General features: G+C 52.4%; 5 protein-coding genes across 9 annotated transcripts in view; 2 read left to right on the top strand and 3 right to left on the bottom strand.

Annotated features, from left to right (window-relative positions):
* The window catches only part of uvssa (UV-stimulated scaffold protein A), a 21,683-nt gene extending 5,074 nt beyond the window's left edge, over window positions 1–16,609 (bottom strand). For 2 of the 3 annotated variants that reach the window (XM_030111549.1, XM_030111560.1), the window contains exons 1-9: window positions 16,456–16,609; window positions 15,151–15,262; window positions 14,885–15,038; window positions 14,637–14,813; window positions 14,403–14,523; window positions 13,782–14,333; window positions 13,368–13,477; window positions 13,140–13,268; window positions 3,772–3,877 (exon numbers count right to left, since the gene is read on the bottom strand). In XM_030111549.1, coding sequence (XP_029967409.1) covers window positions 3,772–3,877; window positions 13,140–13,268; window positions 13,368–13,477; window positions 13,782–14,333; window positions 14,403–14,523; window positions 14,637–14,813; window positions 14,885–15,038; window positions 15,151–15,260 — 1,459 coding nt within the window. In that variant the 5' untranslated portion in view covers window positions 15,261–15,262; window positions 16,456–16,609. The remainder of the gene's footprint in view (window positions 1–3,771; window positions 3,878–13,139; window positions 13,269–13,367; window positions 13,478–13,781; window positions 14,334–14,402; window positions 14,524–14,636; window positions 14,814–14,884; window positions 15,039–15,150; window positions 15,263–16,455) is intronic. The other variant, XM_030111567.1, reaches the window with a different exon arrangement.
* An 11,258-nt stretch (window positions 16,610–27,867) lies between these two features.
* fbxo38 (F-box protein 38) lies at window positions 27,868–38,610 on the bottom strand. Of its 3 annotated transcripts, none has more exons than XM_030112336.1 (21): window positions 38,593–38,610; window positions 36,622–36,815; window positions 36,403–36,536; window positions 36,163–36,326; window positions 35,925–36,090; window positions 35,518–35,793; window positions 35,266–35,359; window positions 33,877–34,007; window positions 33,629–33,799; window positions 33,409–33,551; window positions 33,035–33,215; window positions 32,708–32,902; window positions 32,471–32,644; window positions 31,931–32,392; window positions 31,751–31,851; window positions 30,837–30,939; window positions 30,588–30,754; window positions 30,337–30,482; window positions 30,142–30,245; window positions 29,021–29,134; window positions 27,868–28,912 (listed from the first exon to the last, which is right to left on the bottom strand). In XM_030112336.1, the coding sequence occupies exons 2-21, from the start codon at window positions 36,753–36,755 to the stop codon at window positions 28,734–28,736; spliced, it is 3,339 nt and encodes a 1,112-aa protein (XP_029968196.1). In that variant the 5' UTR covers window positions 36,756–36,815; window positions 38,593–38,610; the 3' UTR covers window positions 27,868–28,733. The 3 variants fall into 3 exon arrangements, with proteins under 3 accessions (XP_029968196.1, XP_029968178.1, XP_029968188.1); XM_030112318.1 differs by lacking the exon at window positions 38,593–38,610 and adding an exon at window positions 38,274–38,389; XM_030112328.1 differs by lacking the exon at window positions 38,593–38,610 and adding an exon at window positions 38,274–38,370 and having other exon boundaries at window positions 36,622–37,041.
* A 1,248-nt stretch (window positions 38,611–39,858) lies between these two features.
* Window positions 39,859–43,680, top strand: LOC115400688 (magnesium transporter protein 1-like). Its single transcript, XM_030108703.1, has 10 exons — window positions 39,859–39,991; window positions 40,761–40,930; window positions 41,006–41,123; window positions 41,206–41,346; window positions 41,429–41,569; window positions 41,835–41,924; window positions 42,082–42,145; window positions 42,817–42,891; window positions 42,969–43,059; window positions 43,135–43,680. Exons 1-10 carry the CDS (start codon window positions 39,881–39,883, stop codon window positions 43,148–43,150), a joined length of 1,017 nt encoding a protein of 338 aa, XP_029964563.1. The 5' UTR covers window positions 39,859–39,880; the 3' UTR covers window positions 43,151–43,680.
* On the bottom strand, window positions 43,471–46,006 carry igbp1 (immunoglobulin (CD79A) binding protein 1). The gene is made up of 3 exons (XM_030108693.1): window positions 45,467–46,006; window positions 44,363–44,689; window positions 43,471–44,261 (listed from the first exon to the last, which is right to left on the bottom strand). The coding sequence occupies exons 1-3, from the start codon at window positions 45,980–45,982 to the stop codon at window positions 43,989–43,991; spliced, it is 1,116 nt and encodes a 371-aa protein (XP_029964553.1). The 5' UTR covers window positions 45,983–46,006; the 3' UTR covers window positions 43,471–43,988.
* A 775-nt stretch (window positions 46,007–46,781) lies between these two features.
* abhd18 (abhydrolase domain containing 18) lies at window positions 46,782–53,111 on the top strand. The gene is made up of 14 exons (XM_030108685.1): window positions 46,782–46,898; window positions 48,133–48,241; window positions 48,900–48,984; window positions 49,058–49,158; window positions 49,839–49,914; window positions 50,274–50,358; window positions 50,637–50,664; window positions 50,832–50,970; window positions 51,121–51,210; window positions 51,514–51,615; window positions 51,865–51,974; window positions 52,071–52,165; window positions 52,315–52,477; window positions 52,572–53,111. Exons 2-14 carry the CDS (start codon window positions 48,150–48,152, stop codon window positions 52,633–52,635), a joined length of 1,230 nt encoding a protein of 409 aa, XP_029964545.1. The 5' UTR covers window positions 46,782–46,898; window positions 48,133–48,149; the 3' UTR covers window positions 52,636–53,111.
* Window positions 53,112–53,585: the final 474 nt, after the last annotated feature.

Genomic DNA, 53,585 nt, shown 5'->3' with positions numbered 1-53,585 from the left:
GAGCTTTCAGCCAAAAAGACAACATCATCTGCACACACAGACTTTCCCACTTTCATCATTAAACTGACTGGAAAGAGGCGTGAATAAAACCAGCTGATACATCAGAGAGGAGGCTCTTCACGAAACACATGCAGAGTTCAACAACAAAAAAAACATTATAAAATGGTTTACTGTGTTGTTTTGGAGTGGTTTTTTTTTCCAAGTGGAGTTCCAGAAAGTTTTGTTGACCTGATGAAATTTCCAAACGCTCCAAACAACAGTGTTTTGTTGCTTGAGTCACATCCTGATGCTATTCAGCAGACCTGACTTATTTACAGCAGAAAGGACACGCCAACAGCAGCACACGTCAGAGTAAGGCATGTCTTTGAGTGTGTGTGTGTGTGTGTGTGTGTGTGTGTGTGTGTGTGTGTGTGTGTGTGTGTGTGTGTGTGTGTGGTCTCTGGGGGCTGAGCGGGGCAGGTGAGATCAGAGGGAAGCAGTAATCCCACACATGATGAAGCCTGAGCTCCACTTCAGAGGCTCTTCACGGCCACACGGCTCATGTTAGCATGTTAGCATGTTAGCATGTTAGCACGGCGGGAGACTGTCCGTACATGGTGATGTTTAAACCACTTCAGCTACAGTCCAGAGCAGATCCACCACAAAAAGACTTCCTGTCTGAGTCGTCACTTGACTTCCCTCGTCTTCGACCCGTCTGTTAGCTTAGCGAGCTACCGGCCCTCACAGGCTCCAGGCAGAACTGTCTGCTGATCCTCTGCTAGCATGTGGCGCTCTGCAGGTCGTCTACTGACTGATCATCCAGTCTGACCTGGATGCTAGATAATGTTTTTTCAAGAGAAGATGGAAAACGGAAGCATTTTAGGCATCTGTTTGCACAACAACGGAGCAGCAGAGCTACTGAAAAAGCAACTTTTTGAAAACGCCTCCCAAAGTGGAACTTGTTGAAAATGTCGCGTCTCCTTGGAAACGGGCTAAAATGCATCTTTCCTCAAAGCTACGTGGTTTTCAGCATTCCTGCCATCAAACGTTGGCGTGTAAACACATTTTTTTCTGCTTGTTGACCCGTGTCCTCATGTGACTTGAACCTAGCAGAGTGAGGAACAGGTCCTCGTGTCCTCCGCTGGCCCCACCAGGGTCTGGACCACCAGGGTCTGGCCCCACCAGGGTCTGGACCCACCAGGGTCTGGCCCACCAGGGTCTGGCCCCACCAGGGTCTGGCCCCACCAGGGTCTGGACCCACCAGGGTCTGGACCCACCAGGGTCTGGCCCCACCAGGGTCTGGCCCACCAGGGTCTGGACCAAACCAGCTCCATTGACAGCTGGAACACTCAACTCAACTCACTTTACATCTCCAGGTTTCTCTCTCTCTCTCTCTCTCTCTCTCTCTCTCTCTCTCTCTCTCTCTCTCTCTCCTCCTATCATCCCTCCCTCTCCTTCTCCGGGTGTCGGATGGAGAAACACCGACTCAATCTGCTCCATTCAGACGGCCAAATGGCAGAGGTTTGTCTGGATGCTGTGGATGTTAAGACACAGATCAATGGTAGGAAGCATGTGTGTGAGTGTGTGTGTGTGTGTGTGTGTGTGTGTGTGTGTGTGTGTGTGTGTGTGTGTGTGTGTGAGGGGGTTGCTTGAGAAAAAGAGAGAAAAGTGGGGGGGGTTAACGGGGTTTGAGAGAAAGAGGCAGAGGAAAGGCGGAAAGAGGTATTGATTTTCCCGGGTTAAGCAGGGCCTGTAATTAAAATGTTAATTTGAGAGAGAGAGAGAGAGAGAGAGAGAGAGGGAGAGAGAGAGAGAGAGAGAGAGAGAGAGAGATAGTGTCCTGACAGCAGAGAGGGGGATAAGAGGACTGATAATCAGGATGACAGAACAGGACAGAGGGTGGAGACAGAGAGAGAGGAAGCAGGAGGAGCAGATGAAGTGTGGGAGAAATGGGAGAGGAGCAAACAAAGAGCAGAGGAAATGTAGAGGAATGATGAATGTGATCCACTGACACAGCGAGATGGAGGGAGTGAGAGGAGAGCGAGGAGGAGAGCAGGAGGCACCAGGAGCAACATCAGCCTGGAGGACATTCAGAGGGTCTGGCTGGACCGTCACAGCAGGGTGGCGGAGGAGAAGAGCAAGAGAACATCTTATTTTGAAATTTGAAGTGTGAGGAGTGCAAAAAAAACTTGAGATACGGCGTCCTCCAACAGTCTGGAGGCTCACCAGCTTCTCCATCGCAGTTATCCACTTCTTTATGAGTGTGAGTGTGTGTGTGTGTGTGTGTGTGTGTGTGTGTGTGTGTGTGAGAGAGAGAGAGAGGTGGGTGGTAAAAATGTGGGTGCCAGGCTAATAGGGGCTCATTAAAGAGGTTGCATTGTTAATTTGGTACGGCCACTCTAGATCATTACCGAGCCCACTAATCACCCTGACACACACACACACACACACACACACACACACACTCACACACACACAGCTGTTTTGGGCCATCAGATACAATCTAATTACTGGAGCATCTAATTGATTAGTGATGGAGGGAGGTGGGAGTGCAGGGGGCGGCCGGCTCCTCAGGTACACAGGAGGCTCAGGATGAATGTAAAGACCCGGGGAAGCCGCGGCGAGCGCCCGGCGGAGGTCAGAGGTCACCGCCGCGGCCGCAATAACACGGCTGACCCAGCAATAAGTGCTCCGTCGACGGCGTGTTCCGTGACGGCGTCATTAAGGCAGACACATAAATACAGTCGCTACACGAGTCCCGCGCCGCCGCCACGCTCACCTGCCCGCCCAGCGGCGTTCACATGGCCCGGGACGTTTATGGAAAAGAAAAGAGATGTAGCTGACGTAGCAATAAGGCGAGCTGGCACCGGGTTATTGATCTCTACATTTGATCTGTGATCCAGAGAGCTGCCTGGAGGCCAGACATGATCCATACAGGTCGGACCAGAGGCAGAGAGCCACCGCTGGCTCAGTGCGCGTGTGTGTGTGTGTGTGTGTGTGTGTGTGTGTGTGTGTGTGTGTGTGTGTGAGAAGGGAAACGGATGTGTTGACAGGGCACATCTGTCAGTGATACACGGGGAAATGCTGGCGGAAAAGCTCCGATCTGTCTCCATTACAAAGCTGCGCTGCATCCCGATCAGAGCGAACCACAGCGAGCAGTCAGCAGGAGGCGAGACGAACCCGGGGAGACGCCCCGGCAGCTTTCCGGGGAAATCCCCGCAGCTGGAGGCCTGCTCACCGACTGTAGCAGCTTTCTGCTGTCAAACACTGACATCTACTGGACAGTTACTGCAACAGCAGCAAAGCTGCAGCATAAAGCTCCGAGCATCTGACTCCTGAGCAGGAACCATGTGACGATTCGCACTAACGTCTCTATTTACAATCCATTTGTTCTGGCGAGCAGCCACCGAGCTCCACGCCGCTCGCAGCCGTAAAACCTCACACAGCTGGCACAAAGCCGCCTGTCAGCGGGCCGCCGGGCCGGAGGGCCCGTCCAATAAGCTGAAACCCAGAGTAAATATACAGAGACGTTCATGAGGTGTCCTGGAGGGGCCTGAGGAGTGGAAGTAAAGCCACTGAAGGAGCATTAAAGAGAAGCTCACCTGCAGGCCAGCAGCTGCCGGGCGCCGCCCTTTGAACAGCGTGTGTGTTTGTTTGCAGACCTGGTGTGTGAATCTCCGGAGATTAGAGCGGCAGCAGGTCTCCTTTTGTGGCTTAACCTCACTGTTTGTGCACGTGTCGGCAGGTCGGGGGAGCGCGGCGGTGCACGTGTGTGTGTGTGTGGAACCTCACCGTACTCGGCTCGGAGGTGCTCTGGAATGTACGGCTCGTAGCCTTCCTTTTCAGGAACCTCGTCGAAGTCGTCCTCGTCCTCGCTCTGGTCGTCTCCAGCTTTCATCTGATGAAGAGCAGCTCAGGTTCAGCCTCACGCTCTCTAACACTCTGTCATTCCTTCAAACTAAAAACCTCAAAGCAAACTGGGCTTTTTCTCCCAGACTGATTCACTTTCAGGACAAATGTCTTCTGAAAAACCATCCTCCCTCAGAATTCTGAGGAAAATGGATTTAACATGATACACGACTGGATGGGTTTGATAGAAATCAGCCTCCAAACAGCAAATATCAACACACAGCTCACATTCCTGCTGTTTCTCTCCTCTGTGTGTGTGCGTGTGTGTGTGCGTGTGTGTGTGTGTGAGATGAGCTGCTATCAGCATAAAGCTAAATTTATGGTTTTTAATTTCCTGCCGAGGGTGTCAGCCATCGGCTGGGCTACAATGCAGAACACAACACCCCAAACACACACAGGGGTCATTTCCATAACACAAATGGAAGAGTGTGTGTGTGTGTGTGTGTCTGCGTGTGTGTGTGTGTGTTGCTACTCCTTTAACAGCTGAGGACACACACTCCACTTTAGCAGCATAATAATCACAGTGATTAGTGTTATGAGGCGCAGTAAAACCTAACGTTAAACTAACCTCTTATTCCCAAGGGCCTCTTTTTCATTAGAGTGTGAGTGTGTGTGTGTGTGTGTGTGTGTGTGTGTGTGTGTGTGTGATACAGGGCTGCTGTGCCGCTGCTGATAAAGCCCATTAAAATGTGAGAATTAGTTTACAAATGATGAGTCCTTGAATGATCAGTGAAACAACCCCCCCATAACCACACACACACACACACACACACACACACACACACACACACACACACACACACACACACACACACACACACACACACACACACACACACACACACACACACACACACACACAGTTCCAGCTGCAGTTAACCGTGCCACAGAACCTGCGCCGTGCACCTTTTGCTCCGGCGCATTCAGACCAATTAAAGGCTTCATATTACAATCGGCAGCGTTCAGTTAACAAGCCGCTCAACAATTAAAGTCTAATTAGCTCTCATTAACCCCCCCATTCCCCCCTCCCCCCGCTCTGAGGGGGGCCGGAGGGACGAGGCCTCCACAGCAACACGCTGAGGTGAAGAACAGAATGAAGCACCACAGGAGCTGTTTTAATGGCGGCCGATGAAACACTGATGGAGTTTAAAGCCAACACTGTTTTCATTTGGAAAAAAGAAAAAAAAAAACACGTTTGATTGTGCATGTTCAGAGAGAGCACGGAGGAAGTCTCTCTGAAGCTGTCAGTTTAGATTAAACAGCATCTTCACTCACTGGAAACACACACAATCCCAATTTCAAGGAAAACATGGATTCTTTTTTTAAAAAAAAAAAAAAAAATCATTCTCTCATAGCAGAGTGGGCCTTTTGAGAGCTGTGAACACTGTCAGTGAGTGTCCACCTCACGAAAACTGCTGTAAGTCTGTGTTTGTCTTCGTTCATGTATATTAGAGCAATCTATATGAGCTCTGTATGAATCTATGAGTCAGAGTTCAATCAGAGTGACCAGTTCACTCTGATCACTCTGACTGAACTGATCACTCTGACTGAACTGATCACTCTGAGTGGAGCGCGTTAAAGAGCAGGGTGAAGTTTGTCCGAGGCTCCACGGCTCTGGCCTCTGTGGGTTTCTTCGGCTCTGATCGACGACCCGAGACGAAGAAGTGATCACCCAGCGGGAGGAAAACCCTGCCCTAACATCATCCCTCTCCCCCCGCTCGCTGCCTCTTTGTCTCTAATTCACCTTAATTTAATCCCGATAGCATCGAGCGCTGTCGGCCGGCCCGGCGCGGCCGTAAGTCTCGCCGCAGAATTAGCTTTTCCTCCAGAAACATTGTGCTGACGGGCGGCGGGGCTAAAATATGGCCTCCATTCCTCGGCTGCGGGCGGAGGGTGGAGGGGTGGAGAGGCTGCTTTGCATTTTAACAGAGCTTTGGTTTATTCTATGGAGTGAAAATCACAGTAACACACAGCAGATAAAACACACACACACACACACACACACACGCGCAGACACCAGATTCAGCCGACAAATTAGAAGTGATGGGGAAAGTGAAGCGCAGCCATGTGTCAGTGTAATAGGAAAAGGGACAAAACAAATATTGGGAAGTAGAACATTAAAAACAGGAGGAGATAGAAATAAAAAGAGTTCCTCGCAGGAGGCGGATAAATAAAAAAAGTTGTTTAAGTAAAGCAGGGAGATGTGTTACTGTAATGGCAGTGTTTACTCACAGATAAAAGAAAGGAGATCCCCACCGGGAAAAGAGCAAAAGGAAGAAAAATAAGCAGCGCTTTAACTAGCAAATAAAAAGAGATGTGCTGGAATCGGCCGCTAAAGGCACGGCCGTTCGTCAGCCGGGGAATAAACCCGGCGCGATGGGCGAGGAGGCCGTCCAACTGACTGAACATCACCGAGGAAATGGGCTGAAGTCACGTCCTGCTCGCCATTAATCTGTTCTTCCACAAATAATCCAGGACTAACACAGTCAATTCGCTCTGACACACTGGATATTACACAGCTGGAAACAGACGCTTTAATTCACTACGCTGCACGACAAAGGTCTGGACCACCAAGACAAAAACTGTTTTACCTTCACTGATACGACCCTCTGAGTGAGCTCACAGTCTGGAAACAACCAAAGATCCTCCTTCCAGCATGGAACAATCCCTGGCTACATGTTTAGAGTTAGCCCATGGCTAAAGGTTTACAGTTAGCTTGTGGCTACATGTTTAGTGTTAGCCGGTGGCTAAAAGGTTTAGAGTTAGAGTTAGCCGGTAGCTACAGGTTTACAGTTAGCCGGTGGCTACAGGTTTAGAGTTAGCTTGTGGCTACATGTTTAAAGTTAGCTGATGGCTACATGTTTAGTGTTAGCTTGTGGCTACATGTTTAGAGTTAGCCAGTAGCTAAAGGTTTAGAATTAGAGTTAGCCGATGGCTACAGGTTTACAGTTAGCCGGTGGCTACAGGTTTAGAGTTAGCTTGTGGCAACACATGTTTAGAGTTAACTTGTGGCTACATGTTTAAAGTTAGCTTGTGGCTACATGTTTAGAGTTAGCTGGTGGCTACATGTTTAGTGTTAGCCCATAGCTACATGTTTAGAGTTAGCTGGTGGCTACATGTTTAGAGTTAGCTTGTGGCTACACATGTTTAGAGTTAACTTGTGGCTACATGTTTAGAGTTAGCTGGTGGCTACATGTTTAGTGTTAGCCCATAGCTACATGTTTAGAGTTAGCTGGTGGCTACAGGTTTAGAGTTAGCTTGTGGCTACATGTTTAAAGTTAGCTGATGGCTACATGTTTAGTGTTAGCTTGTGGCTACATGTTTAGAGTTAGCCAGTAGCTAAAGGTTTAGAGTTAGAGTTAGCCGATGGCTACAGGTTTACAGTTAGCCGGTGGCTACAGGTTTAGAGTTAGCTTGTGGCTACACATGTTTAGAGTTAACTTGTGGCTACATGTTTAAAGTTAGCTTGTGGCAACATGTTTAAAGTTAGCTTGTGGCTACATGTTTAGAGTTAGCTGGTGGCTACATGTTTAAAGTTAGCTGATGGCTACATGTTTAGTGTTAGCTTGTGGCTACATGTTTAGAGTTAGCCAGTAGCTAAAGGTTTAGAGTTAGAGTTAGCCGATGGCTACAGGTTTACAGTTAGCCGGTGGCTACAGGTTTAGAGTTAGCTTGTGGCTACACATGTTTAGAGTTAACTTGTGGCTACATGTTTAAAGTTAGCTTGTGGCAACATGTTTAAAGTTAGCTTGTGGCTACATGTTTAGAGTTAGCTGGTGGCTACATGTTTAGTGTTAGCCCATAGCTACATGTTTAGAGTTAGCTTGTGGCTACACATGTTTAGAGTTAACTTGTGGCTACATGTTTAGAGTTAGCTTGTGGCTACATGTTTAGAGTTAGCTGGTGGCTACATGTTTAGTGTTGGCCCATAGCTACATGTTTAGAGTTAGCAGGTGGCTACATGTTTAGAGTTAACTTGTGGCTACATGTTTAGAGTTAACTTGTGGCTACATGTTTAGAGTTAGCTGGTGGCTACATGTTTAGAGTTAGCTTGTGGCTACATGTTTAGAGTTAACTTGTGGCTACATATTTAGAGTTAGCTTGTGGCTACATGTTTAGAGTTAACTTGTGGCTACATGTTTAGAGTTAGCTGGTGGCTACATGTTTAGAGTTAGCTTGTGGCTACATGTTTAGAGTTAGCTTGTGGCTACATGTTTAGAATTAGCTGGTGGCTACATGTTTAGTGTTGGCCCATAGCTACATGTTTAGAGTTAGCCCGTGGCTGCATGGTTAGAGTTAGTTCCATGTTTTCATTATGTGGAGGCTTATGCCCCCCACTCGCCCAAGGTCCAGATTGGACCCTGTGACGGCCCCGCTATGGCCCACCAGCTGCATGTTGGACACCGCTGCTGTGACTGAGGCTCACTCCGCTCAGCGTCACTGAGGACTGCGTGTCGTCGGTGTCAGTAAAAAGGTGGAGGAGCGTGTTAAGCTGCCTCCGTCCTCTGGTGTGAAGTATCTGCAGCAGACTGACAGCTGTACTCACAACTCTGAACATGAGCAGAAGCTAAAGCACTCTGCAGCCTCCACAGGTGTGCCTCCACCCTCCCCCTCCTCAAGTAAGACTCTTATCCTTTCTAAAAATGATGTGAGGGCACCGCCTCAGACAACTGCTCCCCTGACTTCATTTGTCTCTTGGCAAGTTTGATGGCACTGCGTTTAAAAACCCATTCAATCTTATAAACCAAAAATTAAATGTAGTCGACTGTGATGGGCACTCAGTGCATCTGCTATTTATATGCTAATGTACAGCCAGCCTGCCAAGGTCTGGCAAATTATTACTGCACAGCCATAAGTCAGGTGGATGGCAGGAGGGGGGGGTAACATCACACCGGGCGGGAGGGGGGGTTAAACATCACACAGGGCAGGAGCAGGAGCGAAGGAGGAGGAGGAAGTTAAAGAAAAACGGAGGAGAGGAGACCAGAGGAGGTGAAAGAGCCTGAAGAGATGTCTCTATTGTCTGCTCTGACAGGTTAATATAGCTTTCCACCTGGCTACACACACACACACACACACACACACACACACACACACACACACACACACACACACACACACACACACACACAGATTATTTCGTTCTACATTTAAGCTGAAATGGAAAATGTCTTTAATGGTGCCATTATCAAAAGACATTTTCTTTAAGCGAGGACGAGTTAAAAACAGTTAGCTTAATGAACACATTATACACAAATGCTTTCATAAACACAGTCACACTCTGAATATTACACACACACACACACACACACACACACACACACACACACACACACACACACACACACACACACACACACACACACACACACACACACACACACAGTGGCTATTACAAACAGTGTTTGGCCATTTTTGCAAACACTTATTTACTTATTTGTTGCTTTACTCTAAACACCGCAAAATTGTCAGAATATCCACCAGGGGACAGTTTCCTCAATCAGCTGCTCTTAAAAACTATGTGAAGTGTGGCGACACAAAAAAAATTGCGTTTTTGTTTTTCTTTACGAATGTCATCAAGTGTGTACATTACATCTGATACTCGTAAAATATTAGGATACAAAATATTTGCATTAACTGGTGGCTTCATGTTAAGCATTAGCAGGTGGCTTCAGGTTTAGCATTAGCAGGTAGCTACATGTTTAGCATTAGCAGGTAGCTACATGTTTAGCATTAGCAGGTAGCTACATGTTTAGCATTAGAAGATGATATAGGTTTAGCATTAGGTGGTGGCTACATGTTTGGCATTAGCAGGTACCTACATGTTTAGTGAGCTGGTGGCTACAGCTTTAGCATTAGTTGGTGGCTACATGTTTCACATTAGAAGATAATATAGGTTTAACATTAGCTGGTGGCCACAGGCTTAGCATTAGTAGATGCTACATGTTTAGCATTAGTAGATGCTACATGTTTAGCATTAGCAGTATTGGACTGTGAACATCACGAGGTCGTTGCTGTGAGTAACTTAAAGGAATCGTGTGAGAGCAGTGAGGAAAGCCCAGCAGTGTTGCCCAGTGTTCTGTGATGAGTTCAGGAGCTAGCTGCTGATCATGACGTCTCAGAGGGTTCCTGAAGTTCTGGAGCTCATCCTCCAGTGAACAGTTTGACATTCCAGAACATGTGAGCAGCCTCCAGGCGTTTTCCCTCCAGCAGACAGAGGGTGTCGGCGCTGAGCCTCTGCTCTGTCAGTTCAGCTGAACTGATCCTCCGCTCCGTCTGATCCGCCGTCTGATTGATTCCAACATATTTATAAACTGATTAGTCCTGCAGCTTGGCGCGGAGAGCGACCTGCCCGGCCTTTCATTCCCCGCCACGTCCCACGTCTCTATTACCGCCGCTCCTCTATTCATTAGCGGCTCTGAACGGTCCCCGGGGATCCGGGCCGCTCCTCCTCCTCCGGGCCCGTCTCTGAGGAGCAGTCAGCTCGTATGATGTATAAGGTGACATCTTTATTCCACTAACCCAGCCTGGCAGGTCTATTAGCCGGCCCGGAGCTTCTCCCCGGCTGTCTGCTCCACTTCCCCCCTCGCCGCCGCCGCGATCTGTGATCAAAACAGTCATTAGAATCCATTCAGCTGGAGGGGCCCTCAGCTGGGCTGCACTCTCACACCCGTCCTGTTTTTCTGGACGCGATCGGCCGCTGCCCCGCTGCTGTCAAACTTTCTCGCCGCCGTGGCGCGTGTTTGTGCACGAGGCGTTCGGGGTCAGCCGGACTCCGTGGACTCGGCTCCTTCAGAGGAGCGATAAACAAAGCCGGGGCTCGGGGAGGGGGGGGAGACGGAGCGGGCCGCACGACCCGCAGGATGGATGTCCACAGGGAGGGGGGAGGAGGGGGGGCGAAGGGAGGAGGGGGGAGGAGGGATGGTCTCTCTTTGTTTATCTGCAGAGGGAAACAGGCGGCCACATCCATTGTGCGGTGATAAGATGGGTTATCAGCAGTAAACAAGGCCCTGGCCTGTATGGATGGAGCTCCCAGTGACTGAACACACTGCTACAAACACAGATACCTTTAAATAAGTCTGCAAGTCTGATCCCGGGCTGGGGGGCTGGGGGGGTCCAGTCCAGCGGGGGTGGGGGGGGCCGCACTGTGGAACCTCTGGTTCACTCACACACTTTCTAATGACACTTCACTTCACAGCTTCGTCTGACAGCTTCATTAAAGCCAACACACAGACTGTTTAGATCAGGGGTGTCCAACATCTGGCCCGTGGACCAGAACCGGCCCACAGGAGACGACAGTCTGACCGCAAACGGTCAGAATTTCAATGAAAACACTGATTTTTTTTTAAACACGTTTCTTCAGAGAGGCGAAACAACACACCGCTGACCAACGGGCGACGCTGCCATGGCGGCTAGCTGACTAGCATTAGCCTCCAAACCATGCTGTTACCCAGAATGCAACAGTGTTTTGGAGCAGAGGCTTTTTTTAGATTGGAGTTATTTTCTGCCATAATTCATTTTAAACATTTTTAGGACGTTAAACTTCCAGCATTCAGGTTTTACCCCCCGGCCCCCCCAGGTCTGAGCGGCGGGGGGGGGGGGGCTGGCTCTGTGCGTTGTGGGGGGGACTGTCCTGAGAGCCGGCTCTGGTAACACAAGGCCTTTTAAGGCTAAAAGAGAAAAGCTAATTATGATAAAGAGTGAGAGGGGGAGCGGAGCGGGGCCCGGCCGGTCCTGACAGCGATAACCAGGCCCGGCCCGGCCCAGCCCGGCCCGGCCCGGCGCTCTGTCACTGTCACTTCGCTCACACATGGATTCACACGCTCGCAACTTTCTGGAAGCCGCGCGGCGCCGCGCTGTCATTGGCTCTGTCTGGAGGGAGGGCGCTCTGCGCCTCGTTTCCTCCTCGGCAGGCAGGCGGAGCCGTCAGCTGTCAGGACGGGAGCCACATTAGTGCTGCTGGGGGGCGGCGGGGGGGAACCCCCCCACCAGGCCTCGTTACCGTCCCACCTCTCAGGTATCTTCATCTGCAGGACGGAGGCTTCTCACCACAAACACACCGGTCCAGACAGCCGTCACACACGGCCGGCGAGGCGCCGCGATCCAGCTGTAGAGCCACATGTGGGCCTGCAGGACTCTCTGACCCGTCACACAGCGCCCCCGCAGGCTGACAGAGCCAAGACCCTCAAATAGCCACCGTTTAAAAGACGGTAAAAAAGGCAAACGGGTAAAAACAGCTTAAAATACACTGAGTAGTTCAAAATGCTAAAAGCAGCTTATATGTTGTAAATGTTAAAGCTGCTAACAACAGGGGGAAATAGTGAACAACATTAAAACAGCAAAAAAGTAAAAAGCTCCTCTGTCTAACGTCCACAAGAACGACGTGACAGAGAAGCTTATCTCGTGGAGGATGTGAAAAAACTCCTCTTTTCTTGTTGGTGCAGGTCTCTGAGTGGACAGACTCAAAACAAATGTCACTTTTCCATGTTTTCAGCCACTGGATTAAAAACGCTGTGGCTCTGCTCCAGGAGTTTCCCCTTATTTCACAATCAGAAGGACCCTGGTTCGATTCCAGGTGAGCCTGATGTGGACTGTCAGGGTCCAGGTTGACAGTCTGAAGCCCCCCCTAACCCCACCGCCCCCTACACTCCCCCCACTGAGCAGCACCACGAGCTGCGCTTCTCCCCATCGCCACTAGATGGAGCCCATGAGAAGAACCACCGCGCCTCCCACCTGTGGTCACAGTTCCTCACTGAGTCCATGCGCGGTGCTCTGCTGCCACCTGCCGGTCAGACCTCACAACAACAGCAGCTCTGCTCAAAGCCAAAGCTTCAAGACTATTCTGCAAGTGAATAGTCACATATGAACATTAAAGTGTCATAGTTGGGAATAAAAGTCACTGAATACACTTTTAAACCGAAATGTCAGCAGAGCAACAACCTTATAAGAGGTGGAAGTTTTTATTTTGCTGCAGTTTGAGTCGTTTTAAATGGTGAGACAGACGAGGATCGTTCAGCTTCACTTCTCTGGTTTTTAAGTGTTGTAGAAATAAAGTGGATTTTTTTAATGTTTATGGAGAATAAGTTCAACTAAATGAAAAGTTGAAATAAAATGAGTTAGAATTAAACAAAATGCGAGTTTCACTCAGTCGGGTTTTGGAGAAGGGCTCAGCAGGGCTCGCCAGAGGCCGTCTGGAGGGTTTCCAGGAAGAGGAGACGTGGTGTGTGTGTGCTGCAGTGCATTGTGGGACGTACCACTCTGCGGACCCGGGTCTTGTAGTCGATGTGCAGCTCCTGGTGTTTCTGCAGCACGGCCTCTAAAGACATCTTCAGGTCCAGAGCTCGCCTCAGGAGCTGCTGATCGGCGCCGGACCGGGTGAACAGCTGCACACACACACACACACACACACACACACACACACACACACACAGTTTACACACAGCGGAGGACCCTGCCCCCCCCCAGCTGAGCGGAGCACCCACCTGCACCCAGCTCTGCACCGCCGGCAGGTGTTTGGTGGTGATGAGGCGGTGCAGGTCTATCACCGTGGAAACCACCGGCTCGTTGTCCTCCGTCTCCTTCAGATGAAGACCTGCAGGACAGAGACAGACGTCCACTCACAGCTCCGCTCGTCTCCATCTGGGGGATAAAGAGCTGAACGCCCTGACTCCAACCTGCCACATCCTAAAACCTGCAGTTAGCTCCGCTCAGACTAACACCTCACTGGGATTCTTCCACCGGGAGCAGTCTGAGCTTCAGTGCCTTGCTCAAGGACACCTCTACAACTGACAGACGAGCACTCTACCATGTTACATTTATCAGAGAGCCATGATAAACATAACATGAGGCCTTCTTAAAGTCCTGAATACTTTGATCATGTGTGAGGGTGAACTGACCGGGACTGAGGTTCAGGTCCAGACTGTAGGAGTGAGAGACCAGCCCGGAGTTCCTGATGAACGAGTCTCCACCTGGCTGCTCCTCCTCTTCCTCGTCTTCCTCGTCTTCCTCCTCCTCCTCCCCCTCCTCCCCCTCCTCTTCTTCTTCCTCCTCCTCCTGGCTCCTCAGCTCCCTGCTGCAGCAGGGTTGCTCCTGATCTGGCGGACTCTCAGGGGCCCTGCTGGGCTCTTGTGGACCCTCAGTGGTCCCTCCGGTCTCCGTTGGACCCTCAGTGGTCCCTCCGGTCTCCGTTGGACCCTCAGTGGTCCCGCCGGTCTCTGGCGGCCCCCCGGTGGTCCCGCCGGTCTCTGGCGGCCCCCCGGTGGTCCCGCCGGTCTCTGGCGGCCCCCCGGTGGTCCCGCCGGTCTCTGGCGGCCCCCCGGTGGTCCCGCCGGTCTCTGGCGGCCCCCCGGTGGTCCTGCTGTGGTGCAGCTGCAGGCTGAACTGTGGGAAGAGCAGCTGGAGGCAGCTCTCCATCTCGGTCAGCGTGTCCTGGATCTCCTGCTGCCACTCTGACAGAACCACAAAGTGAGTCTCAGGCGGAAACATCTGGCGGCCAGCTGTGGCGCTGAGGTCCTCACCCTCCATGTCCTTGGTGGCCGCCTCCACCCTCTCTCTGTAGATTCTCTCCATCTTGCTGCGCCTGTCCTCCTCCCTCCTCCTCTCTGCGACCGTCCGAGCCTCGGCGTCCTGGAAGTCCACCTGCAACCGCACAGACGCCGCGGGCCGGACTGTCAACGCCTCACACACCCCTTCCTTCATTTAATTCTTCACTTACACTCTGTCATTACATGTGTGTGTCCTTCTCTCCTCACCTTCTTCACCTGCTTCAGGAAATGATACCCCAGAGCCAGCTTCTTGTAGGCGGAGCCGTACGCCGCCTGCCACGACTGCACGGTCTGGATGGACAGCGCCTTCAGCTTCCTGGACACTTCTTTAGGAGGGGGGAGGGGCTGCTCCAGGTCCGTCTCCACCGTCAGCTCCAGGAACTCCTGCAGGCGGAGGAGGAGGAGGAGGAGGAGGGGGAGGAGCCGGGTGACGGGTGTCAGAGCGCCACACTCACCTGGAAGTTGTCCACCAGCAGCGTCCTGAAGTGGTGGGACCTGGAGAAGAGCTCGCTGGCCACCTGGAAGGCGGACAGGCGGATCTCGGCGTGGTCCTGGTTCAGCTGGGACATCAGCGAGCGGTACACGTGGTCCACGCAGTCGGTGGAGACTCTGGGAGGATGAGGAGACGGCTTTAAAGGAGAAGCTCAGGCTCAGAGGAACCTAAACCAACGAGACAGGTTTTAAAGGGAAGCTGATATATGGATCCATAAAGGAAACACACTTGCAGATCTTCTTGACCTCCTTCATCTTGTCCTGGTCGAGCTGCGGCCGTCCGGATGTGGTCAGCTCCTCCACCAGCTGGGAGAGCCGCTCCCTCTGAGAGGGCTCCATCCCTGAACACAGGAAGAGGAGAGACCGAGACACTCCCACGCGAACCATCAACGGTCACAAGAAATGGTTAACTGACTGACAAACGCTGCCATCCAAAGCCACCGAGGTGGAGGAGTTGTCATGAATTAATCATGAATGCCCTTGAAGTATGCAGCGTGTGTTTCACAATACGATCAACACCTTTCATTACATTCAGGATCCATATTCACAGTAAACTGGCCCTGAGCTGCTAACAACATTCACTTTATTAACTGACACTGAAGCTCAGTGCTGCTTTGATTTCATGTTTATTGTATTTCCTGTCTTTCGGTCTTTATTACTTATTGTTATAACCACCATGTGACTGTTGTTAAAAAGGGTTCAAACATGAGAGAATATCCAAAAATGAGCCAAATGAGCAAAACGAGTGGTGACATCTTCTGTGCATTGTCTTCTGGACTTGTGTGGACATGTTGTAGAACTGATTCTCTGATGTGTTGTGTTCCCTGTCCTCTTTCACACTGTAAAAAATACTGACTGTACATGAAAAAACAACAATTCCTGTGATCAAAAGGTTCAGTCTGATACAGAGAAGAGCACATGAGTGGACACTCATGAACTAAGTTAAGGAATCGAGTTCCTCAATAAAGCTGTGGTATACAACATTAAATCAAATTATATTTCCAGAAAATTAATAAAATAAATAGAAGTTTTCATGCGTTTTGTGATCTCGTCTGTATCTGTGAGCTTCGTTTCAACATTCTCCTGTAATCTGGGTTTTCATTTTGCGTTAAAATGTAACAAAAGGGGCATAAAACCATCACGACATGAGATATTAGGTACATTTACTGCACATCAACTATCTAAGTTATACAGTTTGCAGGTTATTTTATCTATAAAAACCTACAGAGCACGTGAATCAACATTTAACATTTCCATGTAATGATGTGAGTTTTCCTTGGCTGACTCATAAAGCAACACAATGCCATATAAACAGAAGATTGAAGAGAAAAGATGTAAAGATGAAAGAAAAGATGATGAAAAGAAATATTTCCAAAAGCGTCAGAGTGCAGTCTGTAGTCATACTGATTCAGCACTGGGAGCGTCTGGAGTGGAAACAGGCTCATATTTGGTTTCTATAAATACAAAGGACCAGTGGGAGCTAGCTCAGAGTTAGCACCAAAATGCTAACAGCATGTAAACATTGTCAACTCACCCAATTCTCTCTGGCTCTGGACCTCTGAAGCTCTCAAATATTAACTCCGGGTCTTATTTCTAGTCATGATAAATGTTGTTTAAAATGATTTTGGGCTGTTTTGTTGAGTTTAACAGCACAAAACTGATTCTACTGTCATCTGCCTTCCTCTACTTCCGCCTCTTCTTCTTCTTCTGTTTACATCCTTGTGAAACTAAAATGTCATGACTGCCCCCTGCTGGCGGAGTTGGAAAGCACTGTTCTTAAGTCATTATTATGGAATAAAACTAGAACTACTGGGGAAATGTCTTAAACATTTTATTATGAGGTTTTTCTCAGATTTGTGACATCCTTAAATCAGAATATAAGATTTCAGAGAATATTTTTTTCTGGACTGTCCACACACAAATCCAGTTAAAAAAATGCTTTTAAGATTCTTCAAATCAAATTAAAATCCGAATAAAAGACATGCTTCACCTTTTTTGGTTGGGATAATTCTGTGTTGTAGATTAAAGAGCTGTAAATAAGTTATTGGATTAATGAAGACTTTCACTGCTGCTGCTGTTTGAACACTTCCTGCTTTCTCAACAAAGCATTGACTCAATAATAACAATTTCACCAGCAAACCTTCACTTTTCTGACCCACATCTAAACACACTTTTCACAACAAAAATTGGGAGTGAATCAAATGTCTGAACCAAACAGTTGGTGGTGGTGGTGTTGGTGGTGGCGGTGGTGTTGGTGGTGGTGGTGTTGGTGTTGGTGTTGGTGTTGGTGGTGGTGGTGGTGGTGGTGGTAGTGGTGGTGTTGGTGTTGGTGGTGGTGGTGGTGGTGGTGTTGGTGGTGGTGGTGGTGTTGGTGGTGGTGGTGGTGGTGGTGGTGTTGGTGGTGGTGGTGGTGGTGGTGGTGGTGGTGGTGGTGTTGGTGGTGGTGGTGGTGGTGGTGTTGGTGGTGGTGGTGGTGTTGGTCATGGTGGTGGCTTTGCACCTTCCTGCTGATTCACAGTGAAAAATTAAATGAGCATAAATAGAATTGGTTGACACGGTTTATTTGCTGAATTTTAATTTAAAAGGTGGTAAGTTGTTACATACAGTCAGTCAAGCTACTAAGACAGGTTTGGGCATCATAAGGCCTGGGGACCACATGTGGCCCTTCAGGTCTGCATGAACCGCCCTCATGGTGTCACTGGGAAATCCTCAATCAATTCAAAGCTACTGTGACTCCACCTGAAATGGCCCCATGACCACCAGAGGGCCTCCATGACCTTTTCCAAGATGAGTCTGAGATCAACAACTGGCCTAAGGAAGACTCGGTGGACTCAGTTATCAGCATGAACAAAGACTCTACACGACAGTGAGTTTGCCTCCAGAAAAGCTGGAAAACAAAGACTGTGAGAAGATTGGGACAGTAGAGGGGGAGAGGAGATCATAATGGCCAAATATGGGTCTGAACCTGACATGGATTTCCAAGAACTCTCTAACTGTCTGCCACATGGGTGAGGATGGAGTTCAGGACCTGCTGCTGGAGGCGGGGCTGTGCAGGACCAGGGTCAGGGATCTGGAGAGGAGTCCAGAGCCGCTATGGAGCGTCTTCATCAAGCTCTGTATGATCCTGTTATGTGGAGCTTGAACATTTTTCCCAGGATGCTCTGAGCTCCTCTTTGACGGGACGGTCTGTGTTTTTATCTGTAATTCCGTTTATTCCTCCGTCTTTCAGTTTAACGTAACTTCTTACTCACTTCTGTTGTATCAGAGCCGCTGTGCAGAGCGCAGTTCAGAAAAGAGACAGAAGCGTTGGTCTGCTGAGGGAGAAGCAGTCCTCGGTCTCATCCTTCATTAAACTCCAGTAATTACTCTGAATATCTCGTCTTGTCTGGTGCGTCGAGTTGAAAAGCAAATCACTAAAAGTATGACAGAGGAACGTTGAGACGCAGGGAGCAGAGTGGCGGACCGCGGTGCAGGTTCTCGAGTTCTGTTCCAACAAAGTCAGTTCTCACATTCATGCCTATCTCATGAGTCTCTGCTCTTTCGTTTACAAATAGTTTACAGAGTCTTTAGTTGTGAAATCTGGTGATATTTTGATTCTGTCTGTATTTTCTCCATCTTTACTCATTTCCAAACTGTAATATGACTTTTGACGTATGGTTACAATTTAAAGAGTAAGGCACAGAGCCAGAGCGATGAGGTGAGAAGAGGTTAAGTTCGCTGTGACTGGACCTCGACTCTCCTCATTACGCTAACAAGTCAAACTCACCGCAGCTCCACTCTGTAAAAACAGATTCAACATGAGGAAGTCAGACGCAGAACAACACAGGAGTGTTTATATGTTTATTGAAGACACAGATAAACCATTCTGTTCATGTAGATCTTTAACTTACGTTTATTAAATCAAAAATAAAGTGTGCGGGCGTCCAGCTTGCTGACAAGCCCCGCCCCCAAGAACAGTATTTCCAGGAATCCCCCTCTCTGATGGGTGAAGGGATTCCTGGGAAAACTGGACCCTAGGAGAGAGGAGAAACTTCATCCTGCGACCATCAGCTGGTCTGAGGGACAGCAGCTTAACCAGTCAGAGGAAACAGCTTCAGACCGCAGACTGACGGGGTTTATGTCCTTCGTCCCGAGCTACAGTGCTTCATCTCAGACTACCAACTGACCAGAGATGCAGCACTGCACCATGGGCCACAGGATGGACCAGGATGGACCGGTACCACGGACCAGGATGGACCGGTACCACGGACCAGGATGGACCGGTACCACGGACCAGGATGGACCAGTACCACGGACCAGGATGGACCAGTACCACGGACCAGAATGGACCGGTACCACGGACCAGGATGGACCGGTACCATGGGATGCTGATGTGACGCTCCCTTCCTTTCGAGCTGCAGCTGGTTCCTCTTAATGTTCTCTCCATAGAACTGCAAAGGAAGCAGAGAGAGAGGACAGAAGGTCAGAGACACAACCTCACAGGCTTTTTACGAACCAAGCGCCGTGCTGGAGACGGGTTCCAGGCTGGGTCTGGCCTCACGCCGCTGTCCCTGCAGCAGAAGACCAGAAGAAGAAGCTCCAGAGTGGAGACGGTCATGGTCCATCAGTTCTGACGAGCAAACCGACTCAGAATAAAACAACTCCTCCACTCAGGAAGACAGCGCACACACACACACACACACACACACACACACACACACACACACACACACACACAGGCAGAGAGAAACACTCCACACCCAGATGTAATGGAGGAAGAGCTCCACCAGTTTTCCCATCATGCTTTAGGAAGCCAGTACACGAAGACAAACTTGTGTCAGTGCCATCATGTAAACCACTGCAGCACCGCGCCACTGGACACTCAGACTCGACTCACACTCCTTCCTAAACAGCTGAATTATCTTCATTTCACCTGGTTGGACTTTCATGGAAAAAGAGCTCTGTGTGCAAGAGAGAGGCTTCCTGATCCTCACACTGTCCCACACACACACACACACACACACACACACACACACACACACACACACACACAGAAGAGCATCCCAGACAGAGCTCCGGTCGGAGGCCGTCAGAACACCAGCTGCAGCGTGACGGAGGTAAGGCGGGCAGGAACGCTGTGAGGACGCCTGACAGGAGCATCAGAGCCCGAGCAGGTCTGACTGAACACTGTTACAATCCTCCAGCGGCACGTTTGGTTTGAAGACGACTCAGATGTTTCATTTGGCTTTTAAAGATCAGACTCAGTGAAACAGTTGATGTGCAGGTGAATCCCGTCCAGGACTCAGCCTCTGACACCCAGAGACAAGCTGGAGCTCTGCAGCATCGGTTCCACTCTGAGATGCTTCTGGATGGATAGATGGAGGATAGATAGAGCAGGGATTTTAGGGGGAGGAGTAAGAGAGGGAGCAGGGTGGAGGAGGAGGAGGTGGAGCGGGGGAGGGGAGGGGAGGGGAGGGGGGGGGGGGGGGGAGGGGGGTTCCAGGAATGCTCCCTCCACTCTGCTGGAAACTTCCAGCCTGCCCATATAAGGCCCGAGCTGCTCGTCTTATTCAGAGGATCATGGAAAATGGGATTGCTGCTTTGGATAAACATTCCCTCTTCCAGTCTCCAATCGCTCCCACAGATAGAGTGTCAGCCCCCCCTCTACCTCTAACCCCCCCCCCACCCCCCCCCCCCCCCCCCCCCCCCCCCCCCAGTCTCTTTCCAGCAGCATTCATTCCCTTTTCTAGTCACAGTGCTGAAAGATTCCCTTTAAAAGGGAGCGAGGAGTCGGGACGCTCTGCTCAGACCTGCAGGCCATATTAAGAAGAACGGCCTGGAAGCAGCTCCAGCAGGACCCCGTCCCCCACAGCCAGCAGCGCTGTCCTCTGTCCTCTGTCCTCTGTCCATGATGTGGACACAAAGGACCATTGCCTCCATGTCCTGGTCCTGACCTGGCTCTGACCCATCTGAAGCTGAGACAGGTGGTGTGAAGCTCTGTGAACACACCTCCTGTCTGGACCTGAGCTGGAGGCAGGTGGAGCAGGTGGAACAGGTGGAGCAGGTGGAGCAGCCCGTCGTCCCACCCGGACCTCCTGACGCTCTGCAGCTCGGAGCCTGGACCTGGTCACATGTCCATGAGGACAGCAGGACGAGGTTCCCTGACATACTCTCTCAGGACCCAGTGATGAAGACGGAGTGTCCTCAGCACCGGGACAAAGACATGAACTCCCGAACAACTCATCCAGCGACACAGGAGCGTCTGCTCATTGTCCTTGTAAGGAGCAGAGAACAGAACCCTTCATATCCTGTCAAAACCTAAACACATGTCCTCCTCCTCCTCCTCCTCCTCCTCCTCCTCCTCCTCCTCCAGAAACTCACTGGTCCCAGTGTTTGTTCATTTAATACTTTTTTTAATTGTCTGAACGTCTTGTTTGATCAGCTGTCATCTGAAAAGTGAAACTGAAGAGATCACCACAGACGATTCTCTTCAATAACGAAGGTGTGAGCTTTAAAACGGAGGATAAACCAGCTTTCAGTGGCAGGAGATCATCTTCTCCAGAATAAATCTCAGGTCTGCTCTCAGCTCTGGTGTAGCCGCGATGCTCCAGGCTGGTGTTTAAACGGCAGAGTTCAGCTGGAGAGTCTGAATATATGATAAAAGACTTTCATTCTGCACGTTCTTCCAAATAAACAGGGAATGTTTCAGCTCAAGTGGTGTCGAGCCACTGAAACACGGCGACGTTAACCAGAGGGACAGAGCGGTCACAGTGGACTGAGTGTGTGTGTGTGTGTGTGTGTGTGTGTGTGTGTGTGTGTGTGTGTGTGTTTAGACAGACTGTGATAACAGTCAGATCCATCTCTCCTGTTGAGTCAAACATTGCCTAATATGGTCTTCTTTCTCTTTCCCCTCGGCTCCGTAAATCACACACAGGAAGCCTTCTCCCCATTTAACTCCATCTATCTGTCACACTACATCTAACACACACACAGACACACGCGCGCGTGCGCGCGCACGCACACACGCACCCAGACTTGTGATTTCCTTCAACACATGCACATCAGATGTTTGTGAATGAGAGCTGAACGCTGAGGAGAGAAGCTGCACAAACTGCCTGGAAGAAGTGACCTTATGAGGACTTCGTCCATCCAGACCCCCACACCCCGCCCCCCTGAGAAAGGGACCCTGGGAATCTGGCTGCATTTGGTCCCCGGGGGTGAGTGGTGTGGCTGTGTGTGGAGGAGGTCATGTGAACGTCCTCCTCGTGCCGTGGCCTGCAGAACGGGGGCCACTCCACAAATAAACCCAGGACTTCCTCCTGTCACGTCCAAGCAGCCATGACCAGGACGCCCCGGTCCCTCAGCGTCCGAGGACACAGCGGCCCCGGTCCCTCAGCGTCCGAGGACACAGCGGCCCCGGTCCCTCAACGTCCGAGGACACAGCGGCCCCGGCCCCTCACCCTCTGAGGACACAGCGGCCCCGGCCCCTCACCCTCTGAGGACACACCGGCCCCGGTCCCTCAGCGTCCGAGGACACAGCGGCCCCGGTCCCTCAGCGTCCGAGGACACAGCGGCCCCGGTCCCTCACCCTCTGAGGACACAGCGGCCCCGGCCCCTCACCCTCTGAGGACACAGCGGCCCCGGTCCCTCACCCTCTGAGGACACAGCGGCCCCGGTCCCTCACCCTCTGAGGACACAGCGGCCCCGGTCCCTCACCCTCTGAGGACACAGCGGCCGCGGCCCCTCAGCGTCCGAGGACACAGCGGCCCCAGAGAGCAGAGCGAGCGGTCGGGCTGAGCTGTCAGGGAGCAGCTGCCTCCTGGGTCTGAAGCAGCAGGAGCTAATGTGACATTTGCTCATATTCTGAGGTTTCGGTACATTTCTCATCACTGACGGAGCCACACAAACATTACTGAAGTGACTGAAGTGACTGAAGTTACTATCAGGTTACTGGAGTTAATGGAGTTATTCAGGGTACCAGAGTCACTAGAGTTACTGAAGTAAATGTAGTTACTAGAGTTAGTGAAATTAATGTAGTTTTTCAAGTGACTTGAGTTACTGAAGTTCTTTGTAATTGGATTCTATTGAAGTCATGGAAGTTATTTATATGTCTGAAGTTAGTGAAGGTAGTGAAGTCATTTTAGTAACTTTAAGGCATATTGGAACGAAATTACAAAGTGAGAACTGCAGGAGACCAGACAGAGATGAGCAACTCCAGTGTGTGTGTGTTTGTGTGTGTGTGTGTGTGTGTGTGTGTGTGTGTGTGTGTGTGTGTGTGTGTGTGTGTGTGTGTGAGATCCCAGGTTCCTGGCTGATCAGGCCATGTGAGGGGTGTGTGTGTGTTCATCATACCTGAGGCTGCAGGTGGTCTGAGGTCCTCTGGCTGGAGGAGCCGGCGGCGCCCGGGGAGCCTGCTGCTGGTCTCCATCCCCCTGCGGTGGTGAGGGAGGCTGGACGGCTGGACGGCTGGACGGCTGGACGGCTGGACGGCTGGACGGAGTGGGACCTCTCCTCCGACTCAACACCGACTCCTCCACCTTCTCCTCAGTGCAGCCTTTTATGGAGGCAGGCCGGCCGAGCCATGCATCCAGTGTGTCCTTGTATGGCGAGAGGGCGGGGCTCCATCACAGAGACCTCCTCCCAGCCGCCTGATTGGCTGACAGCAGCAGGGCCCATCAGCTGCGACCTGCTCAGTCTGTCTGGGAAGAGCTCAGCAGCAGAGGATGGAGAAAGATAAACACAGCGAGACGTACAGAGCATTGTTTGAAAGAAGACAGGAGATAAGAGAAAAGAGGGATGTGGAGAGAGAGAGAGAGAGAGAGAGAGAGAGAGACAGAGACAGAGAGAGAGAGAGAGAGAGAGAGCTGGAGCAGAGGATGGATGGATGGAAAAAAGGCACATTTTCATATTTCTCCTAAATTTGGTCATTTTCTGGAACAGGAAGCTGAGCGAGAGTGAAACAACCCAACAACTACCAGGTGGAGAGAAACACACACACACACACACACACACACACACACACACACACACACACACACACACAGGCTTCTCACACCACCTTTGTTCAAATGGTGACTCTGTTTCGAACTGAGACGTCAGATTGTCCCGTTTCCATGAAGACTTTATGAAGTGACCAGATTGATCAGAAGATCCTCTCATTCAGTTAGTGGATCAATCCCATAATGCTTTGTGACACGATCACATGATGCACACCCATCTGCAGCAGGAAGTGTAGACGATGATGGTCTTCCTGGTCTGATCAGGAGAACCTCCAGAGCAGCTCTGAGCCACACGGTTCCTCTGAGCAGCAGGGCGGAGCCTCACCTGCTGACGGCCTGCAGCTCTGATCCACGCCGGAGACCGGGTCAGAACCAGAACCAGGGCGGACCTGGACCTGGACTCTGATCAGGGACCAGGACCCAGTGGAAAAACTGGCTGGAGCCAGCTTCAGTGCACTGACACTATCAGTGCTTTAACCATTCATGTGTCCACACACACACACACCCACACACACACACACACACACACACACGCACTGAGAGCCCTCCTTCCTGCCTCCTGACCTTGACCTGACCCTGAGCTCACTTTGAACATGAGTTTTCCGTGGAGACCTCCAGTGTTCTCCCCCCACAGGGATCACACCTCTGTAGACAGATGACCGAGCAGAGAGCAGTCATAAATCCAGAGCAGGAGCAGGAGCAGGAGCAGGAGCAGGAGCAGGAGCAGGAGCAGGAGCAGGAGCAGGAGCAGGAGCAGGAACAGGAGCAGGAGCAGGAGCAGGGAGCAGGAGCAGGAGCAGGAGCAGGAGCAGGAGCAGGAGCAGGAGCAGGGGCAGGGGCAGGGGCAGGAGCAGGAGCAGGAGCAGGAGCAGGAGCAGGAGCAGGAGCAGGAGCAGGAGCAGGAGCAGGAGCAGGAGCAGGAGCAGGAGCAGGAGCAGGAGCAGGGGCAGGGGCAGGAGCAGGAGCAGGAGCAGGAGCAGGAGCAGGAGCAGGGAGCAGGGAGCAGGAGCAGGAGCAGGAGCAGGAGCAGGAGCAGGAGCAGGAGCAGGAGCAGGAGCAGGAGCAGGGAGCAGGGAGCAGGGAGCAGGAGCAGGAGCAGGAGCAGGAGCAGGGAGCAGGGAGCAGGGAGCAGGGAGCAGGAGCAGGAGCAGGAGCAGGAGCAGGAGCAGGGAGCAGGGAGCAGGGAGCAGGGAGCAGGAGCAGGAGCAGGAGCAGGAGCAGGGAGCAGGGAGCAGGGAGCAGGGAGCAGGAGCAGGAGCAGGAGCAGGAGCAGGGAGCAGGGAGCAGGGAGCAGGGAGCAGGAGCAGGAGCAGGAGCAGGAGCAGGAGCAGGAGCAGGAGCAGGAGCAGGAGCAGGAGCAGGAGCAGGAGCAGGAGCAGGAGCAGGAGCAGGGAGCAGGGAGCAGGGAGCAGGGAGCAGGGAGCTGGGTGGAGGAGCAGCGAGGAGAGGCAGGTACCGTCCTCCGCTCCACCGTCTGTGTCTTTATAAGGTAATGTTTGGAGATGGGCCACCGTTCAGAGCAGCTCACAAGACTGGAGCATCACACACACACACACACACACACACACACACACACACACTTCTTTAATGCTTAGAAGTCTTCAGAGTATTGTACGGATCATAACTCCTCTGATGAACTTGTTTCTTAAGTTAATATGTGAAATTTGAAAAAGCAAATTAATTCCATTCAATCCAGTTCATTTCTGCAGCTCCAAATACTTTGATTTCCACAAGGAGCCTTTAGAGAGAGAAGCCAACAATTATTCAACTTGAGCAAGCACAGGAGACAGTCTGAAGGAAAAACTCTTTGAACAGGAAGGAACCTGCAGAACCAGGCGCAGAGGAGACTTCCTGTAGAACCAGACTCAGAGGAGACTTTCTGTAGAACCAGACTCAGAGGAGACTTTCTGTAGAACCAGAACCAGAGGAGACTTTCTGCAGAACCAGAACCAGAGGAGACTTTCTGCAGAACCAGAACCAGAGGAGACTTTCTGCAGAACCAGAACCAGAGGAGACTTTCTGCAGAATCAGCTTTCTGGTGAAAGCTTCAGGGAGGCAGCAGGGCTGCACAGCCTCATTTGGCTGCTGCAGACCCCTGAGGATGAAGAGGATGAAGACCCAGTACTGACCCCTGGTGGACTCCACCAGCATGAGGAGGTGGAGCTTCCAGCTTCGTGGTGCTCATGCAGAGGAAAGCTGTTCCCTGATCCCAGACTGTTCAGGCTGATCAGTGTGGGTGTTTGTGTCTAAAGCTTTTCCAGGTCCTTGATTCTACCAGCTGAGTGTGGTTTAAGATTGTTCTGGTTCCATCAGTGCCAGATGTCTGATCTGAATCCAGACTGACTGTCAGACAGTCTGTCAGGTTTGTCTGTGAATTTGTAGAGTCTGTTACTGAATGCTTCTTCTAGGATTTTTGAGAATAACAGCAGAAAAGAAACAGGCCTGTAGTTTGTGAAGTTGTATCAGTAATTTTATACAGCAGCACGACTTCAGCAGTTTAAACTTGTTTTGAAAGACAAGTTGCAGTTGAAGGTTAATGATCTGAAATTCACTCAGTGACTATTTTCACCATCATCATATCAAGGGTTTGAAAATCAGGAGAGCCTTTCTCTTTTCTTCCTCTGCTGGGGAGAATGTTGAGCTTTAGTTTGCTTCTATTCTAGTCTGAGATGGAAACAGACCAGAAACCATGGATCAGAGACCAGGAAACAGAGATCAGGAAAGAGATCAGAGATTAGGGAAGAGGTATCAGGGATCAGGGATCTTTTCTACCAACTTTGGTCCAACACTGGTTAAAACAATGTCATCCTAAACTTTTCCAAACTTTTTCATCCGTGATTTTTCTGACCGTATTTCTTTCTTTCTGTTTTTCCTGGTTATCTGCAGAGGGACTGATGACGATCATGTCAGGAGACATTTCTGAAGAAGTGATTAAATACATTCCACATTCCTTTAATTCCACTTATGTAATTTCATGATAGTATTCCTTTTATGTGGTTCAACTTTTTTTTGTGTTTTTTGTATTACATTTCTGCATTAGTAGTTATTTTTTAACACATTCTCTACAGTGTATTGTTCTTCTTACAGACCATTTTTAACGCTTTGTGATCCATGGTTGATCAGTGTGTTTAGGTTTCCTGCTGAATTATTTTACTGGACAGTTTCTGTCATCGTGATGAAAATAAAATTAGAAATACTTCACACGCCTGTTATATGCTACATCCCAGTTTGGTCTAATGAGTTAGTTTCCTCAGTCGTCTTTAGTCTGGGTGGTTTCCTTTAAATCTGTTGCAACTGACGGGTGGTCACCAGTGTTGTTCAAGTAATTACTTGAGTTACTAGTTACTCCTTTCAAAAAAATTAATGGAGTTACAGTATTTTTAAAGCAACTAATTACAAGGAAAAGGGACTATTGCATTATGTTCAAATGTGTTTAAATATGCCAAAAATCTGGATCCTGTCTGAATGGAGCTTTAAGGTCATGCTGAGTTGATTTTAAAACTGAGTTTATGATTAATGGATTCATGGTCACATGACAGAATAAACTACAAGCAGGAAGCATTACAGTCGTCTCAGTGACTCAAATGTTACTGTGATGATATGAGGCCATCTGGTCTGCTGGGGTCTTGGTCTGGACTGTCTCTGGGCCTGTTGGGGTCTTGGTCTGGACTGTCTCTGGGCCTGTTGGGGTCTCAGGCTGCTGCCTGTAGCAGGGTTAGGGTCAGGGAGCAGTTTCCTGGACCTGGTACCTGGATGTGGACCTCAGTGAAGGGGGACGACTGGGTCAGAGGTCCAGCTGCTGCGGACTGAAACCACCTGCTGACTGATGGAGGCGGTCACACCCCCCCCCCCCCTGCGGTCTGCTCCATGTCTACTGTCAGCCGTTTCCACCAGTCACATCACAATGAAAGCCTTGACCTTTGACCTCGGGGACGGCGGTTCAGGGAGACAGGAGACCAGGCTTTCATCATTGTTTTACTGTTCAGTATGCGAAATAGTTCTGTTCTTTATAAACATATAAACACTTTGAAACATATCTTCATCCCTGACGTCTGTACAACTGTACATGCAAGGCAAACAGGAAGCTTCAGATTCACGCCACCGCATCTAAACCAGAGGTGTCCAAACTGGGGCCCGAGGACCTTTTCTTTTTTTCTTTTTTTAACGAACAAACTAATGGTAAAAAAATAAAGGAAAACAGTCCATTTCTACTCTCTCGCGGATTTGCCTGTATCGTGATGGAGAGTTCCAGGTGGAGACACTGAAGTCTCCACCAAGCACCAAGCGAAGCCAATAAAAGGGAAATGTTGCCGTGACTCGACTGACAGGCAGAAGCAAAGAAACCCGACGTAGCAGAAAACTTAAAACCACGGCAGTGACGCCCCTTCCCCGCCGCTCTGCTCCTCCAGACCGAGTCTGGACACCCCCGATGTAAACCCAGTGGGACATTCACTGCTTCAGCAGGTCGGACGCTGGGCTCCTCTTCTTCTGAGACTCTGGTACGTGTTCAGTCCTGCGGCTGAATGCTCCACGAGCGGAGCGGCTGCCGCCGTCCTTCCAGAGACTCAACCCACACCCCCACATCGCTCACTTTCCAAACACGGTGCACAACCAAGCCTTCCCTCCTGCTGTGATCTCTGAACGCCAGGGTGAGGAACGAAGGAATAACCCCGTCTAATAATCTGGAGCGGATCAACGAAGCGTCTCGGCGCTGCTCCGGAGGAGAGTGAGCCCTGAACAAAGACATTCTAAAGAGGTTTCCTCGGCGCCTCTCCTCTCGCTGTGCTCGTACTTCTGTAAGAAGGAAATCCCGTCAGTGTGGACACACTGAGCTTCAGATGTAGTCATCCTCCACCGGCTCTCCGGGCGTGTCGCAGTGGTGGAGGAAGAGGACCACCACCCTCTGGAACACGCCCCTCCTGCTCTGCCGGCGCTCGGAGATCTCCTCGCCGATGGTCTCCATGCAGATGTCGGCAGACAGCTGGCCTTTGCGGCGCGGGGCGTAGATGGTGGCTGAGGCAGGGAGAGACAGAGCGATGCAGACAGAGCGCCACGGGAAGCAAGGCGGAGCAGGGCGGAGCGCTAGCGCCACCTGCCGACCGGACGGACGCCGGTACTCACTGCTCTCGTCGTCCTCGAAGTCGTAGCGGGCGTAGCTGTTGGGGTCGGCGGCTCTCAGAGTCCTCAGCCAGGGGAAGTCCGTGATCATACTGTAGGGGGCGCCATCCACCACTCCTGGACAACCACAGCACACAGGACCCATCAGGACCCAACAGGACCCGACAGGACCCGTCAGGACCCGTCAGGACCCGTCAGGACCCGTCAGGACCCGACAGGACCCATCAGGACCCGAAAGGACCCGACAGGACCAGTCAGGACCAGTCAGGACCCGACAGGACCCGACAGGACCCGACAGGACCAGTCAGGACCCGACAGGACCCGACAGGACCCGACAGGACCCGTCAGGACCCGACAGGACCAGTCAGGACCCGTCAGGACCCGACAGGACCCGACAGGACCCGACAGGACCCGACAGGACCCGTCAGGACCCGACAGGACCCATCAGGACCCGAAAGGACCCGACAGGACCAGTCAGGACCAGTCAGGACCCGACAGGACCCGACAGGACCCGACAGGACCCGACAGGACCCATCAGGACCCGAAAGGACCCGACAGGACCAGTCAGGACCAGTCAGGACCCGACAGGACCCGACAGGACCCATCAGGACCCGACAGGACCCGACAGGACCAGTCAGGACCCAACAGTGGAGGTCCTGGAAATGGACTGGGGCTGGTGGAGGTTCAGCTCCAGCCGTCAGTTTGAAGCGATCAGACTTGATGACAGGGAGTCAGTGGCAGAGAGAACCTGAGGGGATCCAGACTGGACCGCTCTTATTCTGAAAGGTACTGCTGCTGCTCAGAATCAGAGGAGCCAGAGAGTCACTGAGCTGGAGGTCACTGCTGCTCTTCCTGTGTCTCCTACTGCCAGAACCACGGTTTGATTCCCTACTCATGACCAACTGTCTGCTGGTGTTGCTCTCTGTTCTGTTCTGTTCTCTATCTGTCCTCTGACCTCCACCCAGAACAGCAGGAACCCCCCTCTGGGTCTGGTTCTTCAGGAGCGCCCCTCTGGGTCTGGTTCTGGGTCTGGTTCTGGGTCTGGTTCTTCAGGAACCCTCCTCCTCTGCAGTCAGCCCATCGTAGTCCTGCTGTGTGTGCAGTGTGTGGGTGTTTGTCGTTACCCTCCAGAGTGTAGATGTCTCTGCCCCAGGGGTATCTGGGGTACTTCTTCACGTCCTCCTCCGTCCTGGTGGCTTCGGGGAAGAACTCGTACTTGATGAGCTCCCTGGGAGACAGTGGAGAACGGGGCAGGGTTCAGGTTCAGGAGCCGAGCGTCTGACCCGAGCGGCGGGGAGACGGTCCGGTCAGGGACTCACTGGCTGATGTTGGCGATGGTGTCCATCCAGCTGCGGATGCGGACCTTGTTGCGGATGTTTGGGGGGTTGCTGAACTCGTGGACGATGGCGATGTGGTACGGATACGGGCCCTGGAAGAGCTGCCGTTCCAACGCCACCGAGTCGATCTGCAGGGGGGGCAGGCCGACCAGAGTTAGCTTCAGCTTCAGCTTTAGCACTAGCAGTAGCTGCTCAGGTGTGACGTGTGGCGGCTGGACCCTCAGGTGACCCACCTGGTGCATGGGACGCATGTAGATGATCCGGTTCCTCTCAGGAGGCATCCTGAGGATCTGGTCCAGGACCTGCTCCATGTCCAGCTTCTTGCACTGAGCGTAGTCGAAGCGGTTGACGATGGGGGCGCTCTCCACCCGCAGCTGCTTCAGCACCCGGCACCTGGTGGCTGGGGAGACGGGGGGCGGCAGAGGGCTCTGTGAGGACCTGACAGAGGGGCCGGGGGGGCCGGGGGGGGGGGCTCCTCTCACCGTGAATGAACATCATCTTGGGGCAGTCCTTGAGGACGAGGTCGGTGATCCCACAGTTGGTCAGAGTGATTCCCACCAGGTTCTTACTCTTCAGGGACAAAACCTGCAGCAGCACATCGGCGGTGAGTCAGTCAGACGCTTCAACTGCTGTTAGAGGAAGATTTTGGACCCACGCCTTATCCCTATCATTGACAAAGTTAGACAAGCTCATAAATACCTTTTTTTGTGTCTCTGCGTCCAGTGGCTAGATCCCAGCTGTTAGCATCGTAGTTAGCTTAACTTGCTGGAAGTCAACAGGAAACAGAGCCCAGGTCCAGGGGAGGCGTATTAGCACGTGAAGTAAATCCGAATGGTTATACAACATTTTAAAATACGTGTTTTCTTTTCAATCCATTAAAATAACGTTTTGATACACACAGACCTGCGCATGAAGGATATACCGGAGAACAGCAGTAGAAGCATAGACTCAGCCGCTGTGCTCCGGTATATCCTTCCGCGGTGCACTATGCTTGTGCATAGTGTGTATCAAAACGTGATTTTAACGGATTGAAAACAAAACACGTCTTTTAAAATGTTGTATAACCATTCGGATTTACTTCACGTGCTAATACGCCTCCCCTGGACCACTGGAAGGAGGATTTTGTCCACTTTCGTCAGTCCGGCTCTGTTTCCTATTGACTTCCAGCAATTGAGCTAAGCTAACTACGATGCTAACAGCTGGGATCCAGCCGCTGGACGCACAGACACAACAAAGGTATTTATGAGCTTGTCTAACTTTGTCAATGATAGGGATCGGGCGTGGGTCCAAAATCTTCGGAGTATTCCTTTAAAGCTCTGGTCTGCAGTCAGGTGAAGACTGGGCGCCCCCCCCGCACTGGGAGTGGCTCTGGCTGAGGAGGTGGAGGCGTCTCTACCTGGACGTGGTCGTCCTCCGTCACTGGGTCCGAGGTGCTGGTCGACTTGTCAGACATCCGTTTCCTCCTGACGGCGGCGCGCGGCCGCGGCGGAGGGAGGTCTGCAGGGCAGAGAGGGCTGCTGGTAACCAGGTAGAGGACCCCCCCCCCCCTTCCCCGCCCCCCCCAGCCGCGTCTCACCTGTCTCCGGGACCAGGGGCACGGAGGACGAGCGGGTGCAGGACCGGGTCAGGGGTCGTCTGGGAACGAAGGCGTCAGGCGGTGGGTCCGGCGCCGGGCGGGGGGCCGAGGGGGGGGCCGAGGGGGGTCTGTCCTCCGCCGGCAGCAGCGGTCTCCTCACGGCGGGTCCCCGGGGGTCGGCGGCGGACCGGACGAGCCCCGGCCCGGACCGGCCCGGCGGCCTGACGCCGGCCCGGGGCGCCGCGGCCCCCCCGTCGGGCCGCGGCGGGGGCTCGGCGGTGTCGGTGGCCATGTCCTTCCCGATGCTCCTCCGGCCGCTCTCGCTGGCCGCCTTCATGTCGGCCTTGATCTGCTCGCTGCTCACCTGGCAGCTCTTCTCGCAGCTCCGCTCCGGCGCCGCGGCGGGGGCCGGCGCCGGGGGGGACGGCGTCTTCCCGCGCCGCAGGGGGGTCTTCCCTTTTCCTGCACACACACAGCACGCTAACTGCATCACCACAACACCCGGTGACCTTTGACCCCGGCCCGGTCGGCCGCTCTCACCTTTGGTGCAGGAGGCCGGCTGCTGCAGGCAGGACGGCGCCGGGCGGGGGGCCGGGTGGGGGGCCGGGCCCCCCAGGCCCTCGTCCTCCTCGCTGTCCGAGTCGGACAGGACCAGAGGAGGCATGGGGCCCGGGGCCCCCGCTGGTCTGCAGCGCTGCACCAGCCCACTGGGACCTGGACACAGGAGGCCCCGTGTTGGTGAAGGAGTGGGGGGGGAGGGGCCGGAAGCGTCCTCACCTGCTTGCTCCTCGTCTTCGGGCCGAGGCGTCCCCGCCGGCTGACTGGGACCCGGAGCTTCATCCTCCACCTCCGTCCTCCGCTCCGCTGCTTTGGGCTGGATCCGAGGCCCCGCCCCCCGGTGGTCCTCCTCCAGGACCACCTCCTCCTCCTCCTCCTGGTCCTCCTCCTCCAGCCCGTTCACCTCCACCGGAACTGTGGGACACATTCACCTCGTCACTCTACAGGGCGCTGGGCGGGGGCTTCAGGGTGTCAGGCCTGGGCGGGGGCTTCAGGGTGTCAGGCCTGGGCGGGGGCTTCAGGGTGTCAGGCCTGGTGGAGACTTGCCGTTGTGCGGCGGCGCCCTCTGGTGGTTGTTGTTGTTGTTGACGGGGGGAGCAGCAGGGGGCAGGTTGGCTTCGTGGTGGTGGTGATGATGGTTGTTGTCATTGTTGGAGTTCTGGTTACTGACCAGCGCCGAGGACACACCGATCCCCGTTCCTGCACTCAGACCCACCCGGGCACAGCCCTGACACACACACGTACACACATGCACACACATACACAAACAGAAGTGAACGTGTCAGCAGTCAGTCAGTCCTGCTGGAGAAACAGGGGATGAAACTCCACGGAGAAACAGCACTTCATGATATGACGTCATGTTTGTGTGTGTGTGTGTGTGTGTGTGTGTGTGTGTGTGTGTGTGTGTGGCTGCAGGGCACCTTGGGCGGCTCTCTGAACATCTGGTCCAGGCAGATGAACTCCAGGCAGGGCAGCAGCTCGATGAACTGGGAGAAGGACTCCAGCTTGACGGCGTGGCAGCGGACCAGGGTCAGGTCCACCAGCCGGCTCCAGCGGGACTGATCTGAGGAATTGAACACGGCGCCGCTCTGAGGACGCTGCAGGGCCCGCTGGCGAGCCGCGGCGCCCCGGCGCCCCTACCTGTGATCCAGTGGTGGGGGTTGTGCAGGTGGGGGCAGTTGTAGATGAGCAGGTATTTGATGTTGGTGAAGACCTCGTTCACCACCTTGATGCCGATGTCGGTGATGATCCCCGGGTTCTCGATGACGTCGGCCAGACCGAACTTCACCAGCTCCGAATGGCTCATCTTACCTGCCAGAAACACACACACACACACACTGGAACAGCAGAACACACCACAGCGCCGGGGGAGCAGGGTCCAGGCTTACACTGCAGGAGGAACTCGTCCACGTATCCCAGGTGAAGCGTCTCGAACTGGGGGAACTCCAGCTCGGCCATCTTGAGAGCCGAGAAGACTCCGTCTTTGGTCAGGGAGGGCTGGATCCGCAGCTCGTGAAGCCTGGTGAAGGCAGACCGCTCGGTAAAGACGTGAGTTTCATGGACATGCACTGACCTGGGTCTAGAGCAGGACTCTGGAACCTTTAAGAGCAGTTGTGGGATTTTCAAATTGACCTTTGACCTTTAGAATGAGGCCAACGCAGTCGGACAAGTTTCATTTGAAACTCAGAGAAAAACCGTCTCCTGCTGCTTTCATGAAGACTCCATTACACTTCATTTCCTCACATGTTCCGCTGGCTTTCTACCAGCTTCCTCCTTCCTTTCCAGCATTTCTCAGACAATTTTGACATTATTGGAGAAAATAGAACAGAAAAGCTTGCCGAGTCCCTGAGGGTAACTGTTCAAGGTCTAATAGTGACCAATGAACCAAGAAAACAACAAATACTATTTACAGGAGGGAGTTAAAGAGTCTTTTGGCCTCTGGAAGGAAGAATGTTTCACATTTTTGACATTATTTCTCTTTTCTAGTTCATTCATTTCAGGCTTTATGTTATCGTTTTTTTTCCATTTCAGTTTTTGTGCCTTTATTTTTTAAAGGTGCCTTAAGGAGTTTGCACGTTTTATGCGAAACAGCGCCCCCTGCAGGCCTTGGGCGTAATGCAGCCTAGTGAAAAACTTGTCCTTGTGGCTCGTGTGCACGGAAGAGGGGACTCCGTCTTCGCTCGTTTAGAAGCGCTCAAGTAAGATTTAAGTTTCTTTTCCCTGGTGGAGTCTGTGTGGAGCTGTGGCAGTGCTAGAAGCCAGTCTGTTCTGACTTTCTGGAAGATCCTGCTCAGCTGTTGCTCACTAAGCATCTGGCGGAGTAATGGCGGACAAAACAAAACTGAACAAGCCGGAGCGTGCGTTACGTCATTCCTTTCAAATTCTCCCCAAAAAAATGCTGGTGCCGGACCGGCACTGTGACTTTCAAGTGACAATTTAGCGCTGTTAGAGGTACTTGTAATGAACATGTCAGGGCACATTGTACACATCATTAAAAATGTGTAACACATTTATGGTGGAAAATAAGTATTTTTAAGGTTGTAAAACTCCTTAATGCACCTTTAAACCCTCGTATCCAGGTGAGCACTCGCTGTGGCGGCCTGACAACAGACAAGGACGGACAGCCTGGAAAATAATGTCCTCCACTCCTCTGCAGCTGAATACAGCTTTAATGTCCTTGACTCTTTCAGGTCTCCAGAGACATGATCTGTTTGATCCAGATGGTTTTTATGATTTGTGAACGAACAGTGTTTTCAGACTGGACAGAAGACGGAGACCTGCGGGACGCCGTGATGATCAGGTAGCCCAGGTCCACCTCCAGGGCGTTCTTACAGGCTCCGAACACGATGGTGTGCAGGTTCCTGAAGCCTCCTGCACACACACACACACACACACACACGCACACACACACGCACACACACACGCACACACGCACGCACACACGCACACACACGGTTTCCTTTCCGTTTTAAACCCGGAGCTGCACTGGCTGAGCTGCAGAGCGGCCGCTGGCGGCGTGTCGACCTCACCTGACCTCCAGCTGTCCTCCACCACGTGCTGGATCAGCCCCCCCAGGAAGGGCACCCTCACCAGCTCCAGCTGCTCCAGGTTGCGGGCCGAGGCCAGGCCGGTGACCAGCGGGACGTACTTCAGGGAGTTGGTGGGCCCGGCGCAGTTGCGCATGACGAAGGTCCTGAGGCTGACGCACAGGAAGTCCTTGAAGGGCTGCGGCTTGGTGAGGCGCACCCACTTCAGGTACAGGTGTCGCAGCATGGACACACACGGGATCTCCGGGACATTAACACCTACCACACACACACACACACACACACACACACACACACACACACACACAGTGAGGTGCGCGCTGCTGCAGAGCCATGGCGGGCTCCAGCGCCCCGCCCCGCCCTGCCCCGCCCCGCCCCGCCCCGCTCACCCACTAAGTGCAGCGTCTGGATCTTGGCCGTCACGGGGATGGTCAGCTTGTTCTCGGCGGGGATGGGGAACGCTCCGTTGCGATTACGGAACTTTCCCAGAATGTGAACTTGAGGCATGTAATTCCAAATGGCCTCCACCAGCTCCAGGTGGGACGTCTCCACCCCCTGAAACGACAGCGGCCGGGGTCAGAGCGGCCCGGGGGGCGGCAGGAGGGGGGGGGGAGGGGCCACACCCACCAGCAGGTTGGGACAGGCCTGCAGAGCCTCCAGCACTCCGGGGATGCTGAAGGCCTCGTAGCCCCGGACCCGCCTCCTCTCCAGGTACCGGGGGTGGAGCCCGAACAGCTGCTCCAGGTCCGGCATCTTCTTGAGGAGCAGCAGGAAGCTGCTGTCGATGAAGCCTGCCGCCAAACACCGAGAGCTTAGACAGGACCGTCCCGGCCCGCCAGGCGGCAGCGGCCGGCCGGCGGCACCAACCTGAGGGCATGTACTCCCACCAGCGCCCCGCGCACAGGTCCACCACTTTCACCACTCGCAGGTACAGAGTGACGGCTTCCCGCAGCTTCCGGGACAGGCACTCCATACACATGATGTCCTTCATAGGAAGGTACCTGGAAAACAGCATCTACTGACAGAGAGCAGCACAGGGCCGACGGAGTGGCTCCTCGGTCCGAGTGCAGCCGTCAGCCACGGTACCTGAATATATGGCAGAGGACCTCATGGGACAGCTCGTTGATGTAGTCTTTGGGCTCACTGGCTCTGAGGACGGGCTCCCCTCCTCCGCTGCTGCCCCCAGCCTGAAGTCTGGACGCTTTCTTCCTCGGTGCCATGGCCGCTCTCTCCTCCACGCACACTTCAGAGGCTCCTCCTCCCAAACATGAAGCTCACTCCTGGACAGGACCGGCGGCATACAGCGGGAGACGCACAGCCGTCAACCGCAGCAGCAGACAACCAACACTTCAGATCAATCAGACGCAGCGTCCCACGCCGGAGTCCCGCCCCCAGGGTGTGAGGCCACGGTGATTTTCAGCAGACACGGCCTCAGTGAGGTGAACAGTGTTCAAATCCGGATGCCAGCTGATGGACTTCAGCTCACTGGACCCAGGAGAGACGTCACTGTGAGACATCAGCAGGTACAAAACCTGCTTCAGCCCCTTGTTTATGACAGGAAGTAGAAAAAAGAAGAGCACTAACGCAGATAAAGTCAGGCCACACACACTAACTCTGGCATTCCCACTGAAAACAGTCTGCTACCAGAACACAGTATACACACTGTTCAACACTGCACTGCATTAAACTATACTAGCCCACCCTGCACACTACACTGTATTATTATATGCTACATTATCTTATGACAAACTACACAGCATTACACTAACACTCACACTACATCAAGTCCATACACCACATGGAACTGTCCCACACCATCCTGACATCCACTGGAGTTCACTCCATCATCCTACACTACTCAACATTATCTAACACAACATCACACCACATTGTCCTCCCCTACATCATACTGCAAGACTGTCCCTCATGGCACACTACAGAACATCACCCCCAGGTCACTCAGTCACAGTGGAACTGATCTAAACATGTTAGAGAGGTCTGTCCATTACCCTCCTCTGGGCTACTGCCCCCTCTCCGGTCCCTCTCCCCTGTCTCTCCCCGGTCCCTCTCCCCTCTCCCTCTCCCCGGTCCCTCTCCCCTGTCTCTCCCCGGTCCCTCTCCCCGGTCCGTCTCCCCGGTCCCTCTCCCCGGACCCTCTCCCCTGTCCCGGTCCCTCTCCCCGGACCCTCTCCCCTGTCCCGGTCCCCTCTCCCCTGTCCCTCTCCCCTGTCCCGGTCCCCTCTCCCCTGTCCCTCTCCCCGGTCCCTCTCCCCTGTCCCAGTCCCTCTCCCCGGACCCTCTCCCCTGTCCCGGTCCCCTCTCCCCTGTCCCTCTCCCCTGTCCCGGTCCCTCTCCCCGGTCCCTCTCCCCTGTCCCGGTCCCTCTCCCCGGTCCCTCTCCCCTGTCCCGGTCCCTCTCCCCGGACCCTCTCCCCTGTCCCGGTCCCTCTCCCCGGTCCCTCTCCCCGGTCCCTCTCCCCTGTCCCGGTCCCTCTCCCCGGTCCCTCTCCCCTGTCCCGGTCCCTCTCCCCGGTCCCTCTCCCCGGTCCCTCTCCCCTGTCCCGGTCCCTCTCCCCGGTCCCTCTCCACACTACCCTGGGTGTTCCAGTGGCTCGTCCAGCAGCCTGTGCTGGAGCTAGCTAAGCAGCTGCTACAGAGACGCAGCAGCGCAGCAACTCCGACAAACAAAGTCCCCGCAGCAGAGGGAGGGGGAGCTCCGCGGGCGGGGAGGCCACCTACCAGGACTCTGTGGTTGACGGAGAGCCCACGGTGGTGCTCAGACATCCTGGAGCAGCACAGCTCACCGCTAAGCTAACACCAACAGCAGGGCTAAGTGCTACACACTGACAGAGCGGCCTAGACCTACATCAGTAGAATCTAACAGACGATTCTGAGCAGCAAAACAATGTGTGAGCAGACATAGAGCTACACGAGTAGAACCAGGTGAGAATAACGTAGACCAAGAACGGAGGACAAATGGACGTATGTGAATATACACATGAAAACAGATGAAATGACAGTTAGTATTTTACCAACATATGTCTATGAGTCTACTTACGTTATCAGTGACTTAACTTCATGACTGTGATCTGTTTACACACAGCTATGTGAGAATGGATCTGCTTCCATATGTCTATGATAGAGCGCTTCCTGTTTCTTCTTCCTCTTCCGGCTCAGAGTCGGCTCACAGCAGTCTTCACGCTGCCCCCGTGCGCCCCCTGCTGTAGAGTGTGTGACACTGACCACATAGTGATCAGTGCTCTGGCGTCACAGTGACAAGGCTGCTTCAAATACCAGCTGGGGCCTTTCTGTGTGGTGTTTGCACGTTCTCCCTTTGTGCGTGTGGTTTCTGACGTCCTCCCAAAAATACATGCATGTAATTAATGACTGTAGTTTGCTCCTCAGGGCGTGTGTGTGTGTGTGTGTGTGTGTGTCAGTCGCTGGGAATGTCTCCAGCACTGACCCTGGCCAGGATAAGCAGTGCAGGAGATGAATAAACATGCTTCAGTAAAAAAGAGAGATAGTCCATTGTTCAGAAATATATTTCTCTTATGCACAAACAGACACTGCCTAAAAATCATGGAAAAAAATACAGGTATTCTTCCATTGCTTACTGTTTTTTGTAAACAAGACAGAGCGGTCACCCATTCTTGTTTGATTTGAACTAATGTAAAAAAAATAGGTAATGACTCAAAATTCAGGAAATTATTTCTGCACGGTGGCACAGTGATTAGTGCTCTTGCCTCACAGCAAGAATGTCCTGGGTTTGAGTACCAGCTTGGGCCCGGGGCCTTCCTGTGTGGAGTTTGCATGTTCTCCCTGTGTGTGTGTGTGTGTGTGTGTGTGTGTGTGTGTGTGTGTGTGTGTGTGTGTGTGAGGGGGGGGGGGGTTCCCTTTGGGTACTCAAGCTTCCTTTCGGGTACTCCAGCTTCCTCCCACGTCCAAAAAAAAAAAAAAAAAACATTCATGTCAGGTTAGTGTGAGTGTGAATGGCTGCATGTTAGTCCTGCAACAGACAGTACCTCGCCCAAAAGAGTGTTGTACGTCACTTTGGACAAAAGTGTCTGCTACATGAAATTGTAATGGAAACGGATTTCTTTCGTCCTTGTCTTTCTTGTCTATCTGTACCTTCTGGCGCAAACTGTGGTGAAATGTCAAAACAGCTCAAGCTTTTCCAGCATCTTGCAGCTTCCAGCAGGCAATCTATGCTCCCATCATGTCGCCCGGTCCAATATGGCCGAGGCGTTACGTGTGGCTCCACGGGGCGGAGCCATCATTGCTGTCTGCTCTGTGATTGGCTGTCGGCGGACCAATGGGAAGCTGACAGGAGACGTTCGTGTGTGTGTATGTGTGACAGGAATGTGGAAATGAGCAGAATGAGTCCAAAACTTAGCTTTTTTCTGCTCGTCTTTTTGTTTTTCCACCATGAACTCACCGAGGCCCAGAAGAAGAAAGAGGTAACGACCCCCGGAACCCCGCAGTGACACAGTTGTCAGACTTTGACTGAAGTTTAGGAGACTTTTTCAAAGTTAGCTGCCGTCCCGGTGGGAGCAGCTAGCGGAAGCTAGCAGTCAGTGAAGTTTCACACATGAGCTCGATCCCGGAGTTTAACTTCATTTTCCTCTTTACTGCGCTCTCTGGATCCGCTCAAACACACGACTCACCGGGCAAACAGGCAGTGTTTAGTTTCAATGTTTGAATATGTAACACCGTCAACTGCAGGTATTTTACAACTTAATGATAGTTACTCATGTTAGAAAAGGAAATTGTTTGCTACTTCCTTAAAACATCCTTATATTAGTATTTTCCAGTGTCATGCTCTGAATAGCAAAAACGGCTATTCACAAAAAGAGACAAACACAAGAAAGAACTGATTACTTGTATCTTCATTTATTCTTTTAGTTTGTAGTCTTTTTTTATTTGTGATTGTTTTCTGTTCCTTCTGATGGTCGTCTTTCTGAGGTTAGATTCCCTCCTCGATTGATTTCCATCCACAAACTACTTCTGGATATTTTGAGTTCTCCAGATAATGAGCCTGTATTGTGGTTTGTGTGTAGTGTAGTGTGTGTAGTTTATTAATGTGAAGGTCACTGAGTTGTGACCCAGACCCGCACTCAGTCGTGGAGATGTGTGTTGCTCAGAGTGGCTTTGATCCACAGCTGGTTTTTCTCTGTAATCTCCTCGTGAACCTGTTTGCACTGAGCCCTGCGTGCCCCCCCCATGCAGACCCTGCTGTCGGAGAAGGTCACTCAGATGATGGAGTGGGCCTCCAAGCGAGCCGTCATCAAGATGAACGGGGACAAGTTCCGCCGCTTCGTCAAGGCTCCGCCCCGGAACTACTCGGTGATCATCATGTTCACGGCGCTGCAGCCCCAGAGGCAGTGTGGCGTCTGCAGGTGAGCGCTGCTCCGGCCCGCGGCTGGACCCGGACCCTCCGGCTCGTCAGTCACGGCGCTCTCCTCCTCCTCCAGACAAGCTGATGAGGAGTACCAGGTGCTGGCCAACTCCTGGAGGTACTCCTCCGCTTTCACCAACAAAGTCTTCTTTGCGTCTGTGGACTTCGACGAAGGGTCAGACGTCTTCCAGATGGTGAGAGACCCTGCTGCTTCCCCGCGGCACACACTCCGACAGGCGGGTTCCTCATGCTGTGTGCGTCTTTGTGTTTGTCCAGCTGAACATGAACTCTGCCCCGACCTTCCTCCACTTCCCCTCCAAAGGGAAGCCTCGGCGCGCCGACACCTTCGAGCTGCAGGTGCGAGGCTTCGCGGCCGAGCAGCTGTCCCGCTGGGTGGCGGACAGGACGGACGTTCAGGTGAGGCTGTCGCTGGTGGCACTCTGCCATCTCCACCCGTCTCCACCCGTCGCCTTGCTGACGGAGCCTCCTGTCCTTTCAGATCCGCGTCATCCGGCCGCCGAACTACGCCGGGCCGCTGCTGCTGGGACTCCTGCTGGCCGTGATCGGAGGCCTGGCCTACCTGCGGAGACACAACCTGGAGTTTCTCTTCAACAAGAACGTCTGGGCGTTCTCTGCACTGGTAACACACACACACACACACACACACACACACACACACACACACACACACACACACACACACACACACACGCACGGCTCTCCTCAGCAATATTTAGAAAGCACTTGAACCACTTTCCGTATGGACTCAGTCACTTTCCCCGTCGTCCCCCTCTGACTTCACAGAGGAAGAACCAGATGTGGAGCTAAACTCTGTAGATGGAGACATGATCACACTGTGTGTGTGTGTGTGTGTGTCATTCTGAGGTGTGTTCATTGTGTTGCAGTGTTTCGTTCTGATCATGACTTCAGGACAGATGTGGAACCACATCAGAGGACCTCCGTACGCACACAAGAACCCCAGCACCGGACAAGTGGTGAGGCAGGAACGCAGCACACACTTTAGAGAACGCAACACACACGTTATACTTGAACATCCAGAGACATTCAGATTAAAAGTTAATCAGAGTTTGGTTCTGGAAAAGAAAAAAAATGATGTGGCACGTTTGTGTGTGCGTGTGTGTGTGTTTTCAGAGTTACATCCATGGGAGCAGTCAGGCTCAGTTTGTGGCAGAGACACACATCATCCTGCTGTTCAGTATCCTTCAGCTCAGCTCTGAGTCAGGGCCGGGTAAGGGTTCAGAACCTGGAGTCTGGGCCGGGTAAGGGTTCAGAACCTGGAGTCTGGGCCGGGTAAGGGTTCAGAACCTGGAGTCTGGGCCGGGTAAGGGTTCAGAACCTGGAGTCTGGGCCGGGTAAGGGTTCAGAACCTGGAGTCTGGTCCGGGTAAGGGTTCAGAACCTGGAGTCTGGGCTGGGTAAGGGTTCAGAACCTGGAGTCTGGGCCGGGTAAAGGTTCAGAACCTGGAGTCTGGTCCGGGTAAGGGTTCAGAACCTGGAGTCTGGGCCGGGTAAGGGTTTAGAACCTGGAGTCTGGGCCGGGTAAAGGTTCAGAACCTGGAGTCTGGGCCGGGTAAGGGTTCAGAACCTGGAGTCTGGTCCGGGTAAGGGTTCAGAACCTGGAGTCTGGGCCGGGTAAGGGTTCAGAACCTGGAGTCTGGTCCGGGTAAGGGTTCAGAACCTGGAGTCTGGTCCGGGTAAGGGTTCAGAACCTGGAGTCTGGGCCGAGTAAAGGTTCAGAACCTGGAGTCTGGGCCGGGTAAGGGTTCAGAACCTGGAGTCTGGGCCGGGTAAAGGTTCAGAACGCGGTGTCTCAGGATAGAGCTGGACTGGTACTGGTGCTGACCCACCTTGACCCTCCGGCCGCCAGACGCTGCCATCACGCTGGGAATCGTGCTGCTGTGTGAGGCCGCCACGTCCGAGCTGGACATCGGCAAGAGGAAGAGTATGGACACACTCCACAGCACATCTGGAGGAGGCCTGAGCCTGGTCTTAACCTGTGTGTGTGTGTGTGTGTGTCAGTCATGTGCGTGGCAGGGATCGCTCTGGTGATGCTGTTCTTCAGCTGGCTGCTCTCCATCTTCAGAGCCAAGTACCACGGTTACCCTTACAGGTGAGCCGAGCCTCCCGTTGACCTGCTGACCCCGGCCACCCTCCACCCTTCACTCACTGTTTGTTCCTCCTGCAGCTTCCTGATTGGATAGGACACACACACACACACTCTCCTCCAGCTCCCACGATGCCGCTCACACACACGCTGCCTTCGTCCGACGAGCCCCGTCTGTGTGAGCAGAGGAGGGTCCGGTCCGTCTGGTGAACGGCCAAACCTACGTCCACCCGGTCCGAGGCGGGACGTCTCTGCAGGGGACTTTATTTTGTTTAAAGGTGGAAATGTTTCCAGGATGAGGTGTACCGGTGGCAGGTTCTTCTATTTATAACGCGCTGTAATCAGGAATAAAGCTGATTTTGGTTGTGAAGAACTTTGCTCTTTAAATCTTCTCAACATGTTTGAAGAGACAGGAAGTGACATTTCTCTCTCTCACACTCTCTCTCTCACACACACTAAACACCCCCAGAAGATTGTGTCTTAAGTGTTAATCATGAGGTTTCATGAAGACCCTTCTTTTGGAGGTCAGGTGGGAGGAGTCACTATATCAATAAACGGAATGTTCTTCAGGTTTAATAAATCTAACTGATGGATCGAATGTTAAATAAAACATATTTACTAATGTTTGACCAACACTGACATCCTTGACTTTAATGTAAATCGAGTGTTTTCTAATCCTGACTTCAGAGGTCAGAGGTCACATCCAGGTGTTCCCTCTGCGCAGCCAGCTGGAAGGTTTCCCAGCATGCTCGGCGCCTGCAGCCTGGGTGTAGCAGTCTCTTTATTTTACAATGACACGTCGGCAGAATACACAAACTGAGAAACATGGCGGCGGCGACTGGATCCAGTCCTGAACGAGAACCAACAGAACGTCAGCTGTGTGGAACGTCAACAGTCCAGCTGACCCCCGGGGAGGCAGGGGGGCGTCGGCGCCATCAGCCCATGTTCTGACGATTCCCGTAACCACGGCGATGAGAGTCCTTCCAGTCGTCCCAGCTCCTGGCCTTCTGCAGAGCCTCCTCATCGTCGTTCTCCGCCTTCCTCTCCTTGTCCTCGTCCTCGCGGTCCTTGGCGTCGGCGTCCTCCTCCACGGGGACCCTTCGGGGAACGCCCTGGTCCGGCAGCACGCCGCGCTTCCTATGCTGTTCGTACCAGTCGTCCACCGTCATGGTGGGAAGGCTGGGGTAGCCGGCCCCGAACACCTGGGCCTGGGGGGGGGAGAACACCGTCAGCAGGCGGGGAACAGGCTGCTGGAGCCTGACCGTACAGTGACAATAAATCAGCGTGGCGCCCTGAGCCACAGCCTCACCTGCATGGCGTCCTTGGTGAGGATGAAGGGCTTCATGGGGGGCCGGGTGGGCGGGGGCTGCCTGGGGCCGTGCTGCAGACCGCCCATCTTCTCCAGGATCTCCAGCTCCTGGTCGATGCTCTCCACCTCCTCCAGCCCCACAGTGATCCACCTGCGGACGCTCAGCAGGTAAAAGTCTCTCTGGACTTCCTCGTCCGCCTGTCCCGTGTCCACGGCTCTCCGGGCGTCGGACAGCTTGGCCTCCAGCTCCTTTTTCTGACGATACCGCTCGATCTTGGCTTGTCTCTGAGCGGCCATGGAGACCAGGTCTGCGGCGGGCTGCACGGGCTGGAAGAACGCCACAAACATCACCTCAGTCCCACCAGGCAAGAACTCCTCTTCCCTGAGGGGACAGACTTTCTAAAGACTCATCTTCAGCCAACAGTCACCACTGTAAGAACTGAGGATATAGGAAAGCAGACATGCTCTCAATGATTTACAGAAATGGAAAAACACAGAACTACATGTCTAGTAGTTACAGCTGTCTGTGTCCACAGCCCGTCTGATCCATGTCTTTGGTAGATTAGGCTTTTCACTGGAGACTCGAAGCCTCTCCCTCCTCCTGCTTTATTCCCTTTAAGCTCATTTCTTTAAACCTAAAAATGTGACAAACGTGACTAAAGACAAAAAACAGAAACATTCTGCTTTAAAGTTACTGACTGAGAAAATGAGGCTAAAGGCTGACAGTTAAACTGACACTGCAGATTCTTCATCCTTAACTCTTCTTTAGAAAAGCATTAAAAACATTCCACACATGGATCAACCTGTCTCTGCTCTGTAACATCTCAGCAGATCAGACCACAGAGAGGAGAACCAAACACAAGCAGCTGCTGGACCACGTGACCTATGAGTGTGTGTTTTGTTTTGTTTCTCATCTGTGCCACTTCTAAAAGGTGAGAAAGCTCCATCTAGAACCAGAGAAGAGGCTGTTCAGACCAAACGACCTCTGACCTCCACCAGCATCACACGGAGAGAAGCATGACCTTTAACCTCCTGGATGGACCATCGGGATCAGTAAACCGCTCCCGCAGGCCTGTCTCCCCCTCCCCCTCAGCCTCCACCCACCTGCGGGTCTGAGGCTTCGTTCCGGTCCCGGTCCTGGTCCGTGTCGCGGGGCCCGGGCCGGGGCAGGCTGAACCGGGCTATGTGGTAGTCCTGACACCTGGTCAGGAAGTCCATGAAGTAGACCCGGGCGGCCCGCAGGCTCTCCAGCCGCCGCTCCCGGCCGCTCCGCTTCAGGGTGAGCGCTCCGAGCAGGGCGGGCAGCAGCAGGTACTTGAGGTCGGAGGTGGACACCTCCTCCAGCTCCTCGTTGCGGCTGAACAGCTGCAGCTGAGCCGCCATCCGGGAGGCGTCCTCCAGCAGGCTGATGCCCTGCTTCACCCGGGCCTGGACCGGGCTGGAGTTGAGCGGCTCGTTGGTGCTGTCCACCTCCTCAAAGATCCTCCAGCCCCGGTCCAACAGCTCCGACAGCTTCGGGGGGTCGGAACCGAAGCCTTCGGACGGTTCGGAGGGCTTCGGAGGCTCGGAGCCGGGGCTTTCAGACCGCTTCATGTCGCAGTTTCCACCACACGCCGACATCTTGGTTCTGTTTCCAGGGCTGGGCTCTTCTTCTGCGGCTGCTCTGTTTGCTGCTGAATGCAGCTCAGGGAGCGGTCCGCCCCCTGCAGGCCACCTGGTGACATGACACCTGGAGACACAACGCTGTTCAGTCAGGGACTGCTGTTCAACAGATTACAGTGAGGAGGACCACCACTCCCCCAACAAAAGATTATTACTGTATCTACAATCAGAATTTTTACTTTAATAATCTGATTATGTCATTGATAAAAACAATCATGACAATCTGATTTATATGGTCAGAACTCTGAGAAAAAAATCGAATACTAGAGTTTAAGTCAGGTTTTTGATCTAGGTCATGATTTTGACTTTTTTTTCTTGGAATTTTAACTTTTATCGGATTCTGAAAGAAAACCTATCCTTCATCTGATTTTACTCCTCTGACTTCTTTCTGTTATAATTTTAGCTAGTCTTTTGGTCTTGGAAGTCTGACTTTGCTATAAAATAATAAAGTTTGTATTTTAGATCACTGATTTTTTTATTTAATTTTTTTATTAAGAAAAAGTTATCATTTCAAGCTTTGGAGACAAAGAGTGAGGAAGTAAGGTTTGTACAGGATTGTATTATTCAGCTCGAGCTGTTTTACTATTCAACAGAAATAAGAGAAATTCTACTATTTTCATTACAAAGTGTAGTCATCGTTAGTTTTGTGGTGTTTGTTATGACAGATCTGATCCAGAATCTGTTCAGTTCTATGCCTTTCTTTTATTTTGACAGTTTAGCAGAAACACTTCTTTTATTTTGAAGGTGTCGTTCGGAAGTTCCTGTGAGGCCGGGGACGTTTGACAGGTTATTGTGTGCAGTTTGTCCTTCTGGGTGCAGATGGTGGTCTAGCAGCGGCGGACCGGAGCAGGACTGAAGATCACAGACCTGTGAGGTAGGTGTCTCTGTCCCTGCGCGTGCCCGTCTGTCCCCGACTCATCTGGTCCGGGACCGTGCGCGAGCACACGCCGAGCTGTCTGCCTGTCTGTCTGCGTCAAGGGACATCAGCACGTGATCTTTGACCCACAGTCAGATGAAGCCCAGGTCACCTCCAGCTGCTCCTCCACGGCTCTCACCTGGCTGCGCGCGCTCAGCTCATGTTCTGAATGAACTCAGTTCTGGTCCCGAGTAGGACGTTCCCCGCGCGTGCACCTCGTGTCATGTGAGGACAGGTTTCATTGCGAGAGAGCTCCGTGAGAGGAGACACCATGTTCTTCCTGCTCCTCCGTCACACACCTCTCACCCCTCACTCATCACACACACACACACACACACCACTCACTCCCCACTCTGTCACACACCTCTCACCCCTCACTCATCACACACACCTCACTCTGTCACACACCTCTCACCCCTCACTCATCACACACAACTCACTCTGTCACACACCTCTCAAACTTCACTCATCTCACACACACCACTCATTCCTCTCTCATCACACACCTCTCACTCCTCACTCTGTCACACACCTCTCACCCCCCACTCATCACACTCACACACACACACACACACACACACCTCTCACCCCTCACTCCATCAGGATGAACCGTGGGACACCCTGAAGTGGTCACTCTGCTGGTGTGTGGGATGACCGTGTGTCCTGACTGCCTGGTCCATGTTTACTGCTGACTCAGCGCCATCACTCACATCCCTAAACTGTGTTTACATGAATTCTGCTTTATGTTGAATCATGTTTCAAACTTCATGAACACAAAACCTCTGATGCCCGGAAACATTGAACAGAAGAGCTGGAAGTACGGGAGGAGATCTGGGCTTTTACTGATTATCATTAGAAACAAGTGCTGTGATGACAGATCAAATGAGAAACGGAAGCCCATGGAACTGTAATGATCAGCTACATTCTTATGTGACAGAACACTGAGCATTAACAGAGGAGCAAAGTAACAGTGAGTGTGGTGATGTGCAGAGTGTCGCTGACAGCAGAGCTCTCCTCCTGTTTCTACTGAGTAAACGTTGTGTTTGCGTCCTGCTGCTGGAGGAACTGTTTGGTTCTGATCTTATCTTCAGTATGATATTTCCAGGAAGTTCCTGACTTGTGTGTGGCTCTCTCTCCATCTCCCTCTCCCTCGCTCGCTCTCTCTCTCTCTCTCTCTCTCGCTCTCCCCCAGATGCCAGGGTCTGGTCCATGGGTGTGAGCCGACTTGATGTATTCTACAGACGGCTGCTCCTCACCAGACTCTTCATCGGGGGATGGGGGAAGCCCGAGGATCTCAAACGGTAACGACACACTCCGCGTTCTGAGAGCGAATGAAGAACCAGGCATTAATGTTTTATAATCTGAGTTACACATTAACAGAGTCTCAGGTCGCGGCAGCAGTCCTTCCTGGTGAAAGAAGCTGCTCTGCAGGCTTGTGATTGGTCAGATGCTGCAGGCTCCGCCCCTTTTATATGACCTGATGGAAACTGGAAACCCCTGGCTGGAATTCCTGAGCTGATAATCTGTCTTCATAGTCCAGCTGATCAGGACTGGGGATGTCTGGCTTTGTTGATCCAGAACAGAGAGCTGTTCTGGATGTGTTAATCCAGCTAACTCTGGAGTTATCCTGGGAGATAACCAACTAACTGACCAACTAACTAACCAACTAACCAACTGACTGACCAACTGACTGACCGACTCTGAATGGAGATAACTGACCAAACAGCCAAACTAAGACACCCTCGGCTGTCTTCACCTGGACTGAGGGCTTGACTGACATTAAAATGAGACATTTACCATGAAAGACAATAATGTTTCGTGTTTTTAGTTGTTTTTTTTTTCTGAGGTTTTTCAGAATCAGTCTTGAGTCGGTCGTTTCAAACATATGAAACCTTCCTGTCACTGTTTCTGAGGGATCAGAAATAAAAACCTCCACGTTCTCCTCTCTGTGCTTTGCAGAATTTTTGAGTTCCGTAAAGTAATCGCGGACAGAGAAAAGTGCAACTCGCTGGTGCCGAAGGACTACCCGGTGTACATCAGTAAGGTAGCCTGTTTCCCGTGGGCTCCCGGCCATCCCGCGGCAGCGTGCCTCTGTCTGACGGTGCCTCTGTGTCCAGACGGAGGAGCTGTCCGACTGCCACATCCACGATGGCGTCTTCCTCTCGCCGCTGGAGCAGCTGGTTCCTGGCATCCTGCCCCAGGAGGCGGTCAAGGCCAGGTAGCGTCACGCCGCTCTGTCCCACTCGGGGATCCCTCACTCAGAACCCGGACGGCGCTCCTGTCAGTCTGACCCCAGACTTTATTCCTGGTCACCTTTTGTATGGCAGCTTGTATTTATTTATAGAAACACCACATGTTCCTGCGGACAGCTGAAAGTAATCCTTCAGGACTTGATGGTAGAACAGGAGCAGGAACCGCTGTCAGACGCTGTAGAGCGGGAGGCTGAAATCCAGAGCAGCAGAAACGCTCTCAACGCGTTCTCCAAACAGAAACCTGTAGCCACTACACAGGATGAACTTTTAAAATGAGAAAGAGACAGTTTAGATGTAGAGCCACTATAGAGGAGATGTAGAGTCACCTGCCTGCACAGCAGCAGAATGTTTCATCAGGCTATCTTTCCAGGAGGTATTGTGACATTAAAACATCCTTAAAAGCAGTGCTGAAGCTACTTGTATGTCCACATGAAGAAACATTTGAGGAAATGTGTAATTCAGTGGAAAATTGAATTTGTCTACCAAACAAAGCAAACTGGACAGGATGATAGTTCACCTTTCTGAGGCTGCTTTCTGTGTCACATCCAGAGCACTGTTCTTATTGAACAGGCAGAGAGGTTATGATGCAGATGAATGTGGAGTCCAGGAATCGTGGCTGTAGTGTCTCACTGCTGTGTGTTTTCAGGTTCCAGTTCATAGTCCCGAAGAAGTGGCAGCAGAACAAACCCGTATGTATCCACCTGGCGGGGACCGGAGATCATGTGAGGCTCCTGTCTTCAGCATCACCTTCAGGAGCTCGTGTGTGTGTGTGTGTGTATCGTGTGTGTGTGTGTGTGCGTGTGCGACTGTGTGTATCGTGTGGTCAGTGGTCATGTCGATGCTACCAGGATGTGATTTATCATACAGTAGTTTGAGCATCCAGCTTCTTCCCCTGAAGGAAGATGCTTGAGGTCCAGATGAGGTCTGCTCACGTTGTGAATCCTCCCCTGTCTCCACCACTAGCTCTGAATTAAACATTCTAACTCACTTTTCCACGGTAGCACAGTTGGATCATCAGATCACTGCAGCCATAGTTGGATTCCTTTTCTCTTGATTTGGTGTGTTTCTGGCTGTCTTTCAGCATTTCTGGCGCCGGCGGACCCTGATGGCCAGACCCATGATCAAAGAGGCAGGGATGGCCTCTCTGCTTCTGGAGAATCCGTATTATATCCTCCTGTGTAACTGCCAGTCTGCTCCTTCTGCTGCTCAGTTCACTGTGACAGTCCCTGCCTCACCTCTGGTTTATGTTGAGTCTTCTGATGACGGCAGAACGTGGGTTCTGTGTGGCTGTGCAGGTTAACAGCTTCACGGTGTTGACGTGTGTTCAGTCCTGGTGAAGACACTGATGAGTCATTTGAGGACAGAAGACTTTCTCCTCTGCAGACATGTTTTCTGTTTGCTGCTGTTTGTGGGATCATCTTCATTTTCCTTAATGACGGTCCACATGGATACCGTAAGCCCAGAGACCAGCTGTAAGTCCTCCACACACACACACACACACACACACACACACACACACACACACACACACTGTGACTCTGCTGGTCCAGACAGTTCGAGCTCCTCAGTCTGCTCGAGCTGCTCTGAGACCAGTCATTCCACTGAGTCCGGCCAAACGGCGCTGTCTGTGACCGTGTAGGCGCTCCTGTCTGAAGAACGTGTCGGACCTGTTCGTGATGGGGGGGGCTCTGATCCTGGAGTCCACGGTGCTGCTGCACTGGCTGGACAGAGAGGGCTACGGGCCTCTGGGCATGACCGGCATCTCCATGGGGGGATATGTGAGTCTCTGTTCCTGGATTCCAAGCGGCCGCACATGAGCAGGTCCACTGAGATGAGAAGACCCAGCAGCAGAGAAGAGCTGTCTGGCAGGCTCCACCTCATGAAACAGGCTCTGCTTCTTCCAGTAACACAGGTTTTGCTTTTTGCAGATGGCGTCCCTGGCAGTGACCAACTGGCCCAAACCCATCCCACTCGTCCCCTGTCTGTCCTGGTCCACCGCCTCCAGCGTGTTCACCATGGTGAGACACACACCGGGACAGCCACACACACCGGGACAGCCACACACACTGCCACCGTCACACACTCCGCTGAAATGAAATGAAAGTAAATTAAAGGACCAAACATGGTTCAGTGTGTAAAATGTGCTAAAAAGCAGTTAAAAGCTTTAATGAACCCTGACTGAAGGCCTCAGATGGCGAAGCTGCTCCACTGTGAAAGTTTCAGGACTTTTACTTTATTTATCTTTATTATCAGCTGGTTTCAGTGTTAATTATTGTCATTAAAAATGGAGTGTGTGTGTGTGTGTGTGTGTGTGTGTTTAGGGTGTCCTGAGTAAAGCAGTGAACTGGACAGAGCTGGAGAAACAATATGCCATCAATTCAGTGTATGAAGAGGAGATCATCAACCTGTTGGAGTACTGTGGGGTGAGTCAGAGCGCTGTGGGGTGAGTCAGAGCACTGTGGGGTGAGTCAGAGCACTGTGGGGTGAGTCAGAGCACTGTGGGGTGAGTCAGAGCGCTGTGGGGTGAGTCAGAGCGCTGTGGGGTGAGTCAGAGCGCTGTGGGGTGAGTCAGAGCGCTGTGATTTGACTCACAGCTGTGGACCTCAGCTGTTCACTTAACACACACACACACACACAATGTGACCCTGTGTGTGTGTGTGTGTGTGTGTCAGGCTGACTCCTTCAAGATGGGAGCAGACCTTGTGAAGTCGTCCTGTTCGGAGCAGCCACTCGTCCCTGACGGAGTGAGGAGTCGGGGTCCCGTCCTGCAGTCTGCACCCAGGTAGGGCTTCAGTTGTGGGGTCACACCCTGTTGTGGGGTCACGCCGTGTTGAGGGGTCACGCCGTGTTGCCTGAGAGGAACTTCCTGTGCTTACAGGAAGCAGACCGGAGCAGGTCCGTCTCTACACCGAGAGTCCATCAGCTTCATGAAGGGAGTGATGGACGAGTGCACACACATGGCCAACTTCTCCGGTCAGTGTCGGGGAAACACCACACACACACACACACACACACACACACACACACACACACACACACACACACACACTTTTAGATGTGTCTGTCTTCAGTCGTAATGAGGATGATCAGGACTGGAATCCGGCGGTGTGTGTCCTCCACAGTGCCAGTAGACACCAGTCTGATCATCGTGCTCCAGGCCAAAGAGGACGCCTACGTCCCCCGGACCGGGGTCCTCAGTCTGCCCGAGATCTGGCCTGGATGTGAAGTCCGCTATCTGAACGGAGGACACATCAGCGCCTACCTCTTCAAACAGAACGTCTTCAGGTACCCAGCAGTGATCTGAACACACACACACACACACACACACACGGGCCAGCTGGTAGTTGTTTGTGAGCGTGTGTGTTCTGGTCCCTGACAGGCAGGCCATCTACGACGCGTTCAGCAGGTTCTGTGTGAAGTACCCGGACCTGCTGCAGAGCTGAGCCTCCTCTCTCCTCGCCGCTCTGCTCTGAGTGGTTCCTGGTCTTCAGTGACGCTGGCTCAGACCCGCCGTCTCCCCCGCCCAGGCCCGATGAACCGGCTGGAAAACAGCAGGACCTGTGGCGACAGAGCAGAGGCTTTGAGCTCCGGCTGCAGAGTCCACCAGGACCAGAGTGTCCATCTGTCCGTAATACAGTTTATAAGGTGTGTTTTATACTGAAGGGTCACTGCTGGAAGCGGCAGGTGGATATAACCGCCGTCACATGACTCGGAGGGTTTTCACTGGAGCTCTGCTCTTCGTTTCCACCGTGTCTTGATAGAAAAATCTGATTCTTCCGCTGCCAAACCTTGTTTCACAGTCTGTCACCGCTGAACCCTGGACACAGTGGACACTGACTTTCTGGGAACATTTGACTGAAACCTGCTGCCTGTTGATGGAAATGGCCTTAATGAGAGTATATGTTGAATAAAACTTTAACAGAACCACGTCTGTGTGACTGTTCACAACCACACACACTCCTTTAGAGACTGTGAATTAAATACACGCCATTTAGAGACGAGGACTTGTGGTAATTGAGAGCAGTGTGTATGAGCCAGGTCTGTCCTCATACAAAGAGTTTACACCACAGAAGGAAACAGGATTAAATGTATTACTGAACCTAGAAAGTAGTTTTTAAAATGTAAACATTAAAGCACAGAAAGATTCAGGGGAGAAGATGGCATTAAATCCAGCAGGTTGAATGAAAGACGATAAGATTACTGTGTGAAACTGTTCCATAGCGTTCCATACCTGCAAGAGCCGTTTGTGTGATCTTTCCCCAAATCAAATGTACCTGGAGAAAAAACACTTCTAAAATGAAGCGAACAGCTTTTAAGGTTCAGAAGTTAAATTTGAAACACACATAAAATTTGTCTTCTGCTGCACTGATGAAGTTTCAGGATGGTGAACATT

Source organism: Salarias fasciatus, chromosome 2 (assembly GCF_902148845.1).
Source record: "Salarias fasciatus chromosome 2, fSalaFa1.1, whole genome shotgun sequence".
NCBI lineage: Eukaryota > Metazoa > Chordata > Actinopteri > Blenniiformes > Blenniidae > Salarias > Salarias fasciatus.
This window is presented reverse-complemented; position numbering and strand designations above follow the sequence as displayed.

What these genes read in the sequence shown, in the direction of transcription:
- fbxo38 (XM_030112336.1), bottom strand. Translation starts at nt 36,755, where the DNA reads ATGGCACCGAGGAAGAAAGCGTCCAGACTTCAGGCTGGGGGCAGCAGC. An exon ending in CGAAGACGAGGAGCAAGCAG is followed by an intron (nt 32,645 to 32,707) that starts GTGAGGACGCTT and finishes TCCTGTGTCCAG; the next exon opens with GTCCCAGTGGGCTGGTGCAG. An exon ending in GCCGGCCTCCTGCACCAAAG is followed by an intron (nt 32,393 to 32,470) that starts GTGAGAGCGGCC and finishes GTGTGTGTGCAG; the next exon opens with GAAAAGGGAAGACCCCCCTG.
- LOC115400688 (XM_030108703.1), top strand. Translation starts at nt 39,881, where the DNA reads ATGTGTGACAGGAATGTGGAAATGAGCAGAATGAGTCCAAAACTTAGC. An exon ending in AGGCAGTGTGGCGTCTGCAG is followed by an intron (nt 40,931 to 41,005) that starts GTGAGCGCTGCT and finishes CTCCTCCTCCAG; the next exon opens with ACAAGCTGATGAGGAGTACC. An exon ending in GGTCAGACGTCTTCCAGATG is followed by an intron (nt 41,124 to 41,205) that starts GTGAGAGACCCT and finishes GTGTTTGTCCAG; the next exon opens with CTGAACATGAACTCTGCCCC.
- igbp1 (XM_030108693.1), bottom strand. Translation starts at nt 45,982, where the DNA reads ATGTCGGCGTGTGGTGGAAACTGCGACATGAAGCGGTCTGAAAGCCCC. An exon ending in ACGAAGCCTCAGACCCGCAG is followed by an intron (nt 44,690 to 45,466) that starts GTGGGTGGAGGC and finishes GCGTTCTTCCAG; the next exon opens with CCCGTGCAGCCCGCCGCAGA. An exon ending in TCACCAAGGACGCCATGCAG is followed by an intron (nt 44,262 to 44,362) that starts GTGAGGCTGTGG and finishes TCCCCCCCCCAG; the next exon opens with GCCCAGGTGTTCGGGGCCGG.
- abhd18 (XM_030108685.1), top strand. Translation starts at nt 48,150, where the DNA reads ATGGGTGTGAGCCGACTTGATGTATTCTACAGACGGCTGCTCCTCACC. An exon ending in GCATCTCCATGGGGGGATAT is followed by an intron (nt 50,971 to 51,120) that starts GTGAGTCTCTGT and finishes TGCTTTTTGCAG; the next exon opens with ATGGCGTCCCTGGCAGTGAC. An exon ending in ACCTGTTGGAGTACTGTGGG is followed by an intron (nt 51,616 to 51,864) that starts GTGAGTCAGAGC and finishes TGTGTGTGTCAG; the next exon opens with GCTGACTCCTTCAAGATGGG.